Here is a 52445-nt window from a genome sequence, read left to right on the forward strand (position 1 = left end):
TAGGGCAGGAGAAATTGCCTCAAAGCCTGAGGACCTGGGTTAGATGACGGGGACTCAAATGGTGGAAGGAGGTAACCAACTCAGGCTGTCTTCTGACCCCCATGTCCACAGTGAGGGCACACAAGCCAAACATAAATAAAATTAACGTGAAAGAGAAGCAGCCAAGGCTATGGCATGAAACTACCAGGAGCAATCACGGGGCTGGCGGGCTGGTTCAGCGGCCTCACATGCTTGCCCCGAAAGCCCAGCCACCTGAGTTAAATCCCCAGCACGTGTAAAGGTGGAGGCAGAGAACCAACGCCACAGATGTATCTAACTAACACAGAATGCTGTGACAAGCTCACGTCCTCCACATGCACACACAGAATATATCCCAACAGCTTCGTTGGCATCACTTGGGAAGTTGGATGTGCAGATTTCCAGGTCCTACCCTAGACCTAATGATTTAGAAGCTCTTCTGTTTTTTGAGTTTTTTTTCCCCCCTGGGGTTTTGCTGGTTTTTATTTTTTGTGAGATGGGGTCTTGAGTAGACCAAGATGGCCAGAACTCCTTATCTTCCTGCTACCACCTTCTGAGTGCTGGGATTACAGACATGCAATATCATGTTCCTACCTATTCTTGAAGAGGCAGACAGTAACTGTTTTAGGCTTGGATGGCTATAAGGGCCTTTTCCCCCCATCTTCAGTGCTACCATTGCAATACAAAAGCAACCCCAGAAAATGATGTGAACATGGTCATTTTCCAATATAACTTTATTATATGGAATTTGTATTCCTGATAATTTTGTTTGGGGTTTTAAGATGAGGTCTCTCATGTATATTTATCTCTCCCAGGTTAGCCTCTAATTACTGTGTAGCTGGGAAGGAGCTTGAACTTATCTTCCTGCATCTGCCTCCCAGGTATAGGCATTTACCATTGTATGTACTCACCACAGGCCAACTATAGTCAATGCTGGAGGTCTTTTTTTATTTGTTTGTTTCTCTGTGTATCCTTGGCTGCTCTGGACTTGCTTTGTAGTCCAGGCTGGCCTCAAACTCACAGAGATCCACCTGCCTCTGCCTCCCAGAGTCCTGAGATTACAGGAGTGCACCATCAGCCCTGGCTAGTGCTGGAGGTCTTACCCAGGGCTTCACAATTGCTACGCAGGTACTCCATAAACTGAGCTACCTCCCCAGCCTTACTTCTAATAACCTTAATCTACAATCTTAAAATTCGCAATTATTGGGCCTAAGAGGTGGCTCAGCAACTAAGAGCACCGGCTGCTCCTCTAGAAGACCCGGGTTCGATTCCCAGCACCCACGTGACAGCTCACAACTGTCTGTCACTCCAGTTCCAGGGGATCCATGACATCAAGCATGCACAAGATGACCATATATGTGCATACAGGCAAGATACCCATACACATAAAATAAACCTTAAAAAAATAAAATTGCGACTATTTACAAGCTCTTGGTTTGGTTTGTTTGTGACGGGGTCTCTCTAGGTAGCCCTAGCTAGCCCGGAACCAAGTAGGTCAGGATAGCAGATCAAGGTGAGCTGCCTGCCTCCACCTCCAGAGCCTTAGATACAGTTACTTAGTCTGTGAGACATCGCAAAAGGTGTTGGATGTCGAGGCTTGGAGGTACATCCCTGTAATCCTAAGGAGGTGGAAGCAGGGAGATTGAAAGGGGCCAGCTGGGGTACATAGTGAGCCTGTTATTAAATAAACGCTGAGCTGGACCTTCCCTTCCTGCCGCCCACTCCCGATCTAAGGGTACATAGACTGAACCGGAGTCAGTCCAGGAGGAAATGTGAATGAGACCCCTGTCAAGTACCCAAGCGACAGGGGTGAGGTATGTGACAGCGGCTTCTAACAGACATCAGCTGTTTGGTGTCTGTTAAAAAGCGCTTTTTCTGCCCTCCTCATCTTCTCTCTGCCTGTTCCTCTATCTGTCCTACTGATTCTCTGTCTCCCCACTCTAGTCTCACTCTTCTAAGCTCTCCCACTGTCTCAGTTTCACCTTTCATGATAAACCTCTTTGTAACCACACACACACACACACAAGTGTTTTTTTTTGGTGGCAGTAGACAGTGGCTCCAGGACCTCGGGAATGCTAGGCAAACGTTCTCCTCCTGAGCTGTGTGCCTGGTTGATTTTTACTCTGAGACAGCCTCACCAAGTTGCCCAGGCTGACTTTCAACTGTAGCTCACACTGAACCTGACAGAGAATTTTCAGTCCACCACCACCCCCAAACGATACTTATACTTTCTGTTGTGAAATGAACGGTGCCAGTAAACTAATTGATGATAGTACTTTTCTGATGACATTATTGGCAGAATCAAAAGCTGGTACTCCTACATCAGTCCCCAACTTTTTTTTTTTTTCTGGTAACTTTTCAGCTCTCAAAGTCTATAATTTTACTGCAACCAACTTCGTAAACATAATCCCCCCCCCCAAAGCCAAGATTGGAGTCTCTGGATTGGTGGTCTCACTGAAGTTCAACTCCAAGGGATAACCCAATAGAAACCTACAAGAGGTTTTGAGGTTTGTTTGTTTGTTGGGTTTTTTTGAGACAGGGTGTCGTTCTGTACCCCAGACTGACCTCCAACTCTCTATGACCTTCCTCAGCCTCCCAAAGTGCAACAGGTGAGAGCCTCCAGGCCAGGCCAGGAATTCCTTTCCCTCGAGTGCTTGCTTCCAAACAAATCAAATTTTAAGCTGTGGTGGCCCCTGAACTACAAAATAGAAGGAAGTGAAGCTTCAAAGTGTAAAGGGCAGGAGAGGTATGGCTGGTCCCGCCTCTAATCCCAGCTCTGGAAGGAGGCTGAGCCCTGAGGATTTCCCTGATGTACATAACGGATTCTTGGCCAGCCTGGGCTGCAATTTCAGACCAAAAAAAACTAAAAGGGGAGTCACTTGTAAGGGAAACTTAAAAAAAACAAACAAGCCAACAGTGTTTAATAGCCATAAATCAAGTCGCTGGACTATTTTATCTCTAGTGGGGTGTTATAACCACTTTGCCTAACGGCTGCAAGTTTGGGAAGAGTTCATACCGTGTATTTCACCCTCCTGCGTAGGCTTATGGAATTGCAGAATTCCATTCCTATTATCTGCTTTTCTTGAAGGGCATCCCTGTGGCGTGAAAAGCATGGGGCACGCCGTTTTACCTCGCTCTCCCAGACGCTACACCCGCCTGCACCACAGCCCCCAAACTGGAGTAGCTCATCTTTTCCGGTCTCATTTTTGACAATGAGGCTAAAAGGGGGCAGAACCTGGTAGTAAAAAAAACCCAACGTTTGTCTTGGCTTCTCTCCAGGGAGGGGATGCTCCGGGCGGCTTCCCGAGGCGCTCCGAAAGGTAAATAAAAATTGGGAGTGCCATTAGCCCAGTCCCACCCGGGCCCCGAGAGGAGACCACGGCCGCGTTCGCCGCTCTTCCCTTCTCGGAGGACAGAGGCTGGGAAACCAACCAGCGCAGAGCCAGAAGCCTCCGCCGCAGGTCTGCGGGGCTCCCCGTCTCCCTGTCCCCTCCAGGGACGGGTAACATCCACCCGCTTTTATCGATTCCCTTTACAATAAGATCACAACTCAAAGTTGGGGGGTTTGGGTTTTTTTGCCCCCCCTCCATCAGTCCGCCCCGCCAAAACTTTTCAGAGCGTCCCTCCCACTCCACGTGGACCTCCCTTCCCTGTCCCATCAACCCCTGCGAGAACCACCCCCTAACACGTGGTCAATTGTTATGCTTCCTTCCATAGGCTTCCTTCTAGCTGGCATCCGCCAGCCGCTGAACAGAAGTGCCCTCTTGAGGGTGACTTTGGGGCAGCAGCCTGGTGTGCTGGGAACTGTGGAGAACTCAGGCACTACGCGGCACTATGACTGCTTCGGCTCAAGATGACTTTGGACTCTCCTAGTTCTCCAGCTAACGACTTTAGGGATTGGGGGCCAGCGTGGTGGAGCAGTGAGGGGGCCGAAGGCAGGGGAATCTGTGAGTTCAAGGCCAACCTGGGCTACAGTGCGCATTCCAGACCAACCAAAACTACATAGGGAGACCCAGTGTCACAAAAACAAAAACAAATAGCTTTTAAGGATTACACAGAAGATAAATGAGGTATTTTCCAGGCTCGGGAGGCTGGAGAGGGTAGCAACACACAGTCAGGTCTGGGCTATGCAGCCACACCCTGTTTCAAAATAGTAAAAGGGCTAAGAATGTAGCTCAGTGGTAACATAGCTGAATGTTAGGGTGTAGGCAGCCGGAGCCCCTAAATTCAATCCCCAGTGCCCTCGTTAAGAAAAAAGAAAGAAAGAAAGAAAGAAAGAGTCAAGGCAAGCCTCGTGCTGCCCACCTTTGATCCCGGCACTCAGGAAGGTGGACCCAGCCTCTGCAGGTGGAGCGATATGAGTTCAAGGCCAACCTGGTCTACAAAGCAAGTCCAGGACAGCCAAAGCTACACAGAAGAACACTGTCTTGGAAAGAGAGAGAGAGAGAGAGATCCAAGAAAAAGTTATTATCAGTGAAAATTGTCTTGGTGTGGAGTCAGGTAGTTTTACTCTCCTGGATTCAAGTTGGTTACCTTTACTCCAACTTCCCTTAGAGTTCATAGCGTTGACAAAGAAGAGCTCAGAAACGAGCATTCTCTAATTAGGAACTGGGTCCTGGGCAGAGTGCCTCTCTGCCTCGGGAGGACTGTTGTAAGTGGCCTCCCCCAAAAACATTAGAAGTAGTTCTCTCTCTGAGAGCTCAGTCAGACTGGTCAGGGTTTCTCTCAGTGCCAGGAGTGAAAAGAGCCCTAGGTGATGGTGTTGGAAGAAGAAGTGGGTGGGCAGCAAAAATTAACCCAGGACCAAGCATGGTGGCCCATGGGTTTAATCCCAGCAGTGGAGAGGCAGACAGATCTCTGTGAGTTCGAGGCCAGCCAGGGCTCCACATCAAGTTCCAGGACAGCCAGGACTATATAGTGAGAACCTGTCTCAAAAAAATAAATAAATAAATAAATTAGACAAAATCAAATAAAAAAATAGTTGGATGTGATTCTTGTGTTCACTGACCCTGTTCTGAGGTCTCTCTCCTCTCAACACCATCGTTCTCAGCTTATTTGGGGGGAAATACCTTGAGCAAAATACAACAGGAAAAAAAATCTCCCTTCTCTATACTAGAAATAAAGAAGTTGGATGGGGAACTGGAGCTATAGAATGGGGCAAAAGTGGTGGATTGTGGGCAGTGTTGATGAAAAAAAAAAGGGGGGCTAAGTAGTGTGGAGAAGAAAGGGTAAATTTAGTAGGCTGGTCCAGTAGCACAAGCCTACGCCAATCCTAGCACCGGAGAGGTTAAGGTTAGGAGGATGGGGGCAGAGGGCATGGAGAGATGGCTCAGTAGTTTTAAGAGCACTGCTCGCCTTCCACAGGAAGAGTCCCAGCACCCACATGGTGGCTAACAACCATCTGTAACTCCAGTTCCAGGGGATCCAACGCCACCTTCCGGCCTCTTCAGGTAACATCAGCAAGCTCTCTCTCCAGTCCCAGAAAATAATAAAATAAAATAAAATAAAATAGGAATGATCGTGGGGCTGTTTGTGGTTCTAAGGTCACAGAAGTCACAGCCCAAGAGCTACACGCCTGGCAACCTGAGGAAAGGGACCCTATCGTAGCCAAGAAACACACAACACAGGGACATGTTAAAGAATGAAGCGTGGAAACGTGGAAAAAATTGGAAAGCGTCCTGAGACCCTACCGCACCCGACCACAAGCCCCTCCCCTCTTTCCCACGGTCTCACTATTAGCTCAGGCCAGTCTTCCTGCCCCAACCTCTGATACTGAGACTACAGGCATGCGCTGCCACCACGATTGGCCTGGGGCACCTACTTTTAAGGGAAAGAGTCCCAAAGCGATCGAGTCAGAAGACCGAAAACCCTGGCTGGGCCACTTGCTCTCCTATAACTCAGCATCTGTCAACGCTCCCATTACCAGGTGCTATTTCCAGAGTCCAGAGTTTAGGGTGGGGGAAAAGGGAGGGGCAGAGACCTCTAGCCAATGAGCGCCTCCTCCCAGCCCAGCTGCACTTCCAGCTTTTCGCCACTCGGGGCCGCCCAAGCTCAACTAGAGTAAGGGAGCAGGAAAAACAAGCAAACAAATGTAGCTCGGTAGGACGTCAGGAATGACCCTGAAAGGAGGAGGGTTGACGCAAGGGCCCTCTGCTCGGAGGCTGCAGCCCCTTGGCATAGCATAGCCGCTGGAAGGCATCTAATCTCGTCTCCGCTGAAAGGAGCTCCCGGCCCTGGAGACTCACTCTCCATCTTTCACCCTCACCCTCCACACTTCTTCCTTGCCTAATTCCCCCCCCACCCCCCCATCCTCCTGTGGGAACCATCCCACAGCCGGTCAGAAGGTTGAGGAATGCTCTGCCTAGGCTTGGTGCCAAGTTGCGGACTTCCTGGGCTTTGAGGTGGGGCTTGGCAAGGGAAAGCCCTTTGGACACAGAACCACCCAGTCTTGCACAGCCCGCCTCCCCTCCCCCCACCCTTCTCCGCTAAGTAAAAGGGTCTGAAGTCACTCTTTGTGACCACAATCTAATTTCCTTCCCCCCACCCCAGTAGGATTTCCTAGCCTGGGTAAAAAACATCTACAATCTGGAGGCGGGTGTTCACCCTGAGCGCTGGGGCTCACGGCGGTAGGGGAGGCACCTATTTCAAGACCCGCCTCCCCTGCCCCTGGGACGTGTTTCTGGAAAGAGGAATTCAGTTGTCAGGGTCTCAATCCAGCTGTTAGTAATGGCGATTCGTCCTCTCAAGTTCCTTCTCAGAACCCTGGGTCTACAGTCCCTATACAGTTAAACCCAGGAGTAAGCCGATTTCTAAGTACCTGACCTTGACTTGGCCTCCATTTCCCTGAAATAAGTCAGCTGAAATCTGAACTCGTTCATCCAGATCAAGACCAAGGAAGTCTTTGCAGCCTGATGCAGCTGACTGGGATGCGTTTAGCAAGAACGACGAGCCTGCAAAAACCTCTTTCAGATCTCATGGCTAGAAGCCAAGAATGACAGGGACCTCTCTGTTCTACTGAAGGGGCTCACTACTCAAAATGCCCCCCCCTTTTTTTTTTTGCATTTGTGGGAGGAGACTTCTGCTATGTCCACCAAGACCCTGATATGAGAAAATGAGAATTCAGTCCGGTGGCGCCCCCTGCCTCACAGATGCCCAGTGCCACTTTTGCAGCCAGTCTGCCTGACGTCATCATCTATAGACCTGTGCCAGATTCCCAAGTTCCTATCTGGAAACTTCAGCCCCCACACCCCGTGCCTAGGGGAGAGCCAATGTAGGTCACTGCAGCTGAGCCTGCAGGGCTGTCTGCTCCTTGGGCCTGGAGTCTTTCAGGCCCAGAGGAAGTCTTGCAGAGAAGCAAAAGAGAGCTCCGTGAGATTCGGACAAAAATATATTGCTCGGAAAATAAAGCAGGGCCTGATGGTGGTGGTGGCAGCGCAGGCCTTTAATCCCAGGACTCTGGGAGGCAGAGGCAGGTGGATCACTGAGTCTGAGGCCAGCCTGGTCTACAGAATGAGTTCCAGGACAGCCAAGGGCTACACAGAGAAACCCTGTCTCACCCTGTCCCCTTCCCCATGAAAGGAAATAAAGAAGGAAATAGAGCAGGGAGAAATCAGGAGGCAAGCGGTCAGAGCTGAGATTGTAACAAGAGCCTGCAAGCTAGCCACTGTGGAGGGAAAGCCAGGAGAGGCTGCTGTGTGCTCCCATTCTTGGCTTGCCTCCTCCTCGCTTTCTTTGCCTATGTAAGGAGACTCTTTGGTTCTGGTGCCTGGCCTCCATTCTCCAGTCACTTTGCAGGCTCAGCTTCCATCCTCAGGAACCTCTGTGATTTTCCTTAGAGACCCTCTACTTCCTCTAGCCACAGTTTTTGGGTCTTGGAGGGAAGCTGGAGTAGGCTAATGCTGTCCCCACCCCCTCCTATTGAAACCTTTTCCTGCTTGTTATCTGTTAAACCCATTTTACCCTGGGAACTTCCAGAGCTCTTATCCCCTTTCTTGGCTCTTCCTACCCTTGCCCTGGAGATCTAAGTATACGAGTTTGAATAAGTATATACTCTCATTCGCTTAGTTTCACACAGAGGAATCAAGGGCTTGTGGCTATAACTAGCTCTGAGTTCCAAGGCCTGGCAAAAAAAAAAAAAAAAAAAGGAGAAGGTTGGAGAGATGGCTCAGCTGTTATGAGTTCTGGCTGCTCTTCCAGAGAACCTGGGTTCAATTCCTACTCATCTGTGATTCCCACAACCATGGGTAACTCCCATTGTAAAAGATCCAACGCTCTCCTGGCCTCTACAGACAACAGCCATACATGCATAACACAGACATGCAGGCCAAACACATAACATAGTAAAGATAAACAAGGGAACAATTTCTACCTCTAGTCTCAAAAAAATTAAAGTCACAATCACGGTGGGTTTTCTTTGGGGGGGGGTGTGGATTTGTTTTTGCTGTTGTTTTGTTTTTGAGACAGGGTACCACAGTGTGGGGAGGCTGCCCTCGGATTCAGAGATTCCCCTGCCTTCACTTCTGAGTGCAAGGGTTAAAGATGTGCACCGCCAAGGCTGGTCCTATGGTATCTGCCGCCTCATCTGGTCTTAGTGCTGGGACTTGAACCCACGGCTTTGTGCACGCTCATGGCCATCTTCAGACCCGGTATCGGTTGTTTTAATTAACAGGAAGCACAGGTGTCTGGAGGAATGGGGATGGAAAACGGAGGAAGGATCTCGTCTTCCCTTTGCTTCGTTCTTCCCCCAATACCTTCTACTCCCCTCTGACAACTTGGAAGCTCACCATCCCAGTCCTGTTGTATGGTACCATTTGCCCTCATTACCAGAACCCCGGGGCAGAGGAAGCACTCGGTAAATGGGTTTTGCACAGAGTCAGACTAAATCTGGCTATGCATTCTGGCTGAGCTCTGAGACGTTGCCCCACATTGGAGAGGGGTAAAAATATCCCCAGATTATGGCCTTTATCTCCTGGAGAGAACTCAGACAGCCGGAGCTGTGGCTCCCTTCCTTCCTCACACATCAAATCCCTTGGAAGCCATCCTAAACCAGATTCCTGCGCAGTCCTCAGACTCTGAGTCAGTGAGCCTCAGGTGAGCCCAAGAGTTTGCATTTCTCACAGGGTCCCCGGTAACGCTGACAGTCTCCATAACTGGGAGACTGTTAGGACACCTCAGGGAGTCCTAGCCCCTCACCTCACCTCAGTGTTCACCGCTGAGACCAGGTTGGCCTCAGTTTTATCTGGGAGGAAGGAAGTGGGGAGAATGGTGGACGCCTCAACGTTTGTGCGGACCACTTAACACATTATCTGTGCTCTTTTTATTTGGTCCCATGGAGTCCATCCTTATTGAAAGTCACTTCCCCAAAAAAACATGTTTTGCTACAGCGAGGGAGCACTAGGAATTTCCTGTGGCTAGGCAGCCCAGCGCCGGCTGGGGTGGAGGCAGCTCAGAGCGATCCAGTCCTTCCCTTGGCTCGGGCAGGGCCACGTGCCCCACCCCCTCGCCTGCACATGTCTCCGCCGCCACCGCCGCAGCAGCCGGGCTGTTTATGAGCGAGTTGTTGTGGTAGAAATGGAGCAGGCTGCACATGCCCAGGCCATGTGACCCGGGCGGCCCGCGTGAGCTTCAAGACAGCACAAACACACTCGGCCCTGTCCTCCAGTGGCCGGAGAAGCAGGAGGGAATGAAGGGGGATAGAAGTGAAAGGCCACTGGGCCGCCTCCTTATCTCCTGCCCTGTTTTCTGCTTGTGCCCTTTTTGTTTCTCTCCTGAGCCGCCACACCGGTAGTGCAGTCATCAGCAAGTAAGCCTGGTTTCTCCAGCCTGTTCACCTCCCAAACAGCTCCTTGGCATCTACAGCCCACCCCCCAAACCCAAGTCCCCCAAATAACAAAGGACCCCCCTCCAGGTGAAAAGCACAGCACACCTCAGGACACCTCTGACCTGGATGTCCTGCCCTAGTCTCCAAGCTGAGACCCGCCTTCCCTGCAGCCTGGACTCCCCAAACCCATGCTTCAGCGTCCCCTCTTTCTAGGAAGGAGGAGGTCACACATGCGTGCAGCTAGTACCCCGACCAAGACGAGAACAAGGAGAATGCAGGGATCTGTGATCCGGGACAGGAAGCTAAAAAAGACAGCCTGAAGCAGGGGTCTGAGGGCCCCGGTAGATTGGAAGAGGAAGTCCCTTTGCTAATCCGAGGTGGGGAGGAGCTGGAGACCTAGAAAGGCTTCAGTTGTGGAGACCAAGCGGTGGTGGTGGTGGTGAGACAGATTTAGCTTCATCCCTAGCAGGCGCCTCTCCTCCCACTGCTCACAGGCACTGTAACCCCGGAGACCCTGCCTCCAGCCCACGGCTCCTGGCCCCTGCCCATCGGCGACCCTGTTTCGGCACTGCAGCGCCTGCTGCCGCCCAGCGAGACTGCCAGAGTCAGGCGGACAGTAGGTTAGCAGGAACAAGCAAACGAAATGAGCACGACCCACATTTCCTTGCACACCAAAAACTTTGCAGATTCTGCATTGCAGAGCTGGCGCGTTTTATTTTTTTATTTTTTATTTTTTTTAAATCTCTCCACCGGGCCCCTACACACGTCTGCATTTTTGCAACCAGCACAGATTTTTTTTTTTCCTCCAGGGTGCAAACTGCGCATTCTAATGAGCCAAAGCTCCTTCCTGCCGCATTGAAAATCTCATCAAACACCCCCCAACCCTCTGATTCAGAAGAGGGGGAAGGATCCTAAATTTGTGAAGTAGCATCTTCTCCCTCCTTCCCCTGCCTCCCTCCTCCATCATACTGCAGCCCTTCCAACCAACAGCTGCAACCGGGGGAGAAGGGCGGGAGGAGGGACCAGGAACGTGAGCCTCATTCCTCCTTTCCACACAGGCTGAGCCGGCGGGGCGGGGGTTGCTCTCCCCGCACCCCGCAGCCCACTGCACCCTCCTTTCCCTCCTCATCCCAGCCAGTGTTTATGTAAGCCTCCCAGAAGCTCCACGCGGCCCCCAGCTTCTCCGAAGTCCATCCTTCTCACGAGGACTGTCATGAGCCTCTGGCTTTCCTAGGCAGCTGCACAGAGATCTGCAGATGCCCAAAGACTAGGAGTTGCTGGATCAGGAGAGGGTCTGAGGTGCAGCTTAGAATGGAAATGAGTCAGGCACAGAGGCACCCAGCCTCCTCACGCATAACACACACACACACAGGTCTCCACATCTCAGTCCACATTGCCTCAACTCAAGGACAGCCAGTGAGCAGGTATAGGGGCCTGGAAGAGCTCACTGGTGGGCTAGAGCATCTTTCTCAGGCAGATCAATGGGAAAGCCAGATTGTCTTCCTTGGGGTCGTCTGTCTGTCCTAGATGGCATCCTGGGCTTCCAGCAAAACCAGCTCACCCATTCCTTTATGTTTTTTATTTATCAAGACAGGGTCTCACTGGCTGGCTTAGAACTCACCGTGCATAGCAGGGCGGCCTGGAACTCACACAGCTCTTCCTACCTCTACCTCCCAAGCTAGGATTAAAGGCAAGAGCCACCATGCCTGGTTCAACCCAGCTTCAACACCTCCCTGGAAAGAAGCATGAAGGGACTCAAAGGGTGGCCAGGCCTATTGGCCCTTTTCCCATTGATCACCAGCTGGGGACCCCATGATCAGGGGACTTGATAAAGCCCAGAGCTGATGCCTACTTGGGGCCCTCCCCTCAGGAACAGCCCATGTGGAAGGCTTTTGATTTATTTATTTTTATTAAAGATTTATTTATTACTTATACAACATTCTACCTGCACACCAGATCTTACTAGATGGTTATGAGCCACCATGTGGTTGCTAGGGATTGAACTCAGGACCTTTGGAAGAACAGCAACTGTCCTTAACCTCTGAGCCATCTCTCCAGCCCATTTTATTAATTTTTTAGTTTTTCACTGCTGGTTGGTTTAGGTTTTGCATCCTACTCTGACCGGTTCCAGCCCTGTACAATCAGATGATGGGAACTTAGGATGGAGTAAGGCTTTAAGGGAAGAGGAAATGCTGGAGTTATGGGAGAGGTTCTGGGAAGCTGAGGTTCCTGTGTGGGAAGGAACACAAGTTTCTCTTCTTGGTGGCGCACCTCCCTTCCTGCACCCTCATTGCTTTGGATGTATCATGGCACAGATATACCCCGTGCCCCTGCGGCACCTATTCTCTCTGGAAAGGGAGACCTTGCTAGCTCCATTGCTTCTTCAGGCCGGCACCGAATCCCCAACAGTGCCGTGCTTACCAACTGTGACATAGAGAGGCTTTTTGGATGGGAACTAGGGAGCTCACGCCTCCAACCCTCTCTATTAACTCTGTCATTCTTTGCCGGTGTTCTGTAAATACAGCTTCAAGACAACTCTCCTAGTCCTCTGGCATCCTGGCTAGGTTAACAAATATCTCCAAGTCTCTCTGCTCTCCAAAATATAAGCATACGATCTACAGCACTGAAATGCTACGAAAAGCCGAGGAGATAATATTTATAAGGCCCTCAGCACATGGCCTGGCATACAATTGGTACTTAATGTGAAACTGATTGCCTGGTTTCCGTGCGAAGAATTGTACTGGGGGTAAAGGTGGAAAGGCACACCCAGTGAACCCAGTCAGCCCTGGTCGTGCCTTATCTTCTCTTTCCCCAAGTTTTCACAATAACAAATCAACTCAGACTTTGTCTCTCCTGTTTGGAGGTCCTCCCCAAACGGTGAGATTTTTGGGTGGGAGTAGAGAAAACTAGCTGGCCTTTTAGAAACTGGAAAAACTACCCAGAAAAGGCAGGAAATGAGCCTCTTGTAGGTCAATGGCTGGTTCCCCGATTCAGGGGCATCCCTAGATTTCTATCCCAGGTTTGCATCACCTGGGCCAACAGGTTTTCACCCTGGGCAATGAGTCCTCGGTGAGAAAGGAGGGGGATGGAAAGGCACCTCGGAAGCCTGACCTATTTTCAGTAGGGACCCACCCTCCGTCAGTCAGTCAAACAGTCTGCCCAGGACTTAGGCCATTCAAGATGTGTACAGAGTGTTGCCTGTTACCCAGAACACCCTACGGCCAAGGAGACGAGATCTGGGACCGAACATCCACCCACCCATGTACACTCACCGCACACGAACACACGGGAAGGCGCTGTGTATGTTTACAGTCAGAGCCTCCAAACCTCCAGAAGCAAACAGAGAAGCTCTACCAGAGCTTGGAGCCCTGATCTCTTTCCCTTTTTCTATTTCTTTCTTTAAAGAAAAATTGTTTTTTGAGATAAGGTTTGTGGTTTGGGGGGGGGTGGGGGTAGCCCTCTATGCTAACTGTCCTGGAGCTCACTCTGTAGACCAGTTTGGCCTTGAACTCAGAGATCCACCTGCGTCTGCCTCCAAGTGCTGGGATTAAAGGTGTATAACACCACTGCTCCACTTGTTTTTAACTTTTTTAATGTATGTTTATTTTATATGTGTGTGTGTTTTGTCTGCATGCATGTGTGTGCACCAAATGCATGTCAAGTGCCTGGAGAAGGCAGAAGAGGGCATCAGATCTCCAGGAACTGGAGTTACACTGAGGTGTGCGCCACCGTGTAGGTGCTAGCAACTGAACCCAGGTCCTCTGCAGGAGCAGCTGGCGTCTTAACTGCTGAGCCATCTCTCCAGCCCCGTTTTTCTGTTTCTGCTGTCATCCTCAGTTCAAAGACTCCTGAGAAAGACAGAGTTGAAGATACAAACACAGAGGATCCAACAAAGTGACTAAGTGATGAGGTTACCCCTCAAAAATCCCAGACTTCAAAGAAACCAAGTGGAAGTAGGCACGATATGGATCCAGGGCTGTGCTTTTCTGAGTGCTAGTCATCGATTCTGACCTCTCAAGGGCTAAAATTGGTTGTACATATGTGTGTGTGTGTATGTCTGTGTGTTTGTGTATGTGTAATTGTGTATGAGAGTTAAGCTAGAATGTCTGGCTGATGGTGGGGAAGGATGTTGTGTGGTTGTTTTTGTTTGGTGGGGTTTTTTGATTGATCAATTGATTGATTGTTTGATTGCTTGCTTGCTTGATTGAGACAGGTCTCCTGCTGTTACCAAGAATCAGTGGCCTGGAGCTCTAAGCAGCCCAGGCTCACTTTGAACTAATAGTAATCCTCCTGCCTCAGCTTCTAGATGACGACTTGGATTATAGGCATGAGCAGCCAACATACTGGCTATAAAACGTGTCGAACTACACCCGTTGTCTCATTTTACTTTTACTTAATTTTTATTTTATGCGTATGGGTGTTTTGCCTGCAGGTATGTGCATCCCTGGTGTGCACAGAGGCCAGAAGAGTGTACCAGATTCTCTGGGGCTGGAGTTACAGATGGTTGTGCTGGAATTTGAAGCCCTGTCCTCTCTTAACTTACAATTGCTCCTAACCGCCGAACCATCTCTCCAGCCCCTACACCTGTTGTCTTAAGCCAAAGTTTAGGTCAAAGTGAGGCCAGGCATCTGCTCCAGGCCCCGTTGGGTGAGAGAACACATTCCTTTGTTGGCTCTGTTTACCTCGCTCCTCTGTCCTTCTTCCAGAAGAGCACATTTTACAGATTAGAATCCTCTAGAGCTAAGAAAAGTCTACCTTTCATTTTCTTCCCTTGAATCCAACAAAAGAAACGAAGCGTGGGAAGTGGGCTCATGTCCCCTTATTCCCACTACAAAAAAGGATATCCGAAGTCACCTCTTTGACTTGGTGTCTGAGCGACACTTCTGTAACTCCTGCACTTGGGAGGCAGAAAGCAGGAAGATTAAAAATGCAAGGCCAGCCAATAGAACTAGAGCCTGTCTCAAAAAAATAAATTAAAAAAATAAAAAAAGGCTCTCTGTCAGGAAGAAAAGGAGGAGCCCTATATGAAGTGCAGAGGAAACAGGGGTCAGAGGTAACGCCCCTCCTTCCCTTCCTCCCAGCCTCTGCCTTCATACCACACACAGACTACAAAATAATCTTGCTTCTCGCCAAGCGCAGGATTAGGCAGAATTCATTTCGGCCCTGGTTCCCTCTTCCTTCTCACCGGCTGCAAACTCCAGGAGGGAGTCTTGATTTCTGGCCCTCCCTTCACTGATATAGAAACATGCTCAGCAAGAGGAGGGGAGCAGGAACAGAACCACCACAGCTGCAAACAGAGCTGGAGCCTTGGGCGGACCTGGACCAACTAAGGGGAGCAGGGGAGTGGAGCTGTGTTAAGGCAGTACTGGGACTAGACAGGGTAGAAAGCCTAGACAGCACCGACGGTCCGATTTTGGATTTTGAACAGCCCTGACAAGACACCTGGGTGGGGTCTTCTTCTGACCCAATCACGAAGGGAAAGAGTAGGCAGCTAGGGACAGAGCCCTTCATTTCCTACTTCTCCCTGCACACAGTCTAGTGGGGAAGAGGGAGGGAGTGCAGGCTGACTGCAAAATCAAGTTTTCCTGAAAAGCCTCTTGCCTTGTTTGCCCTAGCTCCTCCCAGTTCCTCCCATGGTACTCTGCAGCAGCTTCCTCACTCTGGACCCAAGGGGCAGGGCAGACCAGAGAAAAGCCTGCTTCCCGTCTGTCCCGAGCCTGTTAGGTGCGAGGGAACAGAGCTAAAGCTGAACCTTCAGATGGTCAGTGGTTAAACCTTTTGACCAGCCAACCCACTGGCCTTACCTCTCAGCTTTATTTTTCCTTGGTGCCCCTCACTCCAACTTTGAGGTGAAGGTCTTATGTTATTTAATTCTCAAATTCCTGGGCTCAAGTGGTCCTCCTCCTGGGTCAGTTTCCCAAGTAGCCAGGGCTAAGCCACCATGCCTGTCCTATATGCTTTTCTCTGCTTCCTAGGTGGCTGCCCTGGGGACTTGAGGAGAGGAGCCTGTGGCTTAGACTTACTTGGTGACTGGAGGATGCTTCCATCTCTCCTTAGAACCCATGCCCTCAAGGACAGACCTCTTCCCCAGAGCTGTGTGTTACTCCAAGGACAACTGCATCTCTGAAAGAAAGATGCTGTTTCATCTGCTCATCTCTCCATTTTCTCGTAAAAAAACAAGGAATGGATGCTTGCCCTAGGGCCACTCTCTCCTTTTCTTCTTTAGGAAGAGAAGAAAAGATCTCACCTTCACCCTCTAAGTAGCTTGCCATGTAGCTCAAGCCAGCCTTAAATTTATGGCAATCCTCCTGTCTCAGACTCTCAAGTACAGTGATTACAGGCATGAGCCACCATACCCTGTCAATGGGAAGGGGGATATCCTCATGACCTCTCTAGTAACCTATGGACTCTATTTGCTACCATGAAGCACTGCAGGGGTCAGACCCGTCTACATTAGGACCTCAAAGCACTTTCACCATGAAGTCTCCCTCTGTTGTCCTTTTTATTTCCCAGACAAAGGGAAATGACTCACCCCAAAGTCACTTGAGTGGGCAGTGTGGTGTCATATAAGCAAACAGGGAGTCCCTAAAGGATATCCCCATGCTATGCCACTCCTTCCCCCTCCCCCGCTGTGTTCTTCCTGGGGCACGGGGAAGGGGGGAGAGGTTGTAAAAGCGAAAGGGGGTCATACTGCTTGTCTCTCACCTTGTCACCACACAAAAAAACAGCTGAAGTTCTTGCCTTCAGGGAAATCTCCCTCCCCAGCTTGTCTCTCTCCCCTTTGTCACCAATAACCTCAAGGCGAGGTCAGTTTTGCAATCACGTGAAACACTCACGTTTGCTAGGTTTGCAGAAAGGGCCCTTTAGCTTTGATCTTCCATGGAGCAGTAAAGCTTGCCAGGCCCTCCCGAGGAATTCACATGCCCTTGCCATACAAGGCTTTCCAAACACGCCACCCTGACTCTTCAGAAAACTCCACCCCAGTCCACTTTCAGCTCCTCCCCGCTGCCAGCGAGCATTTTTTTGCAGAGCCGAAAAGGGGAATATACACACTCCGCCTACTTTGTCAGTAGACTACAAATCCCAACAGTCTTCGCGGTGCGCAGACGCAAAGAGCTCAACGTGCCGGCTGCTGGAAAAGTGTGTCACTGGGGCACGAGGCGCTCCCTGGAATCACATGGTACCTGCTCCAGTGCCGCGTGCGGCCCGGGAACCCTGGGCTGCTGGCGCCTGCGCAGAGCCTTCTGTCCCAGGGAAAGGCTGAGGCAAAAGGCGGTTGAGATTGGCAGAGTGAAATATTACTGCTGAGGGAACGTAGCAGGGCACACGTCTCTCTTTGCGGCTGGGTGCCTTGTTTCTCCATCACCTACTTACTTCCTGGTTGCAGCTTCTCTCCCTTTGGGACTTTTGCACCCGGAGCTCCAGATTCGCTACCCTGCTTCGCTGCGGAGCCTTCAGGAGTGGCATCCGGTGCACTGCAGAGACCCGACTCTCCTTGCTACCTTATAGCCAGAACTGCTGCTGCAGACCGATTCTTCACACACACTCTCTCCGCTCTTCCCATGCAAATCAGATCTCGGTGGCCTGAGCGTCTCACCCTTCTGCAGGGCTGCAGTATAGCCACCCCAGGACCTCACTGTTCAGTGCCTGGAACCCTGATTGTGAACTGCGGGGACCACTCGTCTCCCTCAGCCGTTGCCCAGGGGCTGAGAGAGGCTATCGCAACCTCCAGTTTGTGTCAAGGTCCAGTTTGAATGACCGCTCTCAGCTGGTGAAGACATGACGACCCTGGACTCCAACAACAACACAGGTACTGAGATTCTTATCGTCCTCGCTCTGTCACTGCCTCCCATTTCCATCCACGGATTATGAGAGGAACTTTGCAAGGGGCTGGGGATTCCCTCTGGCCAGTGTTTGCCGCTGTGCTGAGAGCCACGAAGTAGGATTTCTAGAGAGGGTTATTCTGGCTGGGAATGTACCTAAACCATCACCACCACTCCCCTGAGGTCCCCTGAGTCCGAGGGACTTGAATTTTGGACAGATGAAATAGAGGGTGGAGACGAGTGGCGAGTGGAGGAGTTTAGGGAGACCGAGTGCTTTGAAGCGATCTCTGGAAACGTCCCCATCTGTCCCCCCATCCACCTATCTCGTCCCTTTCCTCCAGTTCTAGCCTGCTTCCAGGGAGTCTGGGAAGCAGTGGGGCGATCCGGGCTGGTGGGTTGGAGGGAACGGATCGGATCTTGCAGGGGGAATCCTCAGTGGCAGTGTGGAGCTCCAGTGGAGGAGTCGGGTGCTTGGGGCTCACCTCCAGGCAGGGCACCCACAGCGCCTTAGCCTGGGGAGGGCTCACATGGCTGCAGAGCCGGGCCCACGTGCTGCATTTGTTTTCATTCAGTAGAAGCCGTGGCCGCCGTCCCATTGGTCCTTGCCTCCCGGCCTCGTTACATAATGAGCTCCGCCCCTCGAGTTGCCCGAGCAACGCGTGTTCCCTTCTCTCCTCCCTTCTGCTGTCCCGGCCCAGAACAGTTTCAAGGGCCCAGCCTACGACCCAGGACTTTGGGGAGGGGCGAGGGGAGGGCGGGTTTTGCTTGCGACAGAAGGGAAGCGGAGAAGGCGGTGCTTCGAGTTCCGGGGTTCCTCGTTGGGGAGCCACGTGCGAGGGGCACACGTGGAGCGGGGACGTGAGGCCAGCTGAGGGCCAGGCTCCCGCCCCGCCCTGCTCCGCCAGATCTGGGTGAAGCTGGGCTGACTCACCGCCCCCGCCTGCCTTCTTTTCCTCCCAGACTTCCTTAGCCCTCTCACCCTCGGTGACCGACCCCTGAGTGAGATGGGGCCACCCCCTGACTTGTCAAGTTCATGCGACTCAGCCAAACCTCACGCCAGAGTCTCCTCCGTCTGCTGAATTTTATCGCACCTACCTCATTTTGCTGCTTTTAGACCCATCTTTTCCCTGTGCAGTCCCCAAGTCTTACAGTGCCCCAACTATCTTTGCCTGCCATGCTTCTCCCCCAAAACATGACCATCTTAGAATCAAAGCGGACACCTTACTGCTTTTCGTCATACTGGGTTTTTCTTTTCTTTTTTTTTTTCCCCCTCACAGAAAGGAAAACTGAGACCAAGAGAGAAGAGTTAGTTTCCTGTAGGGTTGAAAAGCAAAATGGGTAGTGATATGGATCTCGCTTTAGAACTAGGGTCTTCTGAGCAGTGACCCTCCCTTCAGAGTTGGAGGACTTTTTGAATGACTTTCTCATGCCCTCTTTCAGGATAGATAAACTAGGTCAAGTTCATTTAGGTGCACATAAATAACCCATCCCCCGCCCTGAAACTGTAGCCACCTAGCCACTCCGCAACTATTTTACAGGCAGCCGGGTTCACCCTGACCAACCTTGAGCTATTTTAAGGTTGCCCTGCCTAGTTTAGTGTGTGTCAGTGGGTGAGGGAGACATGTGCTTCTGTAGACACGGTGGCGTGGCATGTGTCAGCTTGCACACGTGTCTGGGGAGCCTCCCTTCTCCCACTCCACCCAAGGCAGGCCAAGCAAAGTCCTTGGCCGAGGTGTGGCAGGCAAGTCACCCCCCCCCCCCCCCCCGTCTTCTGCAAATACCACGGGAGCAGAACCACCTGGTTGGCAATGTAACCAGAGGGACAAAGTCCCCGAGTCACCATTGAGCTAAAGTTATCACCTGGCTGGGACCTGAAAGGGGAATTCCTAAATCTCCAGGCCGGACAGTTTCTTTCACCCTTTCATCTCCTGAAACTCACCTAAGTCTTGGAGCGGATCTCCTAAGTCTCTCTTGGCCTCAGAGTCACTGTGACTCATCTCCCGGAGGCCAGGGGAGCTAGACCGAACAAGAGCCCTTCCCTGCAGTGCTCTGTGAGAATATGGCTTTGGGTTTGAAGGGAAGGTTGTACCCTTCAACCTCTATCCCCTTAACTCTTGGCTAGCTACCCTTCACACTCCGGCATCCATCACTTGGCTAGGTCTCGGTGTAGTACTGGTGGCTAGGTTTTTTGTTTGTTTGCGAATGGCTGTCAGCTGCCCATCCTGTCTCCAAGTCCGCCCCTTGTAACTAAGTCACGGGCTGCTGCCGATACTCCCCCAGGGAGGGAAGTATCTAGGGCAGGGGTTCCCAAGGTATGAGGTGCCTGGTGGAGTTAACGCCTCACACCCAAAGCCGAGGTTAAATGTATTGTGCAGAGAAATGGCCAAGGGTGTTTGTGTGCGTGTGACTCAGTTATTATATGTAGCGTGTGACAGAGGGTTTCTCGTCCTGACTAGGCTGACCATACCATATCTAGCATGGGAGACTTGCTTATTACGCTAAGCTTAGGGGTTCTCCGTGGCCAACTCCTCAGGGGAACAGTGTTGTGGTAATGATCACGCGGCACCCCTGAACGGCAGACGGTGGTGGCTGAGCCGCTCCTCTCGCACTCTCTCACTAGGTGGTGTCATCACCTACATTGGCTCCAGTGGCTCTTCCCCGAGCCGGACCAGCCCGGAGTCCCTCTACAGCGACAGTTCCAATGGCAGCTTCCAGTCCCTGACTCAAGGCTGTCCCACGTACTTCCCGCCATCGCCCACTGGCTCCCTCACCCAGGACCCTGCCCGCTCTTTTGGGAACGTGCCACCCAGCCTCAGTGATGATAGCTCTCCCTCGTCTGCATCATCATCGTCCTCCTCCTCCTCCTCCTTCTATAATGGGAGCCCCCCAGGAAGCCTACAAGTGGCCATGGAAGACGGCAGCAGCAGAGTGTCCCCCAGCAAAGGCACCAGCAGCATCACCAGTGAGTAAATGCCCAGGTGATTTCGGGGAAGGGAAGTGAGCCAGGACTCCGTTGGTTTCCATCTGACAGTTACTCTTGGGGTCTACGTTGTGGCCTTTGGGATTTCTCTTAAGAGTTGTGCTAGCTCCTGTCCAGTCCAGTCCAGTCCAGTCCAGTGGGGTCACCCGAGTGTACCTCAGCTTTTCCCGCCTAGAATCTTGAGCCTGGAAAGCGTCCCAGGCCGCTCAGGCCTGTCTGCTTACCCCCTGCCTGTCTCCTCCCACAGAGCTGAATGGCATGGTGCTGCTGTGTAAAGTGTGTGGGGACGTGGCCTCGGGCTTCCACTACGGCGTGCATGCCTGCGAGGGCTGCAAGGTGAGGCGGCTTGGGGTCGAGGACCCAGGCAGGTGATGCCTTCCCTCCCTCCCCCCACCCCCGCCCAAGATGCACAGGCTCAGCTTAGATGAAGGTGTTCACTAGCGGCCCCCCCGCCTTCCAGGGCTTTTTCCGCCGGAGCATCCAACAAAACATCCAGTACAAACGGTGTCTGAAGAACGAGAACTGCTCCATTGTTCGCATCAATCGCAACCGCTGCCAGCAGTGTCGCTTCAAGAAGTGCCTCTCCGTTGGCATGTCCAGAGATGGTAAAGCAGTGTCCCCATGCCGCCTCTTCACCCATGTCCTTCCCACCCCCAGTCTCTGCCTTCATTTGTCCATCTATAAAAAAGAGCCTCACGTTGAGACACGGGGTCCCGTGGATGTCATTTACACGGAGGGTGCCCATGTGTTACCCCCTCTGGGACAAAGGGGGGTAACACATGGTTACCCCCCTTTGTTATTTCCCCGGTTATCTCCCAGCACACCCTTTGAGTGGGTGGGGCCTTGTTGGTGTCAGTTTTGAAGTGGAACCCCGGCCTTCAGGGTCTTGCCCTTTCTCGGGGAAGGAAGGAAGAGAGGCCACGTGAGTCTGTGAGCACTTCCTGACGCTCCTCTCGCCCCGTTGCAGCTGTCCGTTTCGGGCGGATCCCCAAGAGAGAGAAACAGCGGATGCTTGCCGAGATGCAGAGTGCCATGAACCTGGCCAACAACCAGCTGAGCAGCCTGTGCCCTCTAGAGACGTCACCTACTCCGCACCCCACCTCAGGCTCCGTGGGCCCCTCGCCGCCTCCTGCACCAGCCCCAGCACCCTTGGTGGGCTTCTCTCAGTTTCCACAGCAGCTGACACCGCCCAGATCGCCCAGTCCCGAGCCCACCGTGGAGGATGTGATTTCCCAGGTGGCCCGGGCCCATCGAGAAATCTTCACCTACGCCCATGACAAGTTAGGCACCTCACCTGGCAACTTCAATGCCAACCACCCATCAGGCAGCCCCTCAGCTACTACTCCACACCACTGGGAGAGTCAGGGCTGCCCGCCTGCCCCCAACGACAACAACATCCTGGCCGCTCAGCGTCATAACGAAGCACTGAATGGTCTACGCCAGGGCCCCTCCTCCTACCCTCCTACCTGGCCCTCTGGCCCTGCCCACCACAGCTGCCACCAATCCAACAGCAATGGGCATCGGCTGTGCCCCACCCACCCATACTCGGCCCCGGATGGCGAGGCACCTGCCAACAGTCTACGGCAAGGCAACACCAAGAATGTTCTGCTGGTGAGGGCATGGAGCCAAGTATGGAGAGAGGGAGGGGGCCTGGAAGACTGGACCTAGAGTAAGGCAGCCGGTATTCCTGGAGTCTGAGGGTGGACAGGAAAGGACATTCTACCCTGACGTCTGGGTTCTGCCTGGGAATCCTTAATCACCAGTTGGCAGCTGGTTGCTATTCTAGGTGAGAGGCCCATCCTCGAGGGCTACAGCTCTTAGCCCAGGCAGAACCTGGACAGCAGTCCACTGGGGAGCCCAGGGGAACCCGCCTGGCTGACATCCTCCTCCTTCCTCCATCTTCCCCCTAGGCATGTCCCATGAACATGTATCCCCATGGACGCAGTGGCCGGACTGTGCAGGAGATCTGGGAAGACTTCTCTATGAGCTTCACACCTGCTGTGCGGGAGGTGGTGGAGTTTGCCAAGCACATCCCTGGCTTCCGGGACCTTTCCCAGCATGACCAGGTGACCCTGCTTAAGGCCGGTACCTTCGAGGTGAGCAACACTTCAGTTCTCTGCTCTTGACCGTGGGAAGGCCCCCCTCCGCCACCGCCTCTGGGTCTGTGGGACTTCCGTCCTCTAAGCTGATGTCTGCTCTAAACTCACGGCATCAGAGTAACCTGAGACGCCCTGTTCCCGTCTTGTAGACAGGTGCAGATGGCCTTTGTTTAAATGGACATTTCAGAGCTAGTGGGCACCTCCACCTGGATCCCCCAGACTGACCTCCTCGCTGGCCGTCTAAGGCCACGCCCCTGAGGGGTCACAGGGCAGCCACTCCTCCCGCCTCACTCAACGAGATTGCGCTGTCTCCCCCTGCAGGTGCTCATGGTGCGCTTTGCGTCCCTTTTCAACGTGAAGGACCAGACAGTGATGTTCCTGAGCCGCACAACCTACAGTCTCCAGGAGCTCAGCGCCATGGGCATGGGTGACCTGCTCAATGCCATGTTCGACTTCAGCGAGAAGCTCAACTCCCTGGCGCTTACCGAGGAGGAGCTGGGCCTTTTCACCGCAGTGGTGCTGGTCTCCGCAGGTAGGCCAGAGCTCTCCCCTGACCCTGGAGGAGGCACACGCAGTTCAATTCAACATTACCTTTTATGGAGTACCTACTCTATGCCAGGCCCTGCACTGGGCACTGGGGTACAGACATGATTCAGACACAGTCTAGCTCGGGGAAACAGACTCATGCCCGACTAATTATAAAACAGTGAGATAAGTGTCACAGTAGAAGCATGAACCGAGTAAGCACAGACAACTATTTCTGCCTGGGAGAGCTGGGGAAGGAGGTGATACTTGAGTAGGGCCTCAAAGGGACGAGATATTGCCAGGCAGAGAGGGGGGAGGGCATCCCAGGCAGAGGGAGCTACAGAGCAAAGAGCAAGGGAGCTTGGCCATGTGTGGCCTGCCCAGGGTAGGAGGGTGGTCTTGAGGGGTGGGAGGTAGCCAGCCTGTGGCCTTGCTCCCAGCATCTGGGCATGTCCCGCTTCGGGGCACAGGCCTGGGAGGAGGAGGAGGAGCACTTTCCTTCTCCTTCCCCATCTGCCCTCCAAGGGGCCTCAGGGAGAGGCTGCCTCGCCTGCCAGGTCCTTGCAGACCTCCGTGTCCTCGTCAGAGGAAGAGGAGCTCAGGGAGCCTGCCTCACTGCTGTCGTCTTCCCCACAGACCGCTCGGGAATGGAGAATTCCGCTTCGGTGGAGCAGCTCCAGGAGACGCTGCTGCGGGCTCTTCGGGCTCTGGTGCTGAAGAACCGGCCCTCGGAGACTTCCCGCTTCACCAAGCTGCTGCTCAAGCTGCCGGACCTGCGGACCCTGAACAACATGCATTCCGAGAAGCTGCTGTCCTTCCGGGTGGACGCCCAGTGACCCGCCCGGCCGGCCTTCTGCCGCTGCCCCCTTGTACAGAATCGAACTCTGCACTTCTCTCTCCTTTACGAGACGAAAAGGAAAAGCAAACCAGAATCTTATTTATATTGTTATAAAATATTCCAAGATGAGCCTCTGGCCCCCTGAGCCTTCTTGTAAATAACTCTTTCCCCTCCCTCCCCCAGCGCCATGCTCCCCCATCCTCCTCTATTTAAACCACTCTTGCTCTCCCGCCCTCCTCTGGCTCCCCAATTTGTTCAGTTCCTGTCTCAAATCCAATAGTTCACAGCTGAGCTGGCTTCTGTGATGTGTGCTCGTTTGGGGGGATGGGGGTGGAGGGGACTGCTGCCAAGGCTGGGGGGGGGCCACCTCTCCATCTGGTCAGCTTGTGGGGTGGGTACTCTGCCAGCAGATGGGAGGATATGGGGAAACAGCACACAAGTCTAAGGGGGGGGTGCCCACGGGGGTTATTTTCATCATATATTTATTACATAAATATATAGTAAAATAGACGAGCAACAATTACCATAAAAATATCTTTCTTTAAAATCCTGACCCAAAACACAACGGGGTGAAAAATCGCACATAACAGACATACTGATTGTCAACTGTGGGGCAGGAGTAGGAGCCCCTCAAGTCACCCCTACCGGTCCCACCCGTCTCTGGGGAAAGGACCTATCTCCTTCCCTGTTTCTAGCCACGGTCCCCCCTCCCCCCACCCCAGCACCAGCTTCTCATACATTCAGTAGCGCCTCTGGGTAGTATCCCCTCCTCCACCCAGGAGTTCCTAGGGCAGGACGTACTTTTTCCCCCTTATGGACGGTGTCTGCCACACGCCCTGCCCTGCCCTCTCCCAGCCCTGTAGACCCACCACCCGGGGAAGGGCTAGGGGATCCTCCTCCCCCACCCTCCCCAAGTCTGAGCAGGGAGGAGGCTGGATGAGGTATGTGTGTTATAAGTGATGGGAGGGGGAATACTGAGATGGAGAGGCAGTGGTAGGGGCAGGGTAGTGGTCATGGCTCTGGCACCCCCTTGTCCTGGCCTGGCCCTCCCAACCTTCTCCCAGCAACCCATCCTCCCACCAATACTGCACCTGCTGCCCCACCCGGCCTGCTCTAGTGCCCCGGGCCAACACTGGGGGAAGGCATGCTAAGCACCCATGCCAAGGCCATCCCCCCATTAGCACCAATGGCCCCCAGGAGAGGGCCCTGTCCCCCACTTCCACAGCAGGGACTGGGACAGCTGCCTCTCTAGAGCGGGTGCGTGGCACTCCTGAGTCTCTCTAGCTCCTCCCCACGACATGTACTCACTCATACATTCACACATAGGAACACACACGTACACTCCACATCACTGAGGGGAAGGGGCTCACAGCTCATATGATTGGGGAAGGGAGGGGGCGGGATTCCCAAGTGCCTGTCAGAGGCCATGCCCAATGGCTGAGAATAGGAATGGAGGTGGGGGTGAGGAGTGGAGCCAGAGGAACGGGAGGGAGACAGCAGGCAGGTCAGGAACTCCACTGGGCCCCCAGGTATGGGAGGAAAGTGTGAGAGGGTTTACCCATGGGACTGGAGGAATACAGAAATCAGTACCCCAGGAGAGAGAAAGAGGATAGAGACAAAGATAGCACAGGTGGCCCAGAGGCAGGCACATGCGCAGGTGACAGGAGATGCTCCTCCAGGCCCTCTGCCCAGCTGGAACACCTGAACAGTGGCAGAGGACACTGCCCTGGGGACAGCGAAGCATTGCCTTCCTCATGTATATGTGTGTGTGTGTGTGTGTGTGTGTGTGTGTGTATAGGGGCTGTGGCAGGCTGAGAGTCAGAGTGGGGTGGCAGGCTCCCCACTGCTTAAGACATTTTTGCCCCAATAGTGCAAAGCGCGGGAAGCCCTGGCACCCCTCCCCCGCCCCCTGCCCCATTCCCCATGGCTTCCGGGGGCGTCTATGTCCACCCATCCATCCCTGCCGACATGCAGCCCTGAGCCCAGGGCCACTGGTCTGCTGTTTCCCCCTCTCCTCCCTTCCCTCCCACTCACGGGAGGGCCACCTCCTCCCTCCCTCTCTCTCTGCAGAGGAGTGGGCTGTAGCCAAAGGGAGGAAGAGGAGGGGGGGGCAGCTCACCCAAGTGCAGACCAACAGAGCACTCCTCACCAGAGGGTGGGAGGTGGCTCAAGCCAAAGTCCCTGAATTAGAAAAGAAGAGGGGAAAAGGGTTCCCAGGGGCAGAGGGGTGGCTGGCCTAAAGAGCTTCTAAGAAAACAGGAGGAGTGCCAACTGCCTCCTCCCCTGGGCCCTAACTAAGTGCCACTGATAGAAACACTCCCGTGGCACGCCAACCTGCCCTAAGTCTGGGCTAGTGCAGCGAGCGAGCGGGAGTCGGTAAGGAGGACAAAGGGAGCCCAGAAGACAGACAGGAAACGAGAGTCTCACAGGGGTGGAGGTTCTGGGAGACGCACATGTCCACTCTCCCCTCCCCCCCCCACGCAGCAGCATCTGGATTGTAGCTAATACTGCAGGATATGAGGAGGGAAGGAGTCTGGGCCACAGATTTTCCTGTGTGGGTGCCAAGGTATAGGCGGAGGGGGACAGGAGGCCCCTGGGGTTGGGCACTTGAAAGGGGGAGCTGTGTGGGCAACAGGGCAGGCTGGTGAGGGGGCCAGCTGGCATCCAGCGTGAGAGGTAGATGGAACTCAGCGGGCACGAGTGGCAGAGAGCAGAGGAAGTACTGGGGTTATGGTGCCAAAGGGGCACAAGGGTGGGGGCAGGGCAAGGAGGGGTGCCAGGACCCTGTTGTGTCGCCTCACAGCTCGGATCAGCCCCTACCCTTGTAGGTCTGCTAGGGGCGTTCCTTTCTGGGGGTTGGAAGGGTAACTCTCAAAGTGCATGGGGGTGGGAAGGGGGGGATCCTTCCCCTTGGGCCAGCCTCAGCTAATAACTTAATATCATCTCTCTCTCGCTCTCTCTCTCTCTAACGCTCTCTTTTTTGTCTTTTTTTTTTTCTGTCTAGTTTTTCTTCATTTATATTCTCCCCTTGCTTGGTTTCCAAAGTGCAGTTAGGATGACTACCATTTTTAGCCTCCAGGGGAGGAGCCAAGCCAAACCAAGCTGTCCTTTGCACCCAGGACCCAGGTATTTGGGGAAGTAGAGGCCTGTGGCCTGATGGGAAATTTAGGCCAAGGAACTTGGCAGGGCTCTCCTGTGTGTATAAGGGTGAGTAAGGGGATCTGCCCCTATTCCTCATTCCTCCTGACCCTATAGTCAAGATGGCTTGTCCCTCTTAGTTCTTCCTCCCTTCCCCTACTTTCTTAGAGGTTGGGATCCCAGAAACTCTAGGACTTAGGTTCCAGCCTCCCAGACTGTCTTTCATAGCAAGTTCATTTGTTGCCCTGTCCGAGGGCTGGAGGTTCTGAGGGGACTGGGCAGTGCAGGGGTGTGTGGGAGCTGCATCTATCCAAGGATGGGAGGAAGGAGAGAAGAGGTGGGGGGGTTCTCCCTCAGCCCCCAGCTCTGTCCCTTCTCTCCAGGCTCCTCCCCACCAGCTCCGCACACCCTCTTGCCGCCTGAGGCTTTAGACTTCCTGATCCTCAAAGACCTCCAGGAAGAGTGGGGGAAAGAGTTCGGTGGGGCACTCGACTTTCATGTGGAGGAAGCGGCTGGCGTGGCAGGCCCCGATCATGCGGAGGTCAGTCACCTTCATCAGCAGCTTGGGCCAGAAGTGCGGAATGTTGTGTTTGCGGTGGTTGACGTAGTGCTCGAACGCCAGCAGGTACGCCTCCTGACTCTTCTCGATCTTGTCCACACAAAGCAGGCCGGAGCGGTCTGCAGGGAGAGAGGCATGACTCGTGAATGCCAAGGGGCCGAGAAAAACACAGGAGAAAACATGGGGGAGGGCATGAAGGGGACGCTGAGGCAGGGAGGCAGAGAGAGATCAGGGGAAGAGAATAGGGGCTGAGGGACGTGGGCAGGAGCAGCCACCTAACAGGAGGAGGAGGAGGTGACTGGGGCTCTGGGAAGGACCCTGAGTGCCTGTGAATAGGAAGTGATCCATAAGGAGGGCAGAGATATGGAAAGACGGTACTGAGAACAGAGGGAAGCTGGTGACAGAGGAGGAGAGGAAGAACGGGCCGAGAGAGGGTTGGTGGTCAGAGCAAACACGAGGGCAAATACATATATGAGCCTGAGCTAAGTGGAGTTCAAAGGATCATCTGGGTTGCAGAGAGGGAGCCTGGGAGGGAAGGGATGAGACAGTACCCATGCAGGATGGAGGAAGGGGGCAAGCAAGAAGCCTGGGATGGAGATATACTCTAAAGCCCCCCTGAGAGCTTCCGGAACCTCTCAGCCATGGCGAGATACCTGTTGACATGAGCAGCACAGCCTGCAGCAGAGCCACTTCCGTGTCATCCAGGTTAAAGGCAGAGAGTGACTTGCCCAGTTCAAAGATGGCGTCAGAGACTACGCCCAGGCCGCCATTCTTGAGCTGCTCCCGCTTAACCGCCATCTCCCCACTCAGTGTCAGGGTGTCGCTCTCAGGGTCATAGCGGACAGCTGCCCGCAGGGACATGATCTCCATGCAGCACCCCTTCAGTAGGATGATCTGGTCTTCGCAAGGCAGCTGCGGGACAGCAGGACCACGGACCACTCAGCACATCCTCCCCGTGCCCGCCCGGAATCACAATCTTCCCCCCTCACCAACCGTGCGCTGGGCTGTGCCCACCTACGCACTACTGCGCTCACACCTCACAGTTATGTCTAAGAGTGAGGTCCCATGATTCTTGCGGTCCCTTTCAAAAACTCAAGTGCAGGGCCCGTAGGTGACTTGGCCAGGGTCCCACAGCTAGTGCAAGAGCCTGTTTCCCATTAGAGCTATGCAGAATGAAGAGATGAGTCACGCTGCCTGAAGGCAGAATGGTCACTCTGTGTGTGTGTGTGTGTGTGTGTGTGTGTATCTGTGTGCGCACCCGCTCGCGTGTGTGCGTGCATTCATGTGCTGAATATCTACTTGTCTGTAAGTTACTCCCCGTCCAGAGAACACCAGAGGAACACCCCTGCGAGTCTCCGTGACCTTGCGTTACCCCTGAGAGAGTCTCTCCTTCCATCTGCCACTCACCTCGGAGAACATGGGCAGTTTTTTGGCAAAGTCCACCACACGGGTGATGGCCGGGGTGATGATCTTGGTAAACTCGCTGAAGGCCTCTAGGTCCACCTTGTCTCCGTCGGGCATGGAGACAATGGGTGACTGGCCAATGTCATCCGGCTGGAGGGAGAGATGGGGGGGCGGGTGGTCAGGCGGGGCTGCAGACCCCTTCCAAGCGCTCTCTGGGATTCCCTGCCCACCAGGGGGAGCTCCAAGTCAGCTTGGGGGGAAAGGCACAGCGTGATTGTGCAGGACGACTGCGTCCTGCCCTCCAGGCTGCAGCTTGGGGGCGGGGGGAAGAGGGTAGACCAGAGCGAGCACCTCAAACTTGCTAACGCTGATAACCATGAGGACAGTGATTAATAAACCGTAATAGAGATGCAGCCGCAATGACGGAAAGCATGACTCCAGGCTGTAGGCTGTCTACCTGTTCCTCATAATCCTTGGCACAAATCAATATGAAAGACAGGACCGCCAGCACGTCATAGACAGAGGCCCAGCTAAGTTAGCACGGCCGGAGTCACACAATCAGTCCTTTGCAAACACATCTGCTCGGCATTGGGGAACTTTCTCTTCGTGCATTTTCCATCCCCTGGCACCCTCTGCCAGGGAACTAGGCCCCACCGGTCCATCTCCTTCCAAACGGACCATCCACTTGGCAGTCAGTTTTGTGAGGGTTCAACACAAACGCCTGGAGGGAGCCGTTCAGGTATCTCAAAATAATGTTAGGTGACTTAGCACTGCCTTGGAATTCAAAGAAGGGTAAGGCCGGTTCTCACCGAGCCCCCCATTGGATGAGGTGGGGGCAGGCGCCAGAAGGCAAAGGCATGTACACGCCACATCAGAACTGCCAGCGGGTACAGAGCGCCAGCTTCGGGTTGGACTAAGCCAAAGAGGCTTTCGGGAGAGGCAAGCAATGCTTTCTTACCAGGAATTTTCGCCTCTGCTTCCAATGGCTGCCCTGGGCATTGGTGCTGCGATGGGCCTCCGTCGCAACGTGGATCAGATCCCACTCTTCCGGAGTGGGCTCCGGCCGCTGCTGCAGCGATCGGATCATCTCCTCCTTTCGCCTCCGCTCCCGGTTCTGCTCAATCAGCTTGCGTTTGGCCACCCGCTTCGAATCGTCTAGAACCACTGTTGACAGACCAAAAGACACTTTGCACGGCAGCCCCTCCGGCCCCGCAACACTTTTTTGCAATGCTCAGAAATGAATGGTTCTGGCCCAACGGTCAAAGTGGCTTCCCAAATCACTTAGCAATCGGGTGCTAGCAATCAACTCCAGCTAGGCTGGCCCAAGGAACCACATGTTCTGCATTGAGCTATGGTGTGTGGGGGGCGGGGGGGAGTCGCTAGCTGACCCTGCTACCCAACCCACCGTCGAGGATGCCCCCACTTAGATGTGCCTTCCCTGGGGAGCAGGGACCCTGCTAGGCTGGGAGTCTTTACTCAAGCTCCCTCTCGAAGGCCCTCAAAACGGCAAAAAGCATCACGCCTACACGGGAGTTCTACCTCCTTCGGGATTTGGGATCAAGACTTTAGAAGGAGCCCAGCCTGGACTGGCTATCACCCCTGGCCCGAAGGTACCCAGGCAGGGACTGCGCTCAGCCCCCGCACGGCTCCCTAACTCCTTTGACCCGCGGGTGCCTCTTACAGTCCATGGCCATGCCCACGGCGATGCACTTCTTGAAGCGGCACAGTTGGCACTGGTTCCGGGTGATCTTGTCGATGACACAGCAGCTGTCATATTTGCAGGAATAGGTGGGATGGAGGTTCTTCTGGATTGTGCGGCGAAAGAAGCCCTAGGGGATGGGGCAGATGGAGCAGGGTTCCATCACTGGAGACTCTCTCTCCCCACCGCAACCTCGCAGAGCATCGAGTAGGTGTGGGGCAAGGGAAGCAGGTGTCGCCTAGCGTGTTCAGATCATTTGTAGGCCCAGGGTTGCTGGACTCCTGCCGGGCCAAAAGACCTGAGAAATAGATGCCCTTAACCCTGGGCTGCAGAGGGATGAGAAATGCCTGGGGTGTAGAAGGCAGCATCGGGCCTGCACTGGTGTGACAGTCTATGAGGTCTTACTAATCCGCTTTAAATAATTTTTTAAAATGTATTATCCCGGGGAATGGTGGCACAAGCCTTTAATCCCAGCACTTGGGAGGCAGAGGAAGGTGGATCTCTGTGCGTTCAAGGCCAGCCTGGTCGACCAAGCAAATTCCAGGACAGCCAGGGCTACACAGAGAAACCTGTCTCAAAAGCAAAGCAAAGCAAAGCAACAACAACAAAAAGTATTATATATATTTTTAAGACATGTTTCTAGTTTCCTAGGCTGGTTTCAAACTGGCTGTGTAGCGAAGTATGACCTTGACCTTCCGACCTTTGCAGTGACAGGATTACAGACACGTGCTGCCACAGTTGGTATTTGCAGTGCTGGGCATGGGACCCAGGATTTGTGCACGCTCAGCAAGCAGTCAACCAACAGAGCTGTATCGCCAGCCCTAGAAAGGCCAATTAGTACCTTGGCTATCTTGCTTAATGACTCTAAAAGCAATGCTGACCCCAAAAGCATTCTCGTCTACAGTATCTTGCCTATCACCCGTGCAGATGGGATTTATGAAATAGGAAGATGATCAATATTCAAGAGAATGAGTGGGAACACTGACAGCTTATGATTTTTTTTTTCAATTTGTTGCTTTAGTCTTTGTTGAATCTTACTATGCGACAGGCGTGTGGCATATGCCTCGCGCATGGCATGTGCCTTTCACGGCTGTTACATTTAACCTCGGTGTCAGAACTGGGCCTTCGGGAGAAGACTCTGAAGTCTGAGAGTCCAGATCTGGGGTGAGTTAAAGTTACTGCACCATGATACTGCTGGGCCTCACTCTAAACCTACAAAAGCAAACACTGGAAGTGGAGAGGAGCACCTCTCTTTGGGGAGGATGTTCCCCGGGAACCTAGATGTCCTTGAAGCTGAGGATCTTTGCTCTCGGCTATGTTGTCCTGTTATTTCCAGGAACACTATTATGAAACTTGGAATCTCAACCGGTTTTGGTTTGGCTGACGTGAAGACAAACTTCAAGGTCCCGCATTGTGTGTGCATGCCTTTGTGTGTTAGTTTGAGGGAAGCTTTTTTTTTTTGGGGGGGTGCTTTGTTTTTGTTTCTGAGACAGGGTTTCTTTGTGTAGCCTTTGCTGCCCTAGAACTCACGCTGTAGACCAGACTGGCCTCTTGAACTCAGAGATCTGCCTGCCTCTGCCTCCTGAGTGCAGGGATTAAGGGTGCTACCAACTGCTGGGCTTGAGAGAGGGTCTTATGTAACTCCAGATAACCTTAAACTCACTATTTGGCTGAGGGATGGCCTTGAACTTCTGACCCTTCTGCTTTCATCTTCTGACTATGGGACTATGGGCATGTATCACCATGCCTGGTTTCACTTACTTTTAAATGATCTCTTTCTGGAAAGACCTGTATTTGTAGTAGGTTGTGGTCCCGGAAAAGCCATACAGGTTGAAACAGGTTGAATCTATAGGATTTTCCAAGTCCTGTGGCCTTTGACCCTCTGCTACAAAGAACCTTTGGTCATCTTCCCCTCTATGTCCCCATCATGACCCTTCAGCTCAGATGCTCACCTTTTCAGGTACTCGCAAGCACCTGGGAATCCTGTTAAAAGCAGATTATTCCTGGGCTCAGCCACCTTAAGGTTTGGACTAAGTAGGGACGTGTGCAGCTTGGGAATCTGAATTATAAGAAGTACTACAAGTGACCCAGGAAATCACATGTATGTGTGTGTGTGTGTGTGCATGAATGTGTGTGGTTGCAGGTCAACATCTATCATCCTCTTCGATCATTCTCCACCTTTTTGATCTCCTTTTGGCTTTGGCACAGGGCTCACTACGGCGCTTACTGAGGAGCTAGCCAGGCTAGCCAGTATGCCCTGAGGGACTTCCTGTCTCTGCATCACGGTTTTGGATTACAGAAGATACGCTGCCATGCTTGGCTTTCTGTGTGGAAGCTGGGGGTCTGAACTCACATCCTCGTGATTGTGTGGCAAGCGCAGCGCCCGCCCCCTCAGGGGGCCTACTCCCCAAACCTCCATGATCCAGGTTCTGAAAGGTGCTGATTCCTGTTTGCAGGCTGCTTCTTGGTTGACTGCAAGTAGCTTGAGAGGAGGACATGAACTGTAACCCCCGCTCTTTCTTTGTTGGTTGAGAGGGTCTATGCTGTGTAGCCTTGGCTGGTAGATCAGGCTGGCTTCAGCTCTCAGGCATCAGCTTGCCTGTGCTGCCAGGGTGCTGGGATGGAAGGTGTGTGCTACCATGCCGGACATGCTTTTTTTTGAGAAAGGGTCTTCCTATGTTGCTGAGGCTAGCCCAGAACCAACTACGTATCCCAAGGTGGCCTTGAACTCATGATCATTGTGCCTCCGTCTCTCAAGTGTTGGAGTTATACTTGGCTTTACACCCTTATTCCTAACACTCTAAGGATGGATGACGCCTGGCCCTGAGTGTTTTAGGTGCTTGGAACTATTTTAAAGACTCTCTATCAAAGTCATAATTCTTCCCTCTGCCGTACCCTTTCCCCCATCCCTCTGTAGTTACAGAAAGCCGCGCCTGGTGAATTATCTCATTTAATTTGCTTATTAACTCTGTAATAAAGTTAGCATAGTTATCCCCATTTTATCGGTGAAGAAACTGAGGCTCAGAGAGGTTAGACAAACGGCACATGAGTGTCACGGCAAGGACTAAGGGTGAACAAACGTGTGAACAAATGGATGAGAAGAAGAATGACATGTCCGGTCATGCTTTAGCTTACACGTCTAAAGAGACTGCTGTGCCAGGCGCAGAGACCCAAAGGGGTTCGGGCAATGGGAGGGGGACCGGAGATGATTCGCTCCTACCTTGCAGCCCTCACAAGTGATACAGCGGTAGTGATAACCGGTTGCCTTGTCCCCACACACGACACACTGCTCGTCTTTGTCCAGGTAACTAGGGATATACCCTGGGGAGGGGCAGAAAGTGGAGGCATGGTGTGGAGCCCGGCAGAGGAGCGCCGTTCCGTGCCCACCCAACTCTGCCTTTCTCATTCATCTCCTAGCCCAGCGTCACTGAAGGGTGCTTTACCTCAGAACAGAAAGGAAAAATCCTGGAGACTTGTGGCGGGAGGAGGGGGGAGGGGCTACCCCTCTCTTTCCCTTCAGACATCCTCATTCTTCCGGCTGTCCATGCAGGGCCCCTCCCCACTTCCACGTATTTATTTTTGAGCCTGGGTCTTACTATGTTGCCCAGGCAGGCCTTGAACCCCTGAGTTCAAGTGCTCCTCCTACATCACTTTCCCAAACAGCTATTAACGGCAAGTAGGTGCCACTGTACTTGGCCTGGCTAGGGCTTTATTTATTTATTTTTCCAGCGTTACATCTAAGTGACAGAATAGCATAGTGGGTTGAGAGGAGAAACACCCCAGCTTAGGAGACGCCCTGAGGCTGGTGGAACCCTCGGTGAAGAGGTTATAAGAGGGCAAAAGAGGTTCTTCCTGACCTAAATCCTCCTCAAAGGCCAGGCCAGGTTCTGAATCACCGTTCTCACTCCCATACAAATCCAACCCACATTCTGTCAACGGTCCCCTCCGGAGACATAGAGGGTCCAGGCCTAGCCTTGGAGGAGGCCAAGTGTCCTCTGCAGGGGCAAGGGTAGGAAGAGGGGGACACATAGCCAGGAGGCTCACCTGACATGCTGGTTTTCAGGGAACATTGGCCGTTCTTTCTTTTTCGCTTTCCATCTGGTGACCTGGCACTGTGCGGGGCAAAGTGGGCAGAATCACAGAGTCGCCTCTGGGAAGTCCCTTTTCATCTAAGGGGCTGCCACCCCCCACCCCCAATCCCCTCCCCCCAGGCCCGGTTTTCTCCATCTTATGCTCCCCTTCTACCTCCCACCCCTATATCAGCTGACAAAGCTTAGAAGGGTCTAGCCATCCGGTAGCTGCGCAGGAGAGATAAGGGGCTTGGATGGGGCCCCAACACATTCTCACAGACAGGTGTTGCTGCGAGACCCCAAAATACACACACACACACACACACACACACACACACACAGGACATTCACACAGTTAGGCCATTAATATATGCCACATATGCTGAAGTGCTCTTTGGAAGATTCTTGAAGCTATGTAACCTTTAGAATGCATATATATATATATATATATATGCAATATGAAACCCACGCATGTGAATGACTATGCCAAGTATGGTAATAAGCTTTCGGAGCTACAAATTCATGCAACTCTCAGTGCAGTCTCCAGCGTATGGTGTGACTTCTAGGATGTGCCCATGTGCTATAGAACCCCCCGGATGGGCACCTAACAGTTGCCATCCCTCTCTCTCTACGATGGGAACCTCTTGGTTGGTCACTCTTTAGGACGTGCACACACACTCAACGGACACACGCTGACTGAAAATATCAGGACCGCCCTGTTCACGGCCTCCTCCGTTTAACAAACCAGAAAACCAAGGTGCCATCCGTGCACTGTGACGCCGCGCACTGGAATCGGCCGGGAGGAAGGACCCTGAGCTGCCCTGTGCGAGGTAATATTAGCTACTCTAGGCCACCGCACATATATGTTGCCAGGCTTTCCACATACGTGTTACATAACCTCAGTACACACAGGTTACATAAGCCTCTACGCATGCAAGGATTGTATAACCTCCCACACCCACCCTGTGTGTGCCATGTTGCACGGCCCCTCCTCCTAGAGCCTGATGCAGCTCCCAACACACTGACACAGTGACCTTGGCCAGGGTCACGGTCAGAGACAGAGACAGCCTTGTGCATCACACACCCTGGGGATTAACCCCGTCTGGCTCGTACAAGGCTGGAAGGTCACTCTCGCCTCCCGACTTCTGGACGGCTGGGTGAGTGCAGGGAAACTCGGACCACTCAGGTCCCTAGCAGGCCAGTCGCTTGGCTCTTCAGCTATGGCCAGACTGAGAGTCTCTGGGTGCAGTTCCACACACAGCCACAAGGTGGCGAGTGGCCGTGGGGGGAGGGGAGGACTAAGGGACGAGGTGCCTCAACTCAGAGGGACTAGGAACCTCATTTCTATCTTTTTATAAGACCTAAGAGCAGGCTCTTCCAGAAGCCTGGTCAGGGAGATAGAGGAGGGTCAAGGGACAGTTACGTGGTGACAGCCTGTCTCATAATTCCAAGCGTGAGAGCAGGGCTTTCGGAGAAGGGGCTTTCTGATCCAGCACCCTACCTACATGGCCACAGATTCCACCTATTATTTCTAAAGAACCAGTCTTGGGCACAGGGCTTTGCCTGGCCAAGCTTCCTGTCTTCCGGCTCAGGATCTGGTCTTCTAGACAACGGCCAGCTACACCGCTTCCCAGAGCACCCCACCCCTACGATGATTTCCCTGGCTATAGGCACAGGATGGACCCTGCTGTTGGGAACCCATGCCAAATGGGACAGATCCCTGTGCCACTTGGGGCCGATAGGGAAGGCAGGGACCCTCTAAGCTCACTTAGGGCAGTGCCGATGAGAGGAATACCCTTTCCCCACCCCCGTGTGTGGAAGGTGACGCCTCATCCATGCGTGAGCAAAGCCTTCATAGTTGGGAGTGCACGTCTACTTCCTGGGAGGAGCTCCATGGCGGTACCCCGCCTTTGACCATGAACGAGGAAGAGCGTGTGGGGTTTCCAATAGATTCCAAAAATATGTGTGGGCTGTGACCAATAGTTATTGGTGCCTGTGCCCGGAAATGTTATGTTATGTGCACCATGGCTTGTGGACAGCATGCTTGTTTGTGGTTAGATGGTGAATGCACCCGGAGGAAGAAGCAGAGATGGCAAGGCCATGGGGATCACACACGCTCCAGTGAGGGCAGCAATGGAGTGGGGACAGTGAGGGGCCTCTGAAGCTGCCCAGCACTACCAAGGAAGGGGCCACCTGAAGTGTCTCTCAGTCCAAGTGCCTAATGCCCTGAGACCTATGAGCTTGCCCTCATGCCCACCTCCGGGGCTGCTTAAAGGTCAGCGTCTGAACCAGAGACCGGCTCTTTTGCCCAGAGAGCCACCCATGCCTGCTGCTGTGAGTAGCTGCTACCCAGCTGCCAGACCCCTTCGTTACCTGTTCTCCTCTGGCTCTGACCCACACTCCACCTTGCTTGGCTTCTGTTCCATTCACTTCAATCCCATCCAGGATGCCCTCCAGCACGCCAAGAGACTGGGGTGGGCACGCTGCCCCCCCCACGCCCACAGGCCACCCACCCCCCGCCACCCAGGCCCTAGGGTACAGCACCCATGGTGCCCGACTCTGTACTCAGCCTTTCACACCATGCCCTGTACCCCAGAGGGGGGAGGGCGGGTGGTGGGAGGGGCCAGGGAGTGGCAGGTGGGTGAGCTAGGGGCAAGCTGGGTTGGTAAACGGCACTGGGTTAGGGGCTGGGAAGTCTTCAGAGTCTCGTACTGTCTGGAGACACCTGTGGAGAGAGGAGAGACGCAGGGGTAAGCAGTTGCCACAGGAACGGGTCAGTGAGCGAGACTTGGTGGAAATATTTAGTAGCTTTCAGGGGCCTCTTGCAAAATGGCGGGGGGAGCGGAGGGTAGGTATAGGAACAGAACCAGAATAACCTCATATCGAAGGTACAGTTGGAGAGCTGCAACAAAGGCCCCAGACACAGGGGGGGATGAAGGGGAAGAAAATGAGGTCATCCATGCAGCAGGTGACAAGTCTCAATACTCACATTCAAGCCAATGCCGGGCCCTTTATGAGGGCCCTATTAAACATTAGCTATTGTCACCAACCTTTAGCGGAGATTTCTTAGGCTTTATCAGTGATCCAGGGCAAGAGGGGAATCAGAGACAAGCAGTTTTCAGCACCGGCATAGGAGTGCCCACAAAGGCAAGGGGGCAGGGACTGCATTAGGAATTATGAATGTAAACACTAGTGTCTTCTCAGGGCCCTGTACACGTCAGGCTAGTGATCTACCTCTGGCTTTTATCCCTAGCCCACACTAGTGTCTTTACAGGAGAGAGACAACAAAAGCAAATGAGAACTGCTTCCTGAGCAATTATGAAACCCCAGCTCTGGACCCCTTAATTTTTTTTTTTTTTCTTTGAGACTAGGTCTCACTGTGTACTATGAAGCTCTAGCTAGCCTGGAACTCACTATACAGAGCAGGCTGGCCTAGAACTCACGGACATCCATGTGCCTCTGGTTCCAGACTGCTGGAAATAAGGGTATGCACCACCGTGCCTGGCTCCTTTATGGGGTTTTTCAGTCTCTCACACCAAGTCCCAAACCCTGCTGTCCAGTTTAAGGATGAGAATTTAGCTGGTCAGCTGCCATTCATCGGGACGGGAAGAGGAAAAGGGAAGGAACACGTGTTGATGTTGACTGAACAGATGTGGGCCTTCTGCAGGGGGATTGAGGACTTTACAGACTGGAGAGCCTGTCATGAATTGCATGTCATCCTGGCACTGGGGAGCTACAGGCAGGAGGAGGATTCGGAGTTCAAGGTTACTTTCAGCCACACAGTAAATTTAAGACCAGTCTGTGCTAGAGACCTCATCTTAAAAAAAAAAAAAAAATTCCCAGGTGGAGCCAGGTTTGATGATGTCGGCCTATAGTTCCAGTACTTAGGAGGCTCCGACAGGAGGACTGCCTTGGATTTCCAGGGCAAGCCTGGGCTATATACAGTGACACTCTATCTCAAGAAACAAAACAGCGCAACATTAAAAACAAACTTTCCAGATGGGGAAGCCATGCCTCAGAAAGCTTGGTGGTTCCCTTGAGTTCACACAGGCGCAAGGCCTGGCGCTAGAGCTGGGGCCAGCCATACTAGGGTAATGCTAGAGAGCCCCTCTTCCAGTTCCTCTGAGGTACCCGAGGTGACCCTGGCTGCAGCCTGTGGTGTCCTGTGTGCAGGGAGGCAGGTGCAGGCGTATGGGAGGGGGGATGACAAAGGGTACAGCTCCCCACATACAGCTAACTCCATCACATGGCTGCCGTACCAGAGTCCTTGCCTTGGGCCCCCTGCCCCGCCCCCCACGAGCTGATAAGAAGTCAGGGCAAGAGGAGGGGGCAGAGATAAAGCAGGCCATTGGGCAGGGGCAGGGTGACAGGACAGGGCCTCTGCCACTCAGGCAAGCCCCTGCCTGGGTGGGGAGAATAGGAAGAGCACAGAAAAGGAGCCTATTCTGTCTCTGACACCCCCCAGGCTAAGACTGGGCACTGGGGGGCTGGACAGGGCTCTGGTGGTGGTGGGGGAGAGGGAGTGGGGAGACTTAGCCCAGGGAGCCGTCAAGAAAGTAGGTCAAGTTTTTCTTGGCTTGTGGAGAAATTCCTGTTATAAATTTATAATGGCATAGCCAGCCCTAAGGGGTGGAGGTGGGGGAGGAGAAGAAGTGGGTGGGGATGCCCAGGGCTGGGCACTGAGACCTACTACTCCTAGCTGGAAGAGAGGGGCAACAGCAAGGAACACTATGGGGGGTGGACAAGAAAGGCTGTTCTGTTTCCCATTGCTCTCTCTGCCCAGCAAGGCTTCATTGAGTCTGTCTGTCTGTATCTCTCTCTCTCTCTCTCTCTCTCTCTGGGTCTGGGTGTCTCCCTTCCCCCCCCCACCCCGACTGTGCCTCAGTGCTTGGCACACCCTGGCTGCGGTGCTGCCCCCGCCTGTCTCCTGCCCGCCTGGCACACTGCCATCACTTGTTTACAGAAGCTGGAAAAATCCACTCGCCAGCCGGAGGCCCAAGCGCCCCCAGGGAAGGGAGGAGGCAGACCCAGGAGTGGGCAAGCAGAGAGAGAGGGGCAGCCCTAGGGAACAGGCCTTGGGGGCAGGCAAAGCAGGCCAGGGTGTGTAGGAATGGGTATCAGCAGCTGTGGGCAGGGCCTGGTGGGGAACCCCAGCAGGAGCCAGTGGCATGAGAAGCTCCTGCCTCAGGCCATAGCTCTGGAGGTGCCTTTCCCCCAACCCCTGCCATCCCACCGCCACCAGTTGCTACAAGGCAGACCTGGGACAGTGCCAATCTAAGCCACCCTGTTGATTTCCCCCTCTCTCCTCCCTGGCCTAGCCTTAACTCCAAATGTGTCTGGGCACTGCCAAGGGCTTGCACGTGCCCACAGCGGGAGGGACAGGGTCCTTGTCTGTCCTACCTCTATGCTGAGCTGAATGTGCCTTGGTGCCAAGTGGTGGAGGCCCAGGTTATGGTTACTTCCTGGTAGTGGAAGAGGGTCAAAGTGCTATCCTCACTTCTCAGAGCATTTCTGCCTGGCACCTCGCAAGAGTCTAGAACCCCTGGGGATGTCTGAAAACCTCTCCAAGGATGTATATTGGCCTCTGAAACTACACAGAGCCCAGGCAGAGGCCCAGCACGCAGGAAGGCATGAAGCATGTGAGTCTATGTTAGCTCCAGGCAGGAAAAGGTTAGTAGGGAAGGGTGTTATGTCAAGGATAACCACCCTGAAGGGCAGCCTCTCTCCCTCTTCCTGGAGTCCAGTTTAATATTCCCCAGCTCCTTTTTAAGCATGTCCTTTGCAAGGGGAGGAGGGGGGCTCAGGCCCAAAGAGGCAGTTGGGGGTGGAGTTCTGGAGTTCAGGCACTCAGATGGACGGCAGGACAGCAAGACCCACCTGTCTGTTAGCCTGGCCACCCACTCCTTCTTTGTCAGATGAGAGATGTTGGGTGGCAGTGTGGGCAAGTTGCCCATAGAGGGGGAAGCATTTCATTAAGCTTAAGTGATTCTGCAACGGGGGGGACAGGACAAGGAGCCAACGCAGCATCTGTGGGCGTCATGCCAGGTTCCCACTGCCGCCTGTCCTGCTCCGTGGTTCTATGGATCCCTGGGATACCTCCAAAGGACCCCTGAGCCATCCAGCAGGGCCTTTGCCCCCAGCCATCTACTAGCAAGTAACGTGCACACTTTGGAGTATCTGTAATAAGCTTTGGCTCTGTGTTTCTGGGGCCCCTGAACTTTGTCCTGAATGCTTTGAAGAAAGCACAGCCCTTCTCGTCTCTCACACACACACACACACACACACACACACTCACACACACAAAACAGAGAGTTGTAAAAAGGGGAGAAAAAGGAGGAAGATGGAAATGGTGGGAAAAGAGGGAACAAAAAATATGGAGAGAACAAAGAGATGGGGCAGGGATGTGGACATAGCTAGGGGTCTCAAGGAAATAAGGGGAAAAGGAAGAAGGGAGAAATGAGAAGGAGGGTGGGACAGGAAGGGCTGAGATGGGGAGGACAGATAAAGGGAGGAGAGGCAGATGAAAAAGAGACAAAGGGAGAAAGGAAAATAACAAAGAAAGATGGGTGGGGGGGTGCTTCTGCCTTGCCTAAGCCCCACCCCATGGGGGAGGGGGGAGTAGAAATGGTTTCCACGGTGACAGCTGGTTCTTGGTGGCCTGGCATGTGGGCTATTAATAGTGCTGTGGGTAGGTTCACACCTCCCTCTCCCCTTCCCCTCATCTTGCTATTAGGATGGGGGGGAGAGAAGCCCCCCCCCCATCATCCTGCATAGATGTCCTGATTCTATATTATGGAATCATCAAGGGTAATGTGGAGAGGCCAGGGCAGCCACCGGAGCCCAGACACACACGGGCATGCACAGGCAAACAGGCATCTGTGTGCAGACGTGCCCAGTGCCAACATGGGTTCCCACAAGCAGCCACCAACCTAATAGTGGTTAGGGGGCATCGATGGGCCGTTGAGGACCTATGGTAGCAACATATGCTCAGTGTTTCAGGACAGATGCCTCCCCAGGGCTGGGCCTCTCCCTCCTTCACAGACCTCCCCCCCAACTCTGTTCCCAGGTATGGATTGCGCAGGACTGCCCCACCCAATTCTCTGCTATCCCAGTGCCAGGAAGGAGTGAAGGTGGGAAGGCAGGGACTACTTGGCAGGTGTGATGTGGCAGTGAAATACACACAGACTTAGGCACGGCTTGATAGATGTGGGGGCGGAGACCCGGGGAGGCGGCACCTCTGAGTGGGATTTTGCTTGGAATTCTGGAACTTAAAGAGCAGTGACCCAGAAGTCAGATTTCCCAGCTACTGTAGGCCTTAGAATTTGGGAATGGGGGGTTAGGTGGGGTATGTGCATTAAGGGGGAGGCTACTTGCTTAAACAAAGGATCCTCCCTGTTGTCCCCACCACCACCACCACCACCACAAAGAATATAACAGGAAATTCCCCCCTGCAGGTCACAGACAGAAAGACATAAACAGTAGCCCTGTCTTGGGCCAGATGCCCAGGATTAACATCAAAGGCTGTGCTCCCAACCCACTCCCCCCCATAGCCTTACCCACCTGCTTCTTCTCTCTCCTTCTGCAACACCCTTACCCTCCGTTCCAGGCTAATTCCATAAAATATCAAGGGTGCTAGGTCTAGGGGTCACCCCCCAGCCTCCACACTTAAGTGATGGATGGCTGTACGCACCATCCTCCACAGAATTTCAGAACCTCTTTCCCAGTTGCCCTCAGAGGAAGCAGAAGGAGATCCAAGTCTCCAAGTAAAGCAGAATTAGGAGCACCCCCCCTCCAAAAAACCCGGGCATAGTGTATTCTCCCCACCCCCAGCCGACGGGGTAATTGGAGCTGGGAGCTGGGGCAGCTGAATGCTGGAGGCATGAATGTCATGGGGCCAAGACGCTTGCAGCAGATGGTATCATGGGCACACGGCTCGGGGGTACTCCTGCACTCCCCTCTTCTGAGGCAGAAGAAACTGCCTGCCAGCCACAGGAAGCACCGTCTCGGAAGGGAAGGAACGGTGCAGGGAAAAGAAAGACAGGATGTTCTCCTAGGCACCCAGGGAGGCAAGAGCTAGCCCCCACCCCGTCAGAACTGGCAGAAGCAGAGAGCCGGAGAAAAGGAGACACGGAGCGGGAGAGAGGGAGAGGAAGGATAGAAAAGGAAGGAAGGAGAGAGATTGTGTGTGTGTGTGTGTGTGACATGTGACAGAGAGAGAGAGGGAGAGAGAGAAAACAGCAAATGCAGCTGAGTCTCAGGCACACACATGGACACGTGAAGACTCACACATTCACCCCGCATGCGCAGAACTGCCGGGCTCCGGGACCGGAGATATTCAGAGCCCTACCCAGCCCACACATGCACAGAAAGCTCTCACATGGATGCATGCACAACACACCCACTCCCTGATGTGTATGAAAATTCGGAGAGTCACCAAAGCTTGCCCCCTCCTCCTCCCCATGCCTGGTAAAAGAGAAAATGAAACGCACAGCTCATGTCTTCCTTATAAGAGGAAGAGGAGGGGGAGGAAGAGGAGAAGGTGGGCGGCTGCTTGGCTCAAACCACCAGTCTCTGGCACTGCTGAGTGGGTGTGGCTATGCCTCTGACACCGCTAAAGCCTAACTCCCTGTTTAGGTCCAATGCCCACCTCCAAAGCAGGGGAACGACACAGCATTTCCGGGTACAATAATATCCATTTTGTCTCCCTGTCTACCTGTGAACTTCTGACCTCCCTGAACAAACAGGAAGGAGGTCCCTATTGGTACCCCAGCTCTTGCCTCTCAGGCAAAAGGACATGACACGTGTCCCAGTGCACGAAGGCCACAGATGTCTCAGTGAGAGACGGAACTGTCCCTGGTTCCCGGTGGCGCGTGAATCCTCAGCCTGGGGAGGAGAGAGAGAAATCCACAGAGCTTACCGTGCCAGCCAGCGATACAGATTGAACATGCTAACATCTTGCCTCATTTGTCTTTCTTCCCTGAGGCACCAGGGATCAAACTCGGGACCTCATACACTGCCAGGCAAGTGTTCTGCTAGCAAGCTATAGCCCTATGCCCAATGTTATGCTCTTGACCCTTACCCTAAGTGGGTGGTACATAATAAAAAGCCAGGCCGCGAGTTATACAACTGGTGAATGGCAAAAACCCAGCCCCCGACTCCCAGCCAGTGTTCTTTCCACACACCACACCTGCCTCCCCTCAAGAGGCTCCAAAGTTCCCCTCAGCGCCTCCGCAGCCACGAGAACTGGAATCGAGACCGTCTCTCACACCAAGGCTCCAAGTCAATCCACTAACAGGCATTGCCCGTTCATTGTCCTTACTTCACCTTGAAGAGCAGGGGCTGAATAAATGGGGCTTGTGGGAAAGAGGATCCGGATCCTTAGACCCACAGCCAAGTAAGGGACACCAGGACAGACCCAGGATATCCAGGTGCTATGTGCTGGCCAGTTTCCTCCCCTCGCTATACAGCAGACACCGTCCGTATACAAGGGGAATCTGGCATCTGTGAGCCAGGACTAGGTCCTGGTAGGTAGCTGGGGTGGTGGGACCCCCAGGAGGAGGAAAGGCACTGCCCTCCTCCCTGAGTTGCTAGCACTGCTTTTGTTCTCTTTTTTTCTCTCTGTATCTCTCACTGCCAATACCGGGAGAGATGCAGTGACACCCAGGCATTCATGCATGTGCCTTTAGCTGAGGAGGTGTGTCCCAGGCTGAGATGCCAGGGGCTCCTTTTAAGTTAAAAGGTGAGGGGTCGGAGGAGGTGGGGCAGAGAGGCCTGCTGTGGGTTCTGAGTTCTGGTTAGGAACAAAACAAAACAAAACAAAACAAAACAAAAAAAAGTGTAAGCAAGAGAGGTGATGTGGACAGGTTGAGGCTGGACACCCACTGTTCCCCACTCACTTCCATTCCCATTCCTGTAACATCCAGGAGACCTGCATCTACCACACTTCTCCCCAAAATCCCCGGTCTCCACGCATTAGCTAGGTGCATTGTGGGGGAGGGGGTTGGAACAATCTCCCTATGTATCCAAGGCTGGCTTAGAACTCCCGGTCTTTCTTCCCCGGCCTTTCCAACCAGTGCTAGGCGTACAGTCCCGTACCACTCACTAGACCTGCCTAGGAACTGGGCACCTTTAAAGCATTACAGATGTGTCTATCTGTCTGAGACAATGCCTCACATAACTCGGGCTGGCCTCCAACTCTCTATGCAGATGACCCTGGCCTTGATCCTCCTGCCTCAGCCTCCCCAGCATTGAATATTTTAACATCTGGAAATGTCAAAAGCTAAATGAGGTAGGTGTTATCATCTCTAATTTACAGATACGGCAAGAAGGAAATGAAAAGTCTTTTCAAGGTTATACACCTGGCAGGAGGCATTTAGGGTTCAAACCTAGACAGCTGAGCGCCAAAGCAAATATTACCAGAACTTTCCCACCCAAGCAGGCCAAGGCTAGAGGGGGCAAGCCTTCCCCAGGCTTTAGGTCTCCTGTGCCAGTAGTCCCTGTTCAAATTCCCTCCCTGAAAGAGCCACCCTTTCTGTCCTCATGTGTGGGCCACAGACTCCCCCCCCACACACACATTGGCACAGTCTAAACAGCTGTACCCTCAGAACCTAGGATGAAGCTGGGCAAGAAAGACAGCTGTTGGGACATCTCTGAGGTGGGTCTCAGCTGCCAGGGATGTGAAGAAAGGCCATCATGAGTTCTAATTCAGACCCAGCTGGGTCCTGCCAACTCTTGCCACTGCACAAGGTGGTGGGGGTGGGAGGGGAGGGCATGGTTTTCCCGCCTGGATCAGTTAAGGGAGGAGCTTCCTCACTGGCTCCAGAAAAAGAGCTGCGGCCTGACACTAAAGTTCTCCCACCTAACCGGTGTTTCCCTGGCTGGGCCTGCCGGCTTGAGGGGTCAACACTGGCTGTAGCCTACTCTCCTTCCTTTCCCCATTCCCAGCCCCCAAAGCTTGCTGGCCCGCCACAGCTGCAGTGTTAAGGAAGCGCAGGATGTCCTGAACAGCCAGCTGAGCATCACCGCCCCCCCCAACCTCCTACTGACCCCAGAGGAAAGCTGGGCGGGCCCCGAGGGCCTGAATTTGAGTATTAACAACTGGAAAAGTATGAAGAATGTTGCTGCCAGCTCTGAGAAAAAGAGGCTGTGGCAGAAACAGAGACAAGCACAGGGCAAGAGGGAGAGAGAGAGTTACAGACTGGCAGAGAAACAAGGAGAGTCAGACACCCCAAGACAGTGACCGAAAGAGAGACAGAGTTAGAGAGAAATTCCAAGTCAAAAATACACCTCACTCACGCAGACACTCGCCAGCTTACAGCCTCCTAAGGAAAGCTTCCAAGTTTGGACAGGAGGGCCAGAGGTGAGAAAAGGGGCGGATTCACAGTGGGAGGCAGGCGCGCAGCTGGGGACAACTAAGGGTCCCCAGGAATGGCCCAGCCAAATAACCCCTAGCAGGGGCAGCCAGGTCCCCAACTGGCTTATAGGCTAGGGATGAGACAGCCAGAAAGCCACTCCCAACTCTTCCCTAGACACCCCTCCCCCAGCAACCAGGACAAACCCAGCTGCTAGAAGTCACTGGACACTGCTGCAGGCCCATGACTCGGCCCTCTGGAACCCCCCTGCACCCACTTTGCTCGTTTCCCCGTCCCTCTAGGGGGGGGGAGCCCATTGCTACACAGTGGCTGAGCCTAAAAGATAGAAAGAAGCCAGAGGGAAAAGCCTGTGATTGTGTGAGCTTAAGTGCACTCCCGCCCCAGTTACAGTGTGTCTATCTGCGGGGTTATCTGGCTACTGCCAGGTGGGACCTGGGACTGCAGGCCGGAGCCCTGGGCATGGCCCCTGCGTCTGTGAGACTAGCTGTAAAGGAGTGCACCTGTGCCTGGAGTTCCCACAGTCAATCAATTAACAAGTGTTTACAGAGCACACACTGTGCTAGGCTCTGGGTGGGATCCAGGGCTCTTCTAGAAATTCTCCCCCGTCTCAGGGAGTTTGCCATCTAGTAACCGGCTAGTGTGACCAGCGATGACAGTAACAAGACCATATTATCAGGAGGGCATGCCTCCCACCATTACAGCAGAAAGGCCTTTTTCTACACAGGAATTTGATTTTCTCGGCAGCAGAGGTTTTTATTGTCTACAGAACCTCAGCTCCACGGATGGGTCCAGGAGAATACTTGTTGCTAAGTTGTGCACACACGTACTGATGTGTAGCTGCAGGTTTTTGTCTGTCTGTTTGTTTGACGGAGTGACAGTGACTGTGTGACTGGGCACATGTGAGCGCGTGTGTGTTTGTGAGTGACAGGATCTTTTGTGATTGCGAGGCTGTGTGCAACTGCGGTGTGTGCATGCATGCATTCGGAGAGTGACTTTCTCTGTGTGGGTGACAGCGACTCCTTCTTGCCCTTGTGTGTGACAGCATCTCCCTGCGACCCTGTGCGTGGGTATGTGCATAGGCCGTCTCTCCGCTCTTAGCCTCCCGTGGGTGTGTCCCATCGGGATGAGCTCCACTATGCAGCGGCAGCCGGCCTCTTCCCTTGTCCCCATGTGGGTGTGTCCAGCAGCTCCTGTCCTTGAATCTGCCTGTGTGTCCCCGGGTGTGCATGTGGCTGTCTGTGGGCATATCTGTGTCTGCATGTCACCTTTGCCTCCCCCTTCATCTTGGACAATGGCCCCCTTCATCCCCTCCCCCTCCCGGGTCTAGAGCCAACATTCAGGGGCAGGCTCCCATCCCCCTGGCTTTCCTTCTGTGTGCTCCCCCTCCGGTCCCTAAAATGGGTGGCTCTCTCCATTGCCTCTGACATCTTCCTAGGCCTTCTTTTCACACTGGACAAGGGAGGGCCCTGGACAGAAAAGGGGTACCAAAGACACGTTGCAAAGGGAGGGAAACAAGAGCATGTACACACACGCGCGCACACACACGCGCGCGCGCGCGCACACACACACACACACACACACACACACACACACACCACGGGTCCATTCCCTCTTCTCTTCCCCAACCACAGGCCAGCAATTCCAGGGACCATCAAGCACACCCCTCCACTGCATGCTCGCTCTCCCCCCCCACACCCCACACCCGCCGCGTTTTTGCAATTAGGAGTGTTGCAACCCGAAAGCCATGCTCAACTGGGGAGGCGGGGAGAGGAGAGGGGGTCTTCTCTCTCCCCTAGCCCATGCAAGCACCCCCACCCTGCCGCACCCACACTGCCCTCCGCAGCTGGAGGCAGCTCTTTGCAAACGCCATTCGGCCTCTTTGGCTGGGGAGGTTGCGGGGGGGGGGGTACGACAGGCTTCAGGCACACCGTAAACAAACCGCGACGCGGCGGGCGGGGGAGCTTCGGCGGGCAGCGGGGCCCAGCCCGGGAATGCGCAGCCGACCGGCCGGACAGAGGCCGGGCGGGCCCTCGAAGGGGAGGCCCAGACGCCATCTCCGCGGGCGAACCCGGGGAGGGGGGGGGTCCCACCGACCACTTAACAGCACCTTCCTTTCCCAGGTCGTGAGTGGCTAGCTCTCGGGCTGTGACAGGGTCACCCGAGAGCCCGGAAAGGCTGAGGTCGGCGGCGGGAACCCCCCCGGGCGCCCCCAGCCCGCCCCCGAGCTGGCCGGAGACCCGCGGCTTTGCATAATCAATCGCGGTGCATTTGCATATTAATGCCCCCTCGCTCCCTCCTCCTTACCTCGGCTTGGCGCGCTGGACGGAGCTGAGCGACGACGCTGGGGTCTCAGCGCCCCGTGCCGGGGGCGTCCATGGGGGGCCGGTGGGGCCCGGGCCGCCCGCCTCCAGCGCCGGGGTGTGAGTGCGAGTGAGCGCGGGGGGGGGGCGGGGGGCGAGTGTGGCGGCCCCGCGGCTCCTCCGGCAGAGGCGGCGGCCGCTCTGGCTCCTCCCTCCCCCGCCCCGCTCCGGCTGGGGCTCCGGCTCCGCGCGCCCGGCCGGCTCGCGGCTGCTCCCTGCAGGCCGCCTCGCAGCCGCCGGCCCCCGCCCCTCGCACCCCGCCTCCCCGGCCGCGCCTGGGACCCCCGGCCCGCCCCCCACCCCCCACCCCATTCCCGGCACCCCTCCTCCACTGCCTTGGCCCCTAACCAGGTTCAGACTCGCCCACCTCCCCCCTACCCCCACCACCCCTGCGGCTCCGTCGGTCGGGGAGCGATGTTCGGTGACACATTTTGAGAGAGATGTCATGTTTAAAATAAAACATGCCGGGAGGATTGGGGGGTTCTTATGGTTTGCGCCCCGGGGGTTAGGGGGAGAAGGACCGAGGAGCTCTCTGCACCTTATGAAATCCAGGAGAGAGTCCAGATACCAAACGCTAGGGGTGGTTTTGTTTCAGAGTTCGGGGTCCCTTCTTTCCAAGCAACTCCCTGCGTGACCTTGAACAAATTGCAGCTTCCAGGGCTGGAGCTTAAAAAGCCCAGGGGTTGGACAGGTCACTTCTGAAATCCTCCTAACTTCCACCGCGCTGTTTTCTAGCCCTCTCGGAGGGCTCGTTCCACGTTATGCCTCCCTCCCTCTCGTTTCTAACAGTCATGCTGGACCCACTGCCTCCTCTGGCAGACGTCTCTGTTCTCCTTGGAGGCTCCTAGTCACTGCCCACCAGCCATTCCCCAGCAATACCCTCCCGGTGCTAAGCCTGGGGAGAGGGGCGGGCGAGGCTCGCCGCGGCCCCTCATCTCCCAGCTTCCCCGAGGGGGTATTTTCCTCTCGTGTTTGCACCCTCAAAATCCAAATGGTCCCAGGGCCAACCTAAGGAGCAGAGAGTGGCTGCAAAGAGGATCTTTTTTTTTTTTTTTTTTTTTTCCAAAGGAGAGGTCTCCATGCCAGTTCCGGACCCCTGCGCGCGCACGCGCACGCACGTGCGCCAACCACACACACACACACACACACACACACACACACGCACGCAGGCACGCACCTGCATTCATGGACATAAAGCCCTGCCAGTGACGCCAGACCCCCTTTCATCTCGGGATCTACTACCGCCAGGCAAAAGTCTAATTACCCTAGCACCCCCCTCCGGCCCCGCCGGTTCCCCTGCTGTCATTAGCCCAGTTTTACCAGCGGGGGCCAGAGCCTTCCCACGGCTCCCGGGGCGGAGCCCTGCCTCCACAGCCTTCTCTTGGGGAGGAGCCAGCGAGTGTGTCAGGGGAGCTGCTCTTCTGAGCAGTCAGTTTACACCGGACGGAATGGTTTGCTCTCTCTGAGCGCGGATGCGGACCAACAGTCTATCCAAGTTGGGCCGCCCTTGCTCGTCTTGGTCTTAGCCGCCCCCACCCTGGGCCAATGGCAGCCACTTCACTTACAAGTGAAGGGTTTGCCAAGGCGTGAGGGGAAGAGAGAATGCCTCTTTTGGGGCTCCCAACAACAAAAGGGAAGAGCAAAGTGGAGGCCAGCAGTTATTGGTGATGGGCGGGGCGGGGGGCGGGGGGTGGGGGGGGACACCGACGGACAACACACAATGGTTGAAGGGAGCCTGCGCTGCACAGTGGCAGCTGCAGTGGGGAATTGAGGCTGCAGCGTGCAGAGTCAGCACATAGTAAATGAACCTGTTCAGTCCCGGCTCCCCGTGGACATGCAACAGCTGCCGTTCAGGGCAGGAGGCTGCAGTGTGTGGTCAGGGCGCTGAGGGTGGCTGTCTGCTAATTGGAGCCACCTCAACAATAATCAGATTTGGTTAAAACCCCGGGGAGCAAGGCAGTGCTCGGGGGTTCATGCTCATATGGAAATAGTCTCTTGGGACTAGGATACCAGAGGAGCTGAGAGATAATCCCTGGGCACGAGAAATACAATTATATTCCGCCTCAACTAGGCAGGACTTGGGGAGGCGGTGGTCCAGCGGTAATCTGGACCAGGATGAGGACTGAAAGGCTCCAGCACACAAAGGTGGCACTCCTGTCTCTGTCTGTGTCCTAGAGGGTTTATTGTTTATTTGTGCCATTTTACTTGTTGGTCTGTTTGCTTGTTTGTCTATTTTGAGGACAGGGGCTTGCTACTAACTTGCTATGTAGCCTTAGCTGCCAGACTGCTCGGAACTTGTGATCCTCCTGCCTCTGCCTCCCGAGTGCTGAGTCCTGGGATTAAAGCCATGCTCCACCGCTTGTCTTGAAGCAGAGAAGATGGAGGATACTTCCTTAAATTATCCTAGGAGAGATCTAGCAAGTGAAGCCCCTACAAGCCCACCTTCAACCCGCCCCTGCCAGGAACAGAGTGGGACATACTGAGCTTGAAGACAAATGCTCACCATTCCCACCTTTCCCTGAGCTCATCATATGGGCCGATAAAAGACCTGGGCAAGGGCAAAGTGAAGGGCATGCAGCCTCCAGAGCTGGCATCTCACCAGATGCCAGGATTCAGTCCAGGTCTGGGCTTATAGCCCCTGACCTGATGTTGCATCATCGCTCTTACCACCTGCTCATCCTGCCCACCTGTTTCCTGAAGCTTCTAGCTCTTCTCGGATTCAGTTTATCCCCAGTTCCTGTTCTCTCTTTGCCATGAGCTACCAACCCCCTCACCCCACCCCAATCAGACTGTTTCTCCCCATATCCTCATCTCTGCATCAAGGCACCCCTTCACCTACAGGGAAAGGCAGAAGGTGGGGCATGAATGAGATAGTTAAAGACCCTCCAAGGGGCTCTCTCTGCCAGCCCCCTCCTCTCCAGCTTGGATTTTGGTTGCCAAGGAGGCAGCAGGAACAGACTGTTCTCTGGGCTCCAGTGGGAGCAGACATGCCCAAGCCCCTCCCTCTCTCTTTTTCTCCTCTCCCTCCCTGCCTCCAAGGCTGTTGCTAGGAAGCACCCCAAGATTTCTTGAGGGTTCCACCCCCTGTGAACCAGGAGATGTCTTTCTGCAGAGCTTCCTCCAAAAGCTTGGCAGCCATAAGCCGCTCAGCATCCTTCATCTCTTCTTGGATGCTTTCAGATCCCTAGCGATTTGATGAATGAGGGAAAGGGCCTTTCTGCAACACAGCCCTGCAGCTACCTGGCCCAGGCTTCGGCAATCACCGTCCATGTTTCATCTTTATTTATTTTTTATTTTTTTATTTCTATTTATTTATTTATTTATTTATTTTATTGAGGGTTTGTGTGTGTCACACTCAGAGTCTGCAAAGGGTAAGCACATACATTTACCACCAAGCTGCATTCCCATTCTCACAGCTCATGTGGAGCTTACTGGGTGATCAGGAAGTGATAAGGTCTCCATCAGACCTTGGGCCTGCAGACAAAGCCCCATTTATTGGGGATGAGATGAAAAGAAAGTCAAGGAAACTCAAGTACCACCGGCTAAAAGAACCTAAGCCAAAATCTTTCTCTCTCCCCATTAATGCTCTCTCAATTAAGAAGTGTTGGAAAGCCGAGCACATTGGCACACACCTGTAATCCTAGCATTCAGGGAGGCAGAGGCAGGTGGCTCTCTGTGAGTTCAAGGCCAGCCAGGTCTACAAAGCGAGTCCAGGACAGCCAAGGCTACACAGAGAAACC

At 54.0% G+C, this 52445-nt stretch overlaps 2 protein-coding genes across 2 annotated transcripts; one reads left to right on the forward strand and one right to left on the reverse strand.

Moving 5' to 3' along the window:
* The first annotated feature begins 16984 nt into the window (after positions 1 to 16984).
* Positions 16985 to 24232, forward strand: Nr1d1 (nuclear receptor subfamily 1 group D member 1). Its single transcript, XM_021653425.2, has 8 exons — positions 16985 to 17648; positions 20282 to 20623; positions 20889 to 20977; positions 21102 to 21246; positions 21609 to 22252; positions 22552 to 22737; positions 23062 to 23272; positions 23902 to 24232. The coding sequence occupies exons 1-8, from the start codon at positions 17618 to 17620 to the stop codon at positions 24099 to 24101; spliced, it is 1848 nt and encodes a 615-aa protein (XP_021509100.1). The 5' UTR covers positions 16985 to 17617; the 3' UTR covers positions 24102 to 24232.
* Positions 24233 to 24568: 336 nt separating this feature from the next.
* Thra (thyroid hormone receptor alpha) lies at positions 24569 to 48875 on the reverse strand. The gene is made up of 9 exons (XM_021653426.2): positions 48650 to 48875; positions 37347 to 37698; positions 34948 to 35015; positions 34124 to 34224; positions 30886 to 31033; positions 30163 to 30368; positions 29208 to 29354; positions 28454 to 28712; positions 24569 to 27919 (listed from the first exon to the last, which is right to left on the reverse strand). Exons 2-9 carry the CDS (start codon positions 37397 to 37399, stop codon positions 27669 to 27671), a joined length of 1233 nt encoding a protein of 410 aa, XP_021509101.1. The 5' UTR covers positions 37400 to 37698; positions 48650 to 48875; the 3' UTR covers positions 24569 to 27668.
* Between the last annotated feature and the right edge of the window lie 3570 nt (positions 48876 to 52445).

Source organism: Meriones unguiculatus, chromosome 7, assembly GCF_030254825.1.
Source record: "Meriones unguiculatus strain TT.TT164.6M chromosome 7, Bangor_MerUng_6.1, whole genome shotgun sequence".
Classification (NCBI taxonomy): Eukaryota; Metazoa; Chordata; class Mammalia; order Rodentia; family Muridae; genus Meriones; species Meriones unguiculatus.

Coding starts and splice junctions, on each gene's coding strand:
- Nr1d1 (XM_021653425.2), top strand. CDS start 17,618: ATGACGACCCTGGACTCCAACAACAACACAG. Junction 20,624..20,888: donor AGGCACCAGCAGCATCACCA/GTGAGTAAATGC, acceptor CTCCTCCCACAG/AGCTGAATGGCATGGTGCTG. Junction 22,253..22,551: donor ACACCAAGAATGTTCTGCTG/GTGAGGGCATGG, acceptor TCTTCCCCCTAG/GCATGTCCCATGAACATGTA.
- Thra (XM_021653426.2), bottom strand. CDS start 37,399: ATGGAACAGAAGCCAAGCAAGGTGGAGTGTGGGTCAGAGCCAGAGGAG. Junction 31,034..34,123: donor TCACTTGTGAGGGCTGCAAG/GTAGGAGCGAAT, acceptor CCCATCCCCTAG/GGCTTCTTTCGCCGCACAAT. Junction 30,369..30,885: donor CGTGGGCATGGCCATGGACT/GTAAGAGGCACC, acceptor GTCTGTCAACAG/TGGTTCTAGACGATTCGAAG.